The sequence below is a fragment of the Homo sapiens genome, chromosome 2, assembly GCF_000001405.40.
Source record: "Homo sapiens chromosome 2, GRCh38.p14 Primary Assembly".
NCBI classification, from domain to species: domain Eukaryota; kingdom Metazoa; phylum Chordata; class Mammalia; order Primates; family Hominidae; genus Homo; species Homo sapiens.
In genome coordinates this window covers 6322627-6383574 of record NC_000002.12, presented here as the reverse complement: position 1 = coordinate 6383574, position 60948 = coordinate 6322627, and the positions used below count along the sequence as shown (strand labels likewise).

Here is a 60948-nt window from a genome sequence, read left to right as displayed (position 1 = left end):
TCACCTCTTTGTTTTCTACTATTTCAATGTCTTCTTACCTCTAATGTATAAGAGTGCACAAAAATAATGGCTCAGCGAATTTAGTCTTGTGGATAAGCAGGATACATTTACCTGCATTCTAGAATGAAGCCCGGATAATCATCAAATCCCAGCCTGCCATTCAATCCTCAACCTACCCGTGGAAAGATGACTTCAGCCAGTCCTGAGTAGTTGTGTCGTGTCAATCCTGCATCTCAAATACTAGCTGCTGGCTCTGGGCAGTTTGGGTTGGCTAATGTTGTCCCATTAGTATAAAATTTCACATTGGACATACACTTGAGAGGATGCTTTCTCTATAGAATGAGTCATTCTAAAGATTTCCAATACTGTGTCTACAGGAATTCTGAATGGTAATTGTTACCATTGACTCCAGTCCCAGTTGGTGGAAATCGCCCCAGGAGGCTGTCGCTTCCCCACATGTTCAGGCTGTGCTGGCCTGGAGGCGTACAGGAAAGGCAGTCAGAGAAGGGGAAGAGAAGAAAAACACCTGGAGTAGAGGCATTAACATCCGGGGATGCTGAATTTACACAGAACTGTTTACCTGTATCTGAAGTCAGTGAAACCAAAGGGATACGATGCAAGACATTGGGGTGTGCTTCAGTTTCACTTAATTTTTCTGAAATGTAATGATTCCTTCGTATCTGCTTAAGGGGGTTCTTATTTTTATTTCTTTTGGAAGCATTTAATTATGTCTTTGATTTTCATCTCATTTCTTAGTGCTTTGGCTTTTACTTCAACAACTTTAATTTTTAGATTAAACCTCCAATTACAATCTTCCGTATCAATCATATGTCTTCTTTTCATTTTATCTTTTTTGCTTCATATTTGAGAAAGTGTACCAAGTTTGTCCTCTACATCACTAATTCAATTTTCTGTAATTCTATTCTTAGAGTCTCCAGTGAAGATTTAAAATTCTCATATTTTTCTTTTATGTTTTCCTTAATAACACATCACACTTTTTTCCCATTACATCCCATCTATATATATATTTTTGAAACGGTGTCTTGCTGTTTCACCCAGGCTGGAGTGCAATGGGGTTATCTCAGCTCACTGCAGCCTTTGCCTCCTGGGCTCAAGCGATTCTCCTGCCTCAGCCTCTCGAGCAGCTGGGATTACAGGCGCCCACCACCACACCCAGCTAAGTTTTGTATTTTTAGTAGAGATGTCATTTCACCACATTGGTCAGCCTGGTCTCGAACTCCTGACCTTGTGATATGCCCAGCTCGGCCTCACAAAGTGCTGGGACTACAGGCATGAGCCACTGCACCTGGCCCCTATTGACTTTTCTTTCCTTAAGGCTTGATTCTCAATTTCAAAAAGCTCTGTTTTTGCTTCACATCGAGAATGACAAACACAAACACACTCTTCCACAAAAGAGGTTGATTCATTTATCAAGTCATGTTTATGTGTGTGAATCTCCTCTGGGCCTTAAGGATAATGTTCTTTTTCTATTTTGTTTTCTGATTTTTTTCAACAAATAAGATCTTTGCAAATTGCATATTTTTTATAGAAACAAAATGTTTGCTGTAGCACTACACAAAATGGCCAGAGATCATCAGTAATAAAATCTAGTGCTACATTATAGAAATACTTCTGTACATTATGTAATTTTAATACAATTAAATAATACATGCATATCCAAAATACAATTATAAAGTCTCTATAAATATGAGACATATTTATGGCATATTGTTAAGTGAAAATAAAAGGACCAAAAGAGAAAGACCCACGTTCTTGGAAATTCAGAAGATAAAAAAGACTTCTGCTTGCCTGGGGAAGAGTGGGTGTATCAGTATTATTTCTTTATATTTTTCTATTACATAGTTCATATTATATTTTTAGTATTTTTAAAAATAAATTTCTGAATGTCAAATATAAAGGTGTTTCAATTGCATAATCACAATTTTAGATTATTGCTGTGGGAATGATGACTGTGGAGAGGGAGCTTCTAGCTTGGATTCTTCAGACTTGAATTTAGCAATTTTTAATCTACTCTGACTCCAGGGAATTCACACGTGATCATTTGCTGCTTCTCCTTCACAATAATCCTCCTTACTTGCCAAAAAGAAAAGTAAACTGAATCTCTGGTCCAACGATGACTTTGTCTCAGAGGTGTTCAACTAATTATACAGCTAACAAAATTATTGTGATTTTGAGTGTCTCTGGTTTAGAGGAGTAGTAGCAAGATTAAGTACATCCATTCAAATAAAACATAACTGAAACTCCCCACTGGGTAACTGTTTCTACACTCGTGAAAAATACTGGAGTTGTTATCGATCTCCAAGATTCCTACAGTTTTGCCATTCTGTGAATCTAATTAGTCAATTTTTTATTACCTATAACTAAAAATGAATAATAGCATAAATATGAGAAGATACAACTGGATCAAAGTTTCAGAGGTTTGATAAAGTTCAGATAGGTAAATGGTTAAGAAAATACAGTGAATGCTTGAGATATAAATTACCATTTAAATGAAAGATTGTCTCAGTAAAGAAAATGCTACCTGTATTGTTTATATTTTACATAATCAAAACACTTTAAAAATAATTTCTAAATGTATATATGACAAAACTTGTAATTTCTTCTTTACATGATGTTCCTTCTTCCTAGTCTCATCAGTGGAGACAAAAAGGAAAACAAATGTTTTATTAACTGAATTTATTAATTAATAAATTATTTTTTCCATTGTAAATCACAACATAATAATGTTCACTTCTTTCCATAAATATTGCTTTCTTTCCTAAAAGACACATGCGTTTAAAATTTTATATATGGGATGGTTGAGTAACCCAAAAATGTTAGCGTTTGCAAATTTGAATAGTTTTTTTGTTTTGAACTTGACCCATAATTGCCATCACTGTTGTTTCAAATGACTCTCTCTTTCTTTCATTTCACCATATTGGGTGAAAACAAAAGGGAATGTAGAATGTATAAATCATTCTGTGAAGAATTCCTATCTCTGTCTTACATTTCCTACATTGTTACTATCTTGGTTTAGTTATATTTGAAACAAAGTTGAAAGGAATAAGTTTTTCAATTAAAGATAAAATTGTGTCTCTTATAAACAGGGCTCCCTTCTTCATAGTTCCTTATCATCACTGATTTAGGTTTGGAGAGGCAATGCATTTGTTTCTGTAAATAATTTCCAACCTGTGATACAACTGGAAGCAACTACAGTGTTCAGCTACTGAGAGCGTAATAGGAAGTAGTGATCTAACTATTAACTTCTTACAGAAACCTACTCCACTGTCTTCCAAAGAACAAACCTCCAACTGCTAATGCAGGTGAGCTCTCCTGCAGAAATAAATATTATTTATTGGAAGGGCCAACTGATAGATTATTTCCTAAACCCTTGTATATTGGCAGGTAATTCTATAAGCGGAAGCACGATGATTTGAGTAACTTCGACAATTAAAGATACATAAAAATAGAATTCTGAAGCATGAAGACCTATTCTTCCCATTTCATATTTTAATAGAAATCTATCTCATGTTGTCAGACATTCAAAACAAACTAACAAAAACCTCAAGCTACTTCTGAATTCTTTGTCTTGTTATTTAAAAAAAACCCAGTAATTAGTATAAAATGCATTTGAGATTCATCCAGGCTGTTGAGTGTATGAACAGCTCGTTTCTTTTTATCGTTGAATAGTATACCATGGTATGGGTACTCCACAGTTTGTTGATCAATTCTTCAGTTGAGGTACATTTGGATCTTTACAGTTTTGGCAATTATTAATATAATCACTATGCATGTACAGGTTTTTATGTAATAATAGGTTATCATTTCAGGCAGGCAAATACTGATGAGTAAGATTGCTAGGCCATATGATAAATACAATATATTGAACGTTATAAGAAACAGCCAAGTTCTACTCAAGAGGCTAAAAGATGTTCCTATTAGCAATCTATGTGAATTCCAATTACTCCACATTCTTGTCAGTACTTGGAACTGCCCATCATTTTAAAATTTTAATCATTCTATTATGTGTATAGTAGCATCTCACTTTGATTTCAATTTGCATTTCCCTAATGACTAATTGCGTTGAACATCTTTACATGTGTTTATTTTTCATCCATGTATCTTATATTGTGAAGTCTGTTCAAAACTTTTATGCATTTATTAGTTTGTTTTCTCTTTTTTTAAAAAAAAATATTTTCATGGGTTTCTGGGGAACAGGTGGTATTTGTTTACATGAGCAAGTTATTTAGTGTTGATTTGTGAGATTTTGGTGCACTCATCACCTGAGCAGTATACACTGAAACCGATTTGTAGTCTTTTAAACCTCACCCCCTTCCCACCCTTTCCCTTGGAGTCCCCAAAGACCATTGTATCATTCTTATACCTTCACATTCTCATAGCTTAGTTCCCACTTATGAGTGAGAACATACAATGTTTGGTTTTCCATTCTTGAGTTACTTCACTGAGTCTCCAATCCCATCCAGGTTGCTGTGAATGCCCTTAATTCATTCCTATTAATGCCTGAGTTGTATTCCATTGTATATATACCACATTTTCTTTATCTACTTGTTGATCGATGGGCATTTGTGCTCCTTCCACATTTTTGCAATTGTGAATTGTGCTTCTATAAACATGCATGTGCAAGTATCTTTTTCGTATGATGTCTTCTTTTCCTCTGGGTAGATGCCCAGTAGTGGGATTGCTGGGTCAAACGGTAGTTCTACTTTTGGTTTTTTAAGGAATCTCCACACTGTTTTCCACGGTGGTTGTACTAGTTTACATTCCCACCAGGAGTGTAGAAATGTTCCCTATTCACCAAATCCATGCCAACATCTATTATTTTTTGATTTTTTGATAATGGCTATTCTTGCAGGAGTAATGTGGTATTACATGGTAGTTTTGATTTGTATCTTCCTGATAATTAGTGATATTGAGCATTTTTTACATGTTTGTTGGCCATTTGAATATCTCCTTTTGAGAATTGTCTATTCATGTCCTTAGCCCACTTTTTGATGGCATCGTTTGTTTTTTTTTCTTGCTAATTTGTTTGAGTTGCTTGTAGGTTCTGGATATTAATCCTTTGTCAGATGTACAGATTGTGAATATTTTCTCCCACCCTGTGGATTGTCTGTTTATTCTGCTGTTTCTTTTGCCATGCAAAATCTCTTTAGTTTAATTAAGCCTCACCTATTTATCTTTGTTTTCATTGCATTTGCTTTTGGGTCCTTGGTCATGAAATCTTTGCCTAAGCCAATGTCTAGAAGGATTTTTCTGATGTTATCTTCTAGAATTTTTATGGTTTCAGGTCTTGGATTTAAGTCTTTGATCCATCTTGAGTTGAGTTTTGTATAAAGTGAGAGATGAGGATCCAGTTTCACTCTCCTACATCTGACTTGCTGGTTATGCCAGCACCATTTGTTGAATAGGATATCCTTTCCCCACTTTATGTTTTTGTTTGCTTTGTCAAAAATCAGTTGGCTGTAAGTGTTTAGGTTTATTTCTGGGTTCTCTATTCTGTTTCATTGGTCTATGTGCCTATTTTTACACCAGTACCATGCTGTTTTGAGGACCATAGCCTTATAGCATAGTTTAAAATCAGGTAATGTGATGCCTCCAGATTTGTTTCATCTTGCTTTTGCTATGTGAGCTCTTTTTTTGATTCCATATGAATTTTAGGATTGTTTTTTTCTGGTTCTGTGAGGCATCATAGTGGTATTTTGATGAAAATTGCATTGAATGTGTACATTGCTTTTGGCAGTATGTTCACTTTCTCATATCCATGAGCATGGATGTGTTTTCATTTGTTTGTGTTGTCTATGATTTCTTTCAGTAGTGTTTTGTAGTTTTCCTCACAAAGGTTTTTCACATCCTTGGTTAGGTATATTTCTAATTCTATATATATTTTGGCAGCTATTGTAAAAGGGGTTAAGTTCTTTATTTGATTCTCAGCTTGGTCACTGTTGGTGTATAGGAGAGCTACTGATTTGTGTTCATTAACTTTGTATCCAGAAGTTTTGCTGAATTATTTTATCAGTTCTAGGAGCTTTCTGGAAGAGTCTTTAGGATTTGCTAGGTATACAAACTTATCATCAGCAAACAGCAACAGTTTGACTTCCTCTTTACCAATTTGGATGCCCTTTATTTCTTTCTTTTGTCTGATTGCTCTGGCTAGGACTTCCAGTACTATGTTGAATAGAAGTGGTGAGAGTGGGTATCCCTGTATTGTTCCAGTTCTCAGAGGGAATGCTTTCAACTTTCCCTGGTCAGTATTGTGTTGGCTGTGTATTTATCATGGATGGCTTTTCTACATTGAGGTATGTTCCTTGTATGCCAATTTTGCTGAGGCTTTTAATCATAAAGTGATGCTGGATTTTGTCAAATGCTTTTTCTGTGTCTATTGAGATGATTATGTGATTTTTGTTTTTAATTCCATTTACATGGTGTATCACATTTATTGATTTGCGGATGTTAAACCATCCCTTGAATATTCTTTGTATATTGTGGATGCAAGTCTTTCGCAAAATGTGTGATTTAAAAATATTTTTCCAATGTATAGCTGCCTTATCTTTCTTTCAATACTATATTTTAAAGAGTAGATGTTCTTTCTTTTGATGAGATTCAATTTATCATTTTTTCTTTAATAGATGATTTTTTTGAATTTAATCTAAGTTCAAATCATAAGATTTCCTCCTATGTTCTCAACTAGAAATTTTGTAATTTTCAGTTTTGTATTTAGGTCTATGATCCTTATAGAGTTAATTTTTGTGTAGAGTGCAAGATATTGATTGTGGTTTCTTGTATTACATATAGAAATCTGATTGTTCCAGCATCATTTGTAAAGACTATCCCATCTCCACTGAATTGCCTTTGCACCTTAGATAAAAATCAACTGGGCATATACGCATGATTATATATGTGGATTCTATTCATGTCCATTGATCTAGATGTCCACTCTTTCTGTAATGTCAGTCTTGAGTGGTGTAGCTTTACATCAAATCTGGGCATCAATGTGAGTCCTCCTAACTTTGTTTTTTCTTTTTCAATTTGTATTATGGGTTCTAGTTACTTTGTCTTTCTATATAAATTGATTGGAATTGTGTTGAATCTATAGACAAATTGAGAGAGTTGACAACATCGAATCTTCCATTCTATGACAAAGTATATATTTCCATTTAATTAGATTGTACATTATTTATTACATCAATATTTGAAACAAAATTTTAGCATACAGATTTTGCATAAATTTTTAAAGTTTTGTAACTACCTCAAGCTTATTGTACTATTGTAAATGATACCATTTTTCAAATCAATTTTCATTTTTTGTGGCTAACATATTTAGATACCATTAGTTTTTCTATACTGGCATTGTACTCTCATGCCTTTCCAAACTTAGTATTAATTCTGTTTAAAGATTCTTTTGGATTCTCTTTGTAACCAATTCATGTCATCTACAAAAAAAAAAAAAAAAAAAAAAAGAAAAAGAAAATGGCTGGGCACAGTGTCTCATGCCTGTAATTCCAACACTTTGGGAGGCCAAGGCGGCAGATCCCTTGAGCTCAGGAGTTTGAGACCAGCCTGGGCAATATGGCGAAAATGTGTCCCTACAGAAAATACAAAAATTAGCTAGGCATGGTGGTGCAGGCACCTGTAGTCCCAGCTACTTGGAAGGCTGAGGTGGGAGGATTACTTGAGCCCAGGAAACCGAGGCTGCAGCAAGTAGAGATTGTGCTACTGCACTCCAGCCTGAGCGAGACCTTGTCTCAAAAAATAATAATAATAATAATAATAATGTTTTATTTATTTTCAGTTTTCTTGTCTTTTTTCTGTATTGTGTTTATTGAACTTGCTAAGATCTCTAGTATAATGTTTAATAGTAGTAGCATGATTTTTTTGATGATGTCTTATATTTGGTTGAGGAAGTTTATTTCTATATCTAATTTGCTGACTTTTGAAAGAATCATGAATGCATTTTGAATTTTATCAAAGACTGTTTCTTCATGTATCAATATAATTTCTTTTTTTTACACTTTTTAGTTTTTTCATGATGAATTGTACAGATTGATTTTATTTTTAAATATTGAACCAGCCTTGCATTCTCAGACTAATCTCTACTTGATCATGATGCATTCTATTTTGGTGGATTCAATTTGTTAGTATTCTGTAAGGACATTTGTGTTTATATATATCTGTCATATGTATATATATATCATATATATATCAGTCATATATATATCTCACACATATATGTAAGTGATTTTATGCTATGTATCTTTTTTTCTTCTGATATCTTTTTCTGGTTTCAATGTTAGTTTAATGCTAGCTTCATCAAATAAGTTGGGAAGTGGTCTTTTACTCATATTTTGAAAGAATTTGTGTAGAATTACTATAAATTGTTAAGGAGAATTTTTGTAGAATTTGCTAGTGAATATATTTATGTTTTGAATTTTCTTTTGTGGAAGGTTTTTACTACAAATTCCACTTACTTAGTAGAATTAAGATTATTCAAGTTATCTAATTTTTTACTGAGTAATTCTGGTCTCATTATGTCTTTCAAGGGAATTTTTTTCATTTTTTAATATCATTTTATAGCTTTATATTAAAAGTTCTGAATATGAGTGGCTCTCTGCCTGCTCCCTTTCACCACCTTAATATCTTAAGTGAATAATGCATTCTCATCAAGAGGGTTAAAACTAATCATCAGCTGATGGCAGTTCACTTTTTGAATTACAAAAAACTTTCCCCCTCAGGCCATTTATTTTACTCATAAGCAACCTAACTATATTATAGATTCTAAAATATTATCTCCAAAGCCCCTAGAAGATGCATACATTTAGTCCAAAAGGTTTAATAACTCCCCAAGCTGATATTTCCCTTTCTCCTTTGATATTTCCATAATTTGGAGTGCCCATTGTCTGTTTTATTTCATATTGGGACAAGCTGAACAGGGACTAAGGTGAAGGCAGAGAGGCATTCAGGGCAAATCGTTTAAGGAGGTACTACAAATACAAGGTCAACACTTGCAGGAAACTAAGAAAGAGTGTCTCCTTAAAATTTGTGTCCTAGGTGTCTTATCTAGTTCTGGCCTTTTTAATGTGAATTCTTTTTTTTTTTTTTTTTGAGATGAAGTCTGGCTCTGTCACCCAGGCTAGAGTGCACTGGTGCGATCTCGCCTGACTGCAACCTCCACCTCCTGGGTTCAAGGGATTCTCCTGCCTCAGCCTCCCAAGTAGCTGGGATTACAGGCATGCACCACCACACCTGGCTAATTTTTGTATTTTTAGTGGAGACAGGGTTTCACCATGTTGGCCAGGCTGGTCTTGAACTCCTGACCTGAGGTGATCCACCCACCTCGGCCTCCCAAAGTGCTGTGATTACAGGCATCAACCACTGCACCCAGCTTGAATTCTTTGTGTCCTCTAAAAACTCAAAATTATTTTTTAGTATTTTACCAGAAACATGGGAGGCATCAATTTAAAAGGAATGCACAGAAGACACTTCATCACTACTTCCAACCAAGCAGTAATGGGCTGGAGATCCTAGATTAAGCTACTGGCAGATCTGGTGTCTGGCGAGGGCTCTGCTCCTGGTTTGCAGATGGGTGTCCTCTCATTATGCCCTCGCATGGTTGAGAGAAAAATCATCGTTCTTCTGTTTCTTCTTAGAAGGGCACTAATTTTATTCATGAGCTCCATCCTCATGACCTAATCACAGCCTAAAGGCCTCACCTCCTAATACTATTATATTGGGGGTTTAGATTGCAACGTATGTATTTGGGGGGGTCGGCACAAACATTCAGCTCATAACATCTTGTGAATCACTTTTAATTGCAATGTTGGAACATTGCTTTAAAATGATGCAGGTCTTATTTCCATATATGCATTAGGCAGTTCTTGCATTGCTATAAAGAAATACAGGAAACTGGGTAATTTATAAATAAAAGAGGTTTAATTGGCTCACAGTTCTGTAGGCTTTACAGGAAGCATGGTGGTGCTCAGATCTGCTTGGCATCTAGGGAGGCCTCAGGAAGCTTCCATTCATGGCAGAAGGTGAAGACAGAGTAGGTATGTCGTGTAGTAAAAGCAGGAATACGCAAGAGACAGAGTGGGGGGCGGTGCCAAACACTTTTAAATGACCACATCTCATATGAATTCAGGGCAAGAGCTCACTTAATCACCAAGGGGTTGGCCCAAACCATTCATGAGGGATCTGCCCCCATTATCCAAATCCCTCTGCCAGTCTCCAACATTAGGAGTTACACTTCAACACGAGATTTGAGTGGGGACAAATATCCAAACTATATTAAGAAGAAACGCAGCAGTTCCCAATTTTGTCTCTCATCACCCTCCCACACACCAAATCATATATGTGAGGAGTACTTTTATATGCACAACTTGCCCTATTTAGAACTGTTCTGGAATGAGTGCATTTCCCATAGTACTATCTAAAATTCCATCCCCTGCAGTTCCCTTCAAGAAACCACATGACAGTATCAATAATGCATTGCATTTTAGGAATAAAGTTAAATATTTTCTAATTTATTTTAACCATTAATAAACTGTTCTTAACTCTTTTTATAACAATAATTTTTAGATCAGTTCACAAGTGATTACAACACACACGGCAGCAAGATGGATAATTGCTGTCCTAATGCATACATTACACTAAACATTATTACATACAATGATATTGCCAAGGATTTAAAATTTTGATCAGCAGTTTCAGGAAGCTAGGAGCTTTTAACTAAATGGATGAATCATGGAGAAGAGTCCCGCCATTTCTCGTTCAAGATTGGTGACTCAGTGTCAGTGGGACATGAGACTTCTATGATCTGACCTTAGAATGACCCCTTTTTATGGTGGAACAAGGTTTTAAGCAAGGCCATTCCCCTGGAGCCATAAAGGATTGACTAGGGAAGATTGCACTGAGCTTTGCTATGAACAGGGCTGCTGCATTTTTGTGATTTTTCCCCAGTCTGTGGTTTTTCCTGAGCCTGTATCCAGACAGTGGTCATTCCAAGTCCAGCTTTGCTGTCTGTTACAGCTTCTGTTTGACTATGTCTTTATACTCTTGCCTTATTAAGTTATAAAACTGTTTATTGCTTTATTGTCTCAGCTCAAAGGTGAATAACAAAACCCCAAGCATATGTCAGCCTTGGAAATTTAGTATTGACCTTCCTGGGCCCTCAGTGCCTGCTCATTTCCTATACCTAGCATTTACGTTTCCAATGCTTCATCTACACCTTCATTCACTACTACCTATATGTCATTTGCCTTATTATCTATGGTACGTATACTGAGTTCTAGTAAAATAGTATTTCAAGTGCAAGTTTACACATTCCTTATATTAACTTTAATTCAATACTTGCCATTTCTTTTTTGCTTCAGAACCAGGAGTTGAAAATATTTCCATTTGTCTTTTAAAGAGGTTATAAAATTGTCACAAGGACATGGGACATGCTGGCTATTTTTCCCTTTTTACTATTTTATAGCATCCAATTAGGTGGATAATAAAATTCTTATTTTTCCAATGAGTAGTCCAAGACTTCACGAATAAAAGTACCATGCTTAATGTCACACTACTAACAAGCGGCAGGACCAGTGTTTAAATGTAAATATATCTTATTTCAAAATTTGTTTGTTTTACCAAATTTTGTAGCTCCTTCCAAGACTCCCAACCTTCACCTTTTCTTTCTATCCCTAAGAATACATATGATTTTCACATACGAAGTTCGTTTATAACCTTTTGCTAATTAATTAGTGAAAAAAGATGCAATGAATTTTGCAAAATGTCATGCAAAAAATGAAGCAGGAACAGACAATTAGGAAATATTAAACCATGGTTAGTAGCATTGCATATCAGCATTGGTTTGATTGTAATTTCATTGTTCTGGACTCTCGCTTGTTTAGTTGGTGTCCCTGAGGCCTGCAGTCCTTCCAGGTGCTGAGAGTGGAGCTTCCCAGGCCTTCATCCTCTCCAGGACCTCAACCTTCCTCGTTCCATGTACAGACATAGAGCCCTTTCCACTTCCTTTTTGTAAGAAATAGTATTCTTTCCCACAGGTGAGACCTGGAGAAACATTTGAGTCCTCTTTGATCATATCCTTAGTCATTTCCCACTTCTGATAATGTGTTTGTAAGATTAATATGAGAACTTCAGTAAGACTGCACTTGCAGGGGTGCAGCTACATACACCAAGCTTCTATGTCACTGGTGAGGAATCCACAAAGCACTGACATGAGTGGAGTGATTTCCATTTCTCTTCAGCAGCGATCTCGTGTCAAAGACCATCTGGCAATTCAAATCCTGAGTTATTAAGGCTAAAGAATTATGGCCATATCTAGTTTCTATGCACAGACTTTCCCTGAGTAGAAGGCTCAATTAATTACCAGATCAAAATTGGGCTGGGATTTGCTTTGTAAACTGCTAAGCAGTTTAACTGGGTTGTAGAGAAAGACTCTATATGACATTAAATGACCTTCCTAAAAGCTTATTTCTCCCCCAACTGCTCATGTTGGAATCAATTTCAGGAGTCATTCACAATGAGTGGTTTATTAGCTTTCTCAATGCATTTACTACATGCCAGATGTCCAGCTCACACCAGCCTGCTGCTTGCCTTTCACTGACCCCTTCGATGGATGCTACGGACTTGGATCCACTGCCAAGGAAACACGTCACAGAGCAGTGTGTGGTTGGCATACTAAGCTCCACCAAGAAAGAAGACATCACCCAGGTGTGGGCAAAAGGGATGATATTACCAAGCAAGGTCATAATGATGACACAAAATAGATTTTTCCCCGTTGAATTTAGAAATACGTTGTGTCCTCAGACCTCTCAGTGTGTTTCAAGCGTTGAAAAATCCCTTTGATTGGAACCAAATTGATTAAAACTAAATGTAGAAAAGACCTTCTTGACAGTTCCAGGGCTATTCTATAGCTGGCTTGAATTTGATTTTTAAAAAACATCTCATTAATCCAAAGTGTTCTGCATAAGAGATCTGTACATCTGTTTTTTCACTTATATGATTGAATAATTATCATTTATTTTCAGTAGGTCATTCTGAACAAAATGCAAGTTAATCATTAAATGATTTCTACATTGGAACATGACATATTTTGATAAAAAGGCATGGCTTAAATAATACTTCTTATCAAGCAAGTTTCTTGATTCTTTAATTGTTTTACTAATAGAACTAACAATTGCCCAGATTTTCATGAAAAGAAAAACAGCAAATCATTGGTTTTCTATATTGCCTTTCTATGTGCATATGACAATGTAGCCATTGTTCAGATTCTCCTAAAAAGTTTAATTGACAATGACATCAAAATTATTCAAATATTCTTAAAAAATATGTGTGTGACAGTATAAGCAACAGTAGAACTGGTCAAAATAATTATGGATTATTAAATATTTACTATGAAATAAATGCAAATGCATTCAAAATACATAGAAAAATATTGGTTAAATATAATTTTGCAATAAAGATGACAAATGCTTTATTTGTGCTTTTTATTATGTTATTACTATAATAAGAAGCACAAATATAAAATATGTATTTATTTTGTAGAAATATATTATAAAGGGAAAAGGTAGACATCAATAAATACAGGTAAAATGAAACATCCACAGAATGCAAATAAATACAAATGCAACATTTCTAATATCAAACATCACATCTGAATGTTTTCCTGATGTCACAATGAGACATTTTCTTTATATCTGTTGGATCTAATAAAATGCAATAGTTAATAATCATATTTTTTGGATGGCATGGGGTAAACTGAATTATGTAGTTAACCATAATGAGCATTGTTAGACTATTTCTAAATTTCACAGGGAAACAAATTACTTTGTTGGTTGCCAAATTGCAACCAACACAAGTACTTAGTCAAAACTCCTTAATGGTGATGATAAAAAATTTGGAAATTATTCAGATTAATTTGAATAAGTTAAAAATGTTTTTCAACAACAGTAAGAAAACCACATGTATATAAAACAACATATCTAATAGATATGTAATATAATTATAATATAATATATGTAATATACGTGTACTGACTCATGCAATTGTGGAGGCTGAGAAGTTCCATAGTCCATCTGCAAGCTGGAAAACCATCAAAGCTGGTGGTGTAATTCGGTCCCAGTCCAAAGACTTGACCGGGAGCTCTGATGCCTGAGGGAGGGCACAAGATGGAAGTCCCAGCTCAAAACAGAGGGAAAATTCACCCTTCCTTTACATTTTTGTTCTATTCAGGTCCTCAGGGGATTGGATGAGGGCCTTCAACATTGGTGAGGATAGATATTGTTTGCACAGTCTACCAATTCATGTGCCAATTTCTTCCAGAAACACCCTCACAGATATACCCAGAAATAATGTTTTACCAGCTGTCTGGGCATCCCTTAGACTAGTCAAGTTGACACATAAAATTAAACATCACTCCAAGTAAAACTAGTTTTGCCTTCTCTTGAAATGTTTAAGGAGAGAAAGGTAACATTGAGCAGAACGATGTAGAGGAAAGGGCCATGCACATCACAAAAGCCTATCAATAACATTTGTGAGCCGCCACTTAATTGTCTGCAAAATGGATGGCATGGCGGGGTTGTGGTGAAGCATAGATTCAACATACAAACATGACCTCGCTTTGCACCATGCATCTAGATCCTTAATAATAATAGTGAGATAAAGATTACTTATATCAAACCATTCTTGGAGTTTTCCCTGACTCTGGTCAGTGAAGTCAATCCTAGCTTAACCTCCTAGTCCTGTTTCCCTTCCTTGCTCTCCATGGAATGGTGGACCTTGCAAGACATGGTCCTCATGGCCACATGAAACACAACCATGAGAAAAAGAGAGGTGAAGAAAGGCAGGAGGTAATGGGCCTAGGAGTGCAGAAGGTGAGGTAGGCCATGTGGGTTCAGGAAAGGCATGAATGTGACTATCGTATATGAAGAAAGATAGGAGAGAGAAGACCTAAGCATAATTGCTGTGGTCTGCTTACATTCTTTATGCTGTTTGTGAAAAGGAAGCGAAGGGTAAACTACTGTAAAATTGCTTTTTGTTCCTGGAACATAGTCTTTGGGATTCAACACTGCTCTGAGGCTGAGCTATGCAGATAGTGACTTCACTAGCAAAAAATGCATACAGTCATTATTTTCCAGAAGGACTTAACTGTACTTCTATCTTCTGCTTTGACATACATGGAGTAGACCTTTCCCATTCATTTTTCTTTTCTTTTTCTTTTTCTTTTTTTTTTTTTTTTTGAGACATTGTCTTACTCTGTCACAGGCTGAAGTGCAGTGGCACGATCTCTGCTCACTGCAACCTCTGCCTTCTGGTTTCAAGTGATTCTCCTGCCTCAGCCTCCCGAGTAGCTGGGATTACAGGAGCCCACCACCATGCCTGGCTAGTTTTTATTTTATTAGTAGAGATGTGGTTTCACCATGTTGGCCAGGCTGGTCTCAAACTCCTGACCTCGTGATCCACCCACCTCGGCCTCCCAAAGTGCTGGGATTACAGGTGTAAGCCACTGCGCCCGGCCTCCCATTCATTTTTCATACCCAGATCCTTCTTATCTCAGAAAGTCCAACTACCATGCCTTCCACGATGCTCTCCGTCCTGGATTTATCTATCTGATGGAAATATTTTGCACAAACTTCCTTTGTGTTTGATCTGTACCTATCTATAATCAGATTCTTCAGAGAAGAGCCTGAGATGGAAGTTAGGGTGCGTGTGGTTCATCAAAGGAAGGACTGTGAACAGGAGAAAGGGAAGAGACATTAGTACTGGGCAGGGGAGGAGCCAAGGACACGTGTGTTTTCAGCAGGACTCTGCCTCTGGCCTCCTCACATAGTGTGTTCTGGAAGATGAACTGTGTCTTGAGTTGGTCCATCCTCAAGGCAAGGAGGTCAGGCTCCCTTGTTGGTCCATGGGCTGTGGGCTTTATGCAACCTCCTGGGAAATAAAGTCAGTCTTCCATGTGGCTGAAAGCGGTTCTCTGGGGAGACAGCACCTACCCAGGAGCAGCCAATACACACGAACCTAACCCGGAGGGTCCTGACACCTTATTAATAGCATCCATTACTGACTTTTCCTGATGACCCTTCTCACGTTTCACCTTGTGTTATATGAATTCACATTTCTGTCATATTTATACTAAATTGTGAGTTCCTTGAGGTCAAATTAAGTGAAATATTTATCATTGAAATTTTCGCAATACCTAGCCTTGCTCCTGGATAACATAGCACTGGAAATAACTTTGAAATTGCTTACCAGGACTTAATTTTTAACTGGATGGGGCTCTAGAATATAATTTCAATTCATTCTGTCCTACTATGGAACAGATCATTACTATTCACGGGGAAACTTCCTGAAAGTCCAGAAATGGGCAAAATTCCTAACACTGATATAACCAGATTTACCAAGGTGTATGAGTATCAAAAAACAAGGGTAGGTTAAGAAGGGCGTGGGCTAACTAGGCTTAGTGACTTTTTCCTACATATTAGACTTACGGTGTAAAGTTAATATCCAGGCCTTAACAAAATGACACATTTCTACACATTGTGAACCTTCCGGATTCCTATACAGTCTGATTTGGAAATATTAAATCTGTGAATGCCATGTGTTTGGTAGGCATAATTGTTAAGTTAATAAATGATGCATAAAACGGAATAATATATTGTAAATACATGTGTTAAAAACCTTTGAAAGAGCATTGAGTATAAAAATGAAAAGGAAACCTGAGAATAACTGTATTATTCACACTTCCCACTCATCGCTGGTTTTTCCAGTCTCATTGCTTCATATGCCCTCTGTATTCTGAGGCCCCCCAGGTTTATGTCTCCTTCTTCTATAGCTAATCTATGCTATTAAGTATGCAGACATAACTTCCCCCAAATGAAGCTCTTGATCTTCCCCACAAACCCTGACATCTTGTGTTTTTTACCATCTAAGTCTCGGCAAATCTAATCCTAGTACCTCAAGTCACAAAAGCTGGGGATTATCCCTGACTCCTGTCTTTTTCTCACACTGAATATTCAATTCTTATACAAGCTGTAGGTGTCACCTTCAAAACATGGACAGATTCCAACCACTGTTTCCATTACACTGTCACCTCCACAGTCCAAGCCATCATCATCTCTCTTGGATGACTGCAATAATCTTCCTGCTTTTACCCAGTTTGTCTTTAACCTACTTCACAATGTTTTTAATACAGTCCCCAGAATGTTCTTGTTAAAATATAAGTCATAGCATTTCACACATCTGCAAAAAAAAAGTTACCTTTTGCATGAAAATATACTTTCTCTACTTATTTGGTTATTTACTCATAAATTCATCTTATATACCTGTATTGATTATTTTCAATACCAAGTACTAAAAACTCAAGGAAGACTAAAACAAAATTATTCTTTTGCAGAGTCATGCTGTATTATCCAGAATACTTATGTGTCTCCATACCAGAGATTGACCACCCAAACTTCTTCATTTATAAAAAGCTTCTCCAAGTACTTGATTGCTTGAAATTGGACTATAGTAGCTTCAAGAAACACTTATAAACATTAGCCAATTACAGAGTATTTTGTTATGTTTGAGGTTTTATAAATACCTGACCATCCAGGGACTTAAAATCCTGTTGGTGGCAGAGACCATCAATATTAAAACACTTATTTTCACAGACATTTATGAGTTACTAATTTTGTGCTAGGAATTGTACTAGGTAAAAGGGGATATAATGATAATGTCATGCCTTGACTTTGTTGTTAAGAAAGTTTTAGCCTAGTTGGGAAGAAGGCAGGTTTATATAATACATTTAGAGCAGTGGTTTTCAACTCTGACTATACATTGAAGAATCCAGTTAGGAGTTTAGGAAACTTCAACATCTGGGTCTCACCATCAAGATCTTACTTGGTCTGAGATGTGACCCTTGAATTAATTTTCTTGAAAGCTTTCTAGGGGATTCTATAACGATGCAGGATGGAGAGAGGGAAAAGTATCCAGTAACGAATGAATCATTGCTTTGCCTATTCTCATTGTTGTGCACAATATGTCTTCCTGACTTTGTCAAGGAACAAATAACTCATAAAATAACATGATCCTGATGGACCAGAATGTGGTAAGGTCCACATTCTAATGAAAAGAACATTATGAAGCGTCTTACATACAGAATACATAATAATTGTCACATTTTTGGCCATTAATAAATACTTTCCAAATATATGAAAAGATTCAGGAAACAACTATTAATTCTTGAATCTGTAATTTATAATCTGATCTTTTTAAGAAGTGAAGAAAGTACTTTAGAGTCCTCTGGGTCATTACTACAAGCCTCATATCTCATTTAACAAGTGGAAAAGAAGTGAAAAAATGACCTGAATTATTACAAACTGACCACACACACATGCACACAATCACACACATGCATGCACACACACACACCCTATATGCTCTTTTAAAGATAGAAAGAGAAAAGAAGTTCTATTTTTCAGAGATTTTTTTCATGACTCTCTCTCATTTTGACTTTTTAACTGTTTTATGAAATAGGCATTCTTATTTTAATTTTGCAGATCAAGAAATTCAAGAAAGCTTAAATAATTCATGTAGCTTCTCATAGCTAATAAGAGTCAGAACTAAAATTTTAAATTAAATTATTAATAGATTTTTTACTTTTTCACAGATTTTTCTTATTAAAAATTGTTTACAGGAAAATTACAGTGATTTGCATCATTTTGATGATGAGTACACAGTACTTACAGAAATTTAAGTAGTGTTGTTTTGTTTTGTTCATTATTAATTTTTTTTTGAGTTGGAGTCTTGCTATATTGCCCAGGCTAGTCTTGAACTCCTGGCCTCAAGTGATCTCCCACCTCTTCCTCCCAAAGTGCTGGGAATACAGGTAAAAGCCACCACACCTGGCTCATTTTGTTCTTTAATCAGGACATCACAAAATACATTGGCTCACTAATTTGCCAAATGGAGCCTTGCTGGAACCAAAAAGCCCTCCTGTCTTCCAAAACGATAAACTCATTCCCAAGGGGAATCTCAGCCATAGGCAACTGGAAAGCAGAAATTCTTCTGATTGTATTCTAGACAGAGTCGACCTGGAATTAAAAGTCTCAAGCTTCTTTGAATTAGGCACTTCATGCAGAGTTTTGCAAAGCACTCTTAAGATTTTTGAAGCGATGTACTGGTTTCTGGTGGAACCCTCCTTTGTGTTGTTGTTTCTTTTAATTATTCATGAGAAAGTCATGTTGTTGATAATTGATTCGTTTTTACAAACAGATTATTGGGAGGTAGTATCCTAAATATTGTAAAAGATGAAAACAGCAGGGTGTTCAGATCACTTTTGAAATAGCAGCATCTAATCTTAATTTCTTTCTATGAAGGTTACAAAAAGAATATGAACACAATTCATTTAGTAAATTAGTGGCAATAAATATAAAGGTTTATACCCCCAGTGAGAAATTAGTTGTTTCAGGCATCTAAAGGAACTTAAATTGTTAAACACTCATGGCATCTAAAAGGGCCAAACTTGTGCTTACAAGGAGATGAGAAGTAATGTTGTCATCAAAGTCTAGGTTTGAAAAGGAAGCATTGAGAACATTTTGGAGAAACATCCAAATGAAGATAAAAGAGGGTAGTCTGATTCTCTATTTGAGTATAGGAGAATTATTTGATCCTCTGGCAACCCAAAGAGAAAGGATCATTTTAAAGAACTTTCAAGATGCTGCACTTTTCTTTATTTGAAGTATTTCAGTCCAAACCATTTATTAAAAGCAAAACTCTATGTGATTGGCCAACATGCAAATATGTCTTATCAGTAGAGACATGCATACAATTGTAAGTTCATTCATTCAGGTAACAATTATTTATGGAATTCTCACTTGATCCCTGGTTCCTACTGGGCACTGGTAATAGAAATGCTAGATAATAGAGACTTTGTTTCTTTCATCAAGAAACATACTAGCTAGTGACCAAATCTTTTAAAATGATAGTTTCAAAGGAAAAAAATCATATGAAGTTTGCAATCATCACGTGAATATAACAAGTAAATGTGGTCTGTTCATTATCCCTATATGAAGACAAATTCCACACAATATATTTTTCCGGAATAAAATTATTTTTTCTTTCTACCCTGTTAGATTATCAACTCTTTCAGAATAGTGATTTTATATTCCAGATTTAACTGTCATTTGTGTACTGTAAATGTTCAGAAATGGTAGTTAAATGAAATAGAAAGAGTGAGAAAAAAGTCCTTTTGGTTTATTTGGTTTTTGTTTGGTTTTGTTTTTGAGACACAGTCTCATTCTGTGGCTCAGACGGGAGTGCAGTGGTGTGTTCATAGCTCACTGCTTACAAAAAGGTTGGGATTACAGGCATGAGCCCCTGCGCCCAACCGAAACTTCTTGCCTTCAAGAAGAGTTGCTGTTCAACGGGCATAAAGTTTCAATTATAAAAGCTGAATACGTTTTAGAGATCTGCTGAACAATATTGTTCCTATAGCTAATAATACTTTATTCTGCACTTAAAAATGGATTCAGAGAGTAGAACTCATGTGAAATGTATGCTATGGTCTGAATCATAGTGTCCCCCTGAAATTCATCACGGTGAAACCAAACTCCCCACATAAAGTGGAAGTTTTGGGAGGTGATGAGATCGTGAGGGTGGAGCCCTTGTGAATGGGACTAGTGTCCTTGTAAAAGAGGATCCAGAGACAGCTGTCTTGCCCCTTCCACCATGTGAGAACTCAGTAAGAAAGCACTGTCTATGAACCCGAAAATGGCCCCTCACCAGACACAGAATCTGCGAATCTGCCGGCACTTTGATCTTGGACTTCCAGCTTCCAGAACTGTAAGAAATAAATTTCAGTTGTTTAAAAGCATCTAGTTGATGGCACATTGTTATATAAGCCGGTACAGGCATAAACAGTGTTCTTAAGACAACAATAAAAATGTAATAGATCGGGGAGAACAAATGCACGAATAATGCATTATAAACAGTGAGATTGGAGTTAAGGAAGCGTACGTGATGTAGGATCAGGGACAGGCAAACTCTGTGTGTGTGTGTGAGAGAGAGAGAAAGAAACAGAGATAGATAGACAGACAGACATACACATACACACAGAGAGAGAGAATTTCATAGGGGAGATAACTTTTGAGCAGATTTATTAACAATGAGAATAAATTTCAGGCAAAGAGAAGAATATACATTGTCCCAAAGGTCAAAATGCTGACACATTTTCCTGAGTCCAGGAAGCTTCTTTGTTTTTTGTTTGTTTGTTTTTGCTTTTTTTTTTTTTTTTTTTTTTTTTGAGACGAAGTCTCACTCCATTGCCCAAGCTGGAGTGCAGTGGTGTGATCTTGGATCACTGCAACCTCCAATTCCAGGGTTCAAGCGATTCTCCTTCCTCAGCTTCCCGAGTAGCTGGGACTACAGGCACGCCTAGATAATTTTTGTATTTTTAGTAGAGACGGGGTTTCACCATGTTGGCCAGGCTGGTCTTGAACTCCTGACATCGTAATCCGCCCACCACGGCCTCGCAAAGTGCTGGGATTACAGGCGTGAGCCACCGCACTCGGTCCCCCAGGCAGCTTCTTATGGATGGACATGAAAACATTATCATCTAAATCATCATCACCCTGAGGGTTCTAAGATATATTGGTTTTTGATTTGTGTTTTATATGTTTTTCTATAACTCAGTAGAAATAAAGCCTACCTGGATTAGTTTGCTGATTTCTCCAGCAGTGTTATTTTCTCTTAAAATTAGGGCTTAGATATGGAAACGTTGCTAATGTAAAAGTTGCTGATATATTATCGTAGTATTTCATGGGATGGGCTTTGGGATGCCATTGAACTCAGTCTTCAGTGGTCAGGACTCTCCATTCTTGAAAGCTAAATGGAAGGTGATCATACATCTCCGGACATTTTCTGGCACTGTTGATTTGGTGGTGTGCTGATGATGTAACTAGTAATACATAATAATTATGACTCCAGAAGCAGAAGACTGTTCCTACAGTCTGGCAAAGACACAGGAACAGGGTTGGATTAGGATGACGTATCATAATTTTATACCTTCATGCAGAAAATAACATTTAAAAAGTGCTTCTCCAATAGCTGTGGCTGAGAATTCTCTGTTTCCTGGAGGCAGTCTGGTAACAACATTTTGCTGAATTTCAAAAGAGCACCTATAAGTAAAGCCATTATATTGACCATGCTAAAAATTTCCAAGCAAGGCGATCACCATACAGTGGCTGTGTTCTGTAAAGCAGGAAGTGCCGCCATCTCTAAAACCCTTCGGTGGATTTCAGGAGGATTAGCTCTTTAGCGGTGTCTTAGACAAGAGCTGGTTGAGGTTGGTTTGTGGTCTGGTGAGCTTTCTGCTTTTGTTCTGTCATTCCCTGGCTCCTTCTCACCCTTGACTGCTGCAGATGAGAAGACTGGGAGGAGGATTATTCTCTGGAGGGTGACGCTGAGCCCCTCTGCCAGCCGCCTGTGGCTTAGGCAGCTGTGCCTCCCAGGGACTTGGTTGGCCATGGCCCACTGGAGCCTGGAGTCTTCAGTTAGGGAGGTGTCAGAGAGGAACCATGCATTCTTGCTGTCATGGGAGGTGCAGGGAAGAACCACTGCAGGGACCTAGAAAGAGGGACCATCACCTCCCCCTTTCCAGCTCCCTACACACACACACACACACACACACACACACACACACACACACGTCTCACACACAAACTTACATAAGCCCACACCCAAATGGGAATCTTTCTGAACCATAATCAGAGACATGATATTTTTAGACTTTGTTTCAAAGGTGTTCCTCCAGGCATCTGCTTCTGCTGGGGCTCTTCTGCTTTTGCTCTCCACAACATTTCCCTCCCCTCAGGCCCCGATCTCCTCCTGCAGACACAGTCAGGCCTCATGCTCTGTGCTTGGTGATGGGGAGAGATGCAGAAGAGCCTTAGGGTCACCTGCTGTTTCAATCCCACCTCCCTCCTTTACTTGCTTGGTGACCTTCAGCAAAGCACTCAGTATCTCTGCATCCCAGTTTCTTCAGCTGTGTTTTGGGGATGACACCACCTACCAACCTCAAGGGTGGTCATGAAGGCTGCATGAGTTAATTTCTATGAAGCATCTTGGAAGTGTCCCTGGCATACAGGGCAATTTCATTCTTTGCTTTGATGAGCAATTTCTGAGCCCATCTTAGTCATGGGAATAAAGATTAGTATCTCTCCCTCCCTCCTAGGGTCTTAGAATAAAGTCCTCACCCTGTCCCAGCAGTGGAGATGCGTGCTCTGCCTCAGCACAGCTGGCTGGGTTCTTTTGTCCCCATCCCTGTGATCCAGTGCCCCAAAGGAGAACTTCCAGACCTCTGTGACGTGGAACACTTGCCTTTGCCATTCTAACCATGCCCAGACTCCAGCCAGTTATGAATGGAGGCTTCACCTTGGCACTACCCCAAAATGTTGATGGCTTGTCCGGGCTTATTCCAGGAGAAGGAGACATTCTGTTCTGAATTTCAGCCCCATGGAGGCTTTTCTGTCTTTTCTTGTTTTCGTCAGACTTTCCTCCAAAAGCAGGAATCATATCTTGACTATATTCATTGATCAAGAATTTCCTGCGCATAGAAAAATCAGAAACACACACACATAAACACACATACACACACACACGATGATCAAAAAATTATTGCTCAATAAAACAATATGCAAATGACATTAAAATGAGGTTTCAAACAATGCCTAGCTGAATAGAGAAAATGCTAATGATATAATTTAAATGAAACAGATAAGATGTAAAATTGTATATTTAACATGGTTTTATGCACTCATGATTAGATGAATAGAAAAACATGGATACTTATTTGGTGGTGAAATCATAGGTCATTTCTATAGTCTTCATAATTTTGTGCTTTTTTCCAACATTTTAAAAGTGAACTTACAGTACTTTAATAATGTGAGACAAAAAAAGCAATGAATAGTGCTATTTTTAGGAAATCTGAATAAAAGCCATTTATATAATCCCTCTGGGGACTTAGCATTATCTATATTCCCCATTCATCAGACTGAAAACCTTCTAACTCTGATATCACTGGAGGAATCCTTTGAAGAACTGCAATGCAAATTCGGAGAATTTGTTGTGGTGCCTGTCTATAAGATGAGGGTGCCTGAAACTCTTATTCCCACCCCCACCCAGGGCTAACTCTTTCTTCATTGACGGGGCTCCCTCCAGCTGCTTATTTTTCATGCTTCCAGTTTATCCCTGAATTCCAAACCTCTTCATCCTTAGAATGGAGGGCAATGGAGGGCGTCTACCTTGAGCCCAGAGTGGAAGTTTGTGTCAGCCCTGTGTGGCCAGGGATGTTTGTCTGGTGGCCAGAGGTAACACGACACATCACTGGGTACTCAGATGAAATGCGCTGACGTCATCAGACTGTGTGACTGACAAAGCCATATGGTTACACCAAAAGGACAGTAGTCTTACCTATTTCTCCTATATTCTGGAATGAGCTTTCCTTTCATTTCCACATCACATAGCCCAGAGATAAAATTATTTTAAAAAGGTCAGGTTGTGCTTTTCTGATATTGCTTATAGGCACTGCAATAAATGAAATCATCTTTAGGTATTAAACTATCAGAAATGAATATTTTGAAAAAAATACACAGAGTGCAAAAATGCACGGGAGGGACACAGTTTGCCCTTTGCCTTCTGGGATTCTAGACTGATCGGTGTTAGAGGGAACAGGAACTCTCGGATTTATTTCCCTCCTCCTGATGAGTTCCTTAGCCCATATGGAATGCTTTCAGTCTGACTCCTGTGCCAGGCAGTTTGCACTTAGGACGGATTGTCTTGGCATCTTTATTGGTTATACACTCCCTCATATTGTGAATGACATGACGTAAAACTTACTGAAGACAGAAACAAAGCATGAAGTGCTCATCACAGTTTCTGTGCTAACCTGGTTGACAGGGGGAAGGTACTGGCAGTGTTGACAAGGAAGGAACTGGGTAGGAAAGAGAGGGCCAGGCTGAGCCAGAGTTTACTGTAGCATAGCCACTGTCCGGCAGTCACATGCTGCCCCGGTGCACATTGGGGGATGCGCCCTTTGACCTGAGCAACTCTTGCAGTGTGCTATCAGGGCTGCAGTTTCCATCACAAGGGAGGAATCGACAGAAGTCCCTGCTTTGGCTCCATCACGGAGCTTATGTGTGTGTTCCTGAGAGAATCCCACCTCTTGGATGCGTTAGCCTCTCACCTCCTGCCTTCGGCTTCCTTCTTGATGCTGCAATTTTGGCACGCCAAAAATATCCTTGCTTAGCACAACCCAGAAGTGAGGGGCTACAAGTGCACAACCCGGAAATGGGGGGCTACATATATCTGATGGATAAACTCTTCCTTTATTCTCTTTGAAAAGGAATGTGCTGAGAAACAATTCCCAGAGCGTCAGTTTCCCCAGGCACCTGGCAACCTGCCTGCACTCAGTGGCTTCCAGCTTCATAGTGCACCTTCATCCTGACGTCTTCTCTTCTGCTGCCCTCTTTTCTTCCCTCAATCTTGCTCCCTAAGGTTGTGCTAAGTCTTCTCGGACTCTGGGAATCTAAGCTAAGAAACTGCTTCCTAGACAGTGCCTTCTTGCTATGTCCTCATGTGGTGGAAGAGACAAGGCGGCTCCCTGCAACCCCTTTTACAAGGGCGCTAATTCTCTTCATGAGAATAGAATTCTATTCATGAGAGTAGAATTCAGGACCTCATCACCTCCTTAAGCCCTCCCCTCTTAGCACCACCAAAGAGCGATTTGGTTTCTATGTGCATTTTGGAGGGGCTCAAGCATTAGAGCACAGCATCAGCATTTTATAATTCCCTCCTTTCCCTGGACAACCCTGTCCTGGCTCCCATACTCAAGCTACTACATCAATTTGTTTGGTTTCTCAGAAATCCCCACTATTTGAAGGACCCATGGGAATATGCAAGCATTTTGGCTCAGGAGGAGAAGTGCAGTCTCAAGGGGGATACCTGGCGCGGGGCTAAAGAGAAGAGGACAGACAACCGTGACTATCTGGAAATCAGAAAAGAGAGAATATTACAATTTGTATAAAATATTTTCATAAATATTATAACATTTTAGACGTTCTCATAAATGACTTCAAGGCATACAGAAATCAGAGTGGCTGAAACCTGAGGGAATCGCTGAGTGTCAGCACATTTGAGTAGACAATGCCAAGTGCCTGGCCAGGCCAAATGGAAATGGTTTGGGGGAGGGGAAGATATTTCAGGGACACAGACTGAAAGTCGACAGGCAAGGCGGTCCTTGGGTGAGAAACAGGAGAGGCTGATGGTGTGGGCCATACCTGGGCTTGTGTTGGAAAATGACTGCCTGGCTGTCTCCATAAAACAGTTGAGTTTTTGCCAAAATAGATGCAACATCTCTCCTAGGTTTCCCTCAGACCTGGTTTAGGGCATGATTTCCCTTAAGCAAATGATGAGGAATGAACGCAGAGGAGAGGATTGCTGTGAGAACTATTTTTCTTGCACATGTGCAGCCTGCGTGTGCCTGAAGACACGTGACACCAATTATGCCTCATTATAAGTAGGAGCCGCTCTAGATCCAAGAAGGAACACGGAGAACAATGGGATAGCACCAGTGTCTGAATAGGAGAAAAGTGATGGCAGGAAGCAACCGTATTATTTAAAGTTTAAATATACTATATTAAGTACTGGAAAAGTACAGCAAAAAGAGCTGAAAAAGTCATGAATCAAGTTATAACATTTTGAAGCACTTGAGGATGCAGTACCAGGACAAGTGCCCCTTCTGACCTGCAGAGTCTGCCTTCATCAAAATCACTTTTTACTATAATGGAGCAGCCTGGAGGTCAACCCTTTTTTCTGGGTCATCCAAAGCCCCCTCATTTTTTCCTCCCAAGCAGCGAGAGGCCATCCAACTGTGTGACATGCTTTGGTTTGGTATGTTCCAAATTCTGTAAAGAGAAATCTATAATACTGAGTTTGATTTCCTGCCAGCAGATGTCCTTCTCCATCAAATCAAAGGCAAAAGAACCCAGGCTCACTCTTCGTTGTGTCCAATTTTCTCAGTCTTGGCTCTATGGGGGTCTCTGCAGCTCTTGGGGGGTTGGGCTCGCTGCCAGGCAGCTTCCAAGGCTGGCTCTCCCCTGGCTCAGACTCTGATGAAGTTCTTGACCACCAGGGTTAATGGAGTCCGCCTGACACGGCAGGTCTGGCAGGGGCCCCCAGGGGGATGTGCCCTAGGGAGAAGGAGAACCTGCTTTCACACTCAGAGGCTGGGGCAGGGCTGGAGGAAAGTGGCCCCCTTATTACAACTGGGATTTGAGTGAGTATGACTCTGATCATCCTAAATCATTGAGACTCTATCCTGGTGAAGCACTTCCCTCCAGTCAGCAGGCCGAGGACCAGATGGGGGCAGTTGGCCCAGGGCTATCAGACACCACTGGATGGAGGCCCACACTGGGTAGATGCACCTTCCCCCAGGCCCTCAATCAGCCCCTTGGAAGCTTGGAGAGGATCCTTTAGGTGATGAATGGCCAGGAGAGAGAAGCACATGGGAAAATTCCCTCTCACTTGGCATAGATCTCCACTGCTGCAGAGGAAATACTGCAGGCAGACTTCATCACAAACCTCAGGGAGGATTTATTTGCACCAAGGGAGGTGGGATTGTGTCCTGTGTTGTAATTAACATCAATGAATTTCTCTTTAAGTCAAGAATTTTTGTTGTTATCAAGCCTTTTTTTAGATTAATCTGAAACCCCCAAAAAGAGGAGATAATAGAAATTTCCCTATCTTACATTCAGAAAAATGTGATACATGTAGTTTATGTGAGAAGATAGAGTCAAGGAGAATGTGGAGTGAGGTAGGGGTAGGATCCCGTTAAGTAAAAATGAGGAAGTAAAGGTAATATATGTAATCAGCATTTATTATGTGGGTACCTACTATGTGCAGACGTTATAGTAGGGAAATTTACACATCTTTTTTTCTTTAAAGCTCTGTGATGTTTTTTAAGATTGTAATTATTAACCTTGTTTTAGATATTTGGAACTTGAAACGCTAACAGGCTAAGTATATTTCTAATATGACAAAGCTAATAGGTGTCTAATATGACAAAGATAATAAGTAGTATTTGAACACATCTGTCTGAATCTACCTCATAAAAATAAGGAATACTGTGTCCAACCCCAGGCCTAGAACATGTCATCCCTAATTCTTTGATAATTCATCTCTAGCCATCCTTCACATTTCAGCTTATACACTGAACTTCTGCAATTTTTTTAAATGGAACTTCCACAATTCCCCTGAACACTTTCTTCATTTTCCTCATTGCAGTGGGGGATTTTCTCCTTAGTTGTGTAAGGGTTTTTTTGTTGAGTATTTGTTGGTGATAATATCTTTTTTTTGTTTTTTTGGTTTTTTTTAGATGGAGTTTTGCTCTTATTGCCCAGGCTGTAGTGCAATGGCACAATATTGGCTCATTGCAACCTCTGCCTCCTGGGTACAAGTAATTCTCCTGTCTCAGCCTCCAGAGTAGCTGGGATTACAGGCGCCTCCCACCACGCCCGGCTAATTTTTTGGTATTTTTAGTAGAGACAGGCTTTCACCATGTTGGCCAGGCTGGTCTTGAACTCCTGACCTCAGGTGACCTGCCCTCCTTTGCCTCCCAAAGTGCTGGGATTATAGGCATGAGCCACCACACCTGGCTGATAGTATCTTTTTTTGGTGATTGTTATATTCTTAATGACCAGCCTATGACAAATAAGCATGTCCTAAGTGAACGAATGAATGACTGAATGAATGAATGACAACTAGGTAGCATTGATGATCTAGAGTCCATACTTGGCCTTAATAGTGCTTTTGTGCATTTTCAGAACTGGTTATGACTGTCATACAAGTCAGGCTTTGTTTTCTAATCCTGTCCCGGGAAAACAAAATCCAGTGTTGATATTGCCTAGACATCTCCCTCAAAATATCTAATGTACATTTCATCCATAAAACATTCCCTAGGCTGGAATTCTCATTCATCTTCATTCCTCACTGTGCATCAAGTCATATTATGCTCAGCTATTAGTAATATATACCCACAGTATTAAACATATAGTTGGATAATCTGTTATATTATTTACATAATAGAATTGTGGTGGGCATAAATGTTAATAAATAACAATGCAATATTATTAGTGATCACTTATACTTGCAAAATGATAAATTATTCAGGAGTCTCTTAATTCTTGAATGTAATATTATATTAAATGGAAACTATCGAAGGTATATTTTATTCAAAGCAGACTCGCAACATTTGTACTTTTGAGAGGTCCAATCATCTCACTCTGACTTTATGATTAAAGGAGCCTCGGTGTCACAGAGATTCAAGTTAACTCTGTAAATCGCTGAGGACATTATGAGTTTTCCCAGAATGTCCTAACACTACTGTGTTCACAGAATACTTATTTGAAATGTATGGGAAATCAACTTCCAGGGTTTCTCAGAGGTACTTAAAAGGGGCACTCAGTCACAAATGTTAGAAAGAGAATTTGCCAGATGACCACAGCATATGTTCCAGTGATTTCCACAATCTGGAAAATTATTTTCAGGTCACAGAACAATTTTGCATGGTTCTAGTCTCAAAATCAGAGTTGGTGGTTGAGCACCAGAGAATACTTTTCTCACACTGAAGTTTTGATGGGGAGAGATCTAAAGGTTTCTGAACACTCACTACCTGCCATGTATTTCACTTCTTGTTTTCTTTAATCTTTGCAACAACTCTGAGCTACAAGCTTTAATGCACACGCTAGCCCTCATTCTAAAGCCAAGTAAACAATCCTAGAGCCGCTGAGTAGCTCTTGCCGAAAGGTCTAGAGAAGCGGCAAAGTAGACACTCAAACCCAGATTTACCTTGGGTCAAAACATATGCTCTTTCCACTCCATCCCATGCCAAACCAAGGAAACAAATGTGCCTTTTCCATTATTTTCCTTTGTCAATATTTTGGGTGCTATTTTCTTTCCATCATAAATATAAATCCAACTTCTGTTGTATGTCAATGACTGTGTAATATTTGGGGAAACTGTGGGAACAATCAAGATTCGGTGTCTTCTTCCGTGAACATTTAAACAATTTAAAAACTTAGATCTATTCACTTACTATTTTTCTAAGTGAAGTTAGACTTAACAGGTTTGGCTTTGTTTCTTTAACTACAGCACTACACTGGAGCTGAGCTTGCTTCTGGCCATGGAGTGATACCCCTATGATTCCACTGAAATTACTTTTCCCAAAGCATCCAAACCCCTCAGGTCCAAGGCTGAGACCTGGCTTTCTGAACTGGAGTCCAGCTTTGCAGAGTGACAAGATTTCTGTTTTACTGTAAGGTTTGCACTCCCTTGAATTTTCACTAAACTTCTGCTTCCTAAGCCAGAGGTGCTGCCCCAGGGACGCCCGGGAGGCCTGGATGCAAAGCCCCTCTGCCACCTGGTGACGGGCATGGGAACTGCTCCATCCTGGAATTCTGGGGCCTGGAACAAAGCCTGACCATGATTTATTTTATTATTTATTTATTTTTTTGAGAAGGAACCTCGCTCTTTCGCCAGGCTGGAGTGCAGTGGTGTGATCTCAGCTCACGGCAACCTCCACCTCCCAGGTTCAAAGGATTCTCCTGCCTCAGCTTCCCGAGAAGCTGAGACCACAGGCACGCGCCACCATGCCTGGCAAATTTTTGTATTTTTAATAGAGACGGGGTTTCACCATGTTGGCCAGGATGGTCTCAATCTCTTGACCTCATGATCCGCCTGTCTTGGCCTCCCAAAGTGCTAGGATTACAGGTGTGAGCCACCACACCTGGTTTATTTTTTATTTAAAAAAAAAATTTTATTAATTTCATTTAATTGTATTTGTCCTCAGTGAAGCAGCACTGTCACCCTGGGTCTTATTTTTGGGAAAGTCTCAGTGTCCAGGTTACATTGGCTAAGTCCTTGAGTCCATGAGGAAAGTCAGTCTGAGGGCACTGGCCTCACTTTTTTCACCTTTGGCTTTCTCTTTCCTCCTGTCAGTTTGCTTTCAGAACAGTCCCTGAGAACGTGAGAAACTGCGAATTTACCTTTATGACCAAAATACATTCTTAAGCTTTGGTTTACAAATGGAACCCTTTGGGAAACGACAAAAGAGAAGTGAAAGTTCTCTTAAAGAAATCTCTCAGTCTTCGTGTTTAAGATTCCCCTGGCTGAATGAATGGCCACCACTGACAGAGCTGTTTCTAGATTACCTCCTCGCCTCCTTTCTCCAGATCCAGGTGCTCTCACTTGACTCTATATTGAATGCACAGACTTGGGGAATACTCATTAGACTTCTCCGAGTCTAATGAGTGGCTAATGTTAAGAACCACTGTGAGTCTAGGCCCAGAATACTAAAAACAAAAGGAAAAGGCTGTATCAATCACTTGGATTCACTCTTGTTTGAGGGAAGACAACTAATTAGAAAACTTTAGAACAACAAGATTCAAACATGGTAACCCATGTTTGAATTAATTAAAATCTGAATTAATCTAAGATTATTAGCCCTAGTTCATAATCAAATAGGTCTTTAACATACTATACTAACTTTAAACATTTCAAGTTCACACAGTTTCACACTACAATTTTTGCATTTCTGAAAATTTATATGAAAAAAAGAGTATAAAATGGAAAAGACCTTTAGATCTACCCGAGTTCTCACTTAAACAGGTCTGATGGATTGCAAGTAGAAATGATAAAAGAAGTGGAGGTCAAGTAATCATGGGTGCTTAAGGTCTTGAAAGTATCTAGAATATGTTGCCACCTTTATAAGGTTTCTGGTCTTTGCATACTTAACACATTTTGAGTTCTACAGAGTTTGGCTTTTCATTTTATTGCATTACTTATTCCACAAAAACACTTAAAATAGGTACTTATTTTTAACATTTTTTCTACTAATAAATAAAACATTGTATTGATAAAAACGTGTCACAGTTTCTTTTTCAAGACATCCAGGGAGTAAAGAGGGTGCACGTGAACAAAAAAATTCCACCAAAAATACAAATGACAAGTGTATTTACAGATATTCAGCCATCTTAAAAGAAGCATTTATGGGGATTGTAATGTTAAATGCACACAAGATGAGAAACAAATATCAAAACTGAAGAATTCATATAGAAATGGCAATTAAACAGATGGTACCGGGCAACCAGGCCCAAAGTTTAGTGGTCAATATAAGTCATATACAAGTTAACGTTAATCAGTTAACCAAAATTATAATTAAAAGTGCCTTCTAAACAATACTTCAACTGAAAAAAAAGAAGAGAGAGAGAGTGGAAAAAAAAGGTGTGGATTTCCTCAAGATGGCACATTATATCCATGGACTAGTTCTGCTGAGTTTTATTTTTTTTTTAGAGGCAGTCTCGCTCTGTCGCCCAGGCTGGAGTGCAGTGGCACAATCTCAGCTCACTGCAAGCTCTGCCTCTTGAGTTCACTCCATTCTCCTGCCTCAGCCTCCCGAGTAGCTGGGACTACAGGCACCCGCCACCACGCATGGCTAATTTTTTGACTAGAATTGCACTGAGCGGGGGATATAGGAAAAAGATCCCCTTGTCGCCCAGCTGACTCTGGGGTATTGTGGGTAACATTTTTCCCCAAAGATAAGAAGTTACTGGATACTTCCTACTTAGTTACCTGTGACTGGAAAGACGTGTTTCGTTCTGGTTTTTACATTTTTTTAAATGGGGAAGAAAACAGTAGAAGTACATTTTAGATCTCATCCATCTCTCTGAGAACAAACAAATAGGCCAAAAAATAAAATTCTCCAAAAAAATAACCCCAATAACTAAAAGATTCTGAAGGCTAACACACTGGACCTTCTCTGCCCCGTGTTCTAGTGGGAGAGGAAAAAGGTAGAGAAAATGGACAGAAACCAAAATTTATTGAACAGCTGAAATGTTCCAGACTCTATGCTAAGTTTCTCATGCTCATGATTTTATTATGGTCTTAAATCAACCTTTTGAAAAAGGTGTTATCTCTGCCTCACAAATCAAGGGATTGCGCCTCAGAGAGGTTAAGCAACTTGCAAAATGCCTCATAGTCAAAATGCAACAAATCTTTTATTTGAAACCAGATCGGTTTCACTGATGTTCACACTGCATGCTCTATGCTAAGATTGAAGGTGGAAGAGGAAGAGAGCAGGACATTTGTAACAAAAGTCCCCGTGCTATGTTACTGTTTGTCTCAGATATTGATGGGTTCCAATCCCCTCCATACTGCGTGCGTGACTTTTGTTTCCCTGGATCCACACCTCATTAAATACGTCATAGCTCCTTGGAAGGTGAGATCATTACCATGCCACACATTTGTAGATCCTCAGAAGATGGCCTTGCTTGGTGCGGCTCAGCAAGCGATGAGCACAGCCAGTGGGTTGGCTGTCAATTCCTTTCTTTTTCAGGATAGACATATTTTACTGTAAACCTGTCCATGTCATTGTTGTTTGAATTCGTGAAAAGCTGGCGCCCCTGGCAAGCGAACTCAGGAGGAAACACTGACGATGTCTCCTCCTCCCATTCTCATGCTGCACCAGAGGAGGACCTGGTGGAGAAAAGTATAGACTGAGACCCTCCCGGGGTTGAAACGTTGCTGTTGAAACCTTTTGTTCTACCTTAGTTTCCACATGACATAATCCTCTCTCCTCCAGCATTACACTTAGAGATGAGTTGAACAGAGAGAACCACATTTTTTACCCTTCTGTTGTTCCATTGTTAACAAAAATTAAAATGCAATAAGTACCTATATATTCCCATAAAAATGTGAAACTTGGAACAAGAAGAAATTTCAAGGCAGAAAAGAACACACACTTGTGTTGACACGGATCTGAATAAACAATGACTTGCAAACACACACTCTGAAATAGCAATTGTGACAGCCTATGATGGAATCATGGAGTTGCTAGAGTTGCCCTTCTGGCTTTTTCAAAACTGTTAAAATTGTACTAACTCTTTTTTAGTTCAAGTTAGTAATCTCTATCAGAAAGCTTTGCCTTGTACATTCCGCAGGATTGAGAAGCTCATCAGGGTTCTGACACATCACTCTATGGTACCTGCGAGAGAACTCACCACACTGCAGAGGAACCATGAGCTTCTTCATCAGTTTCTCCCACAGTCTGAAAGTATCTGTGAGTTTTTCTAGTGCACGGTCAATCTTGTCACCTTGAAAATGTTCAATTAAATGTGTATTCAAATGAATGTCAAACTAAGGATCATCTTGGGTTTTATTGGATTTGTCACAATAGATACCAAACTTAATAGGAGAATTTTTTTAAAGATATTTTGGAAACCTTTGCCACTTACCCAGGCTTATACTATTGCTTGCTTTCCTATAACATCTAAAATGATACGTATACTACATATTTTGACCTTAAGTGCTGAAACATTCAGTTTTTCATTGACCAAATGTATGAGATTAGAGTTAAGAAATACATTTTTAAAAAAGGGTCCTAGGATTATCAAAGCCTGGGAATCAGCCACCTCATCTGAATATTCTGCTCTTTGCTAAGGAGGGTGAGGCTGAACAGAGGGACTCAACTGCAGAGATGTACTCAGACCAACTACCTTCCTAACCTCTGTTAGGAAGGAAAGCATCTCTGTAATAGACACTTTGTCCAGACTCCTGAATTTGATCAATGTGGGTAAGAAGATGACTAATCAATGAGAGCTGAACAAAAGGCATTTTATTATTCAAGACTGTGATAAGATTTTCCCACTTTTAAATGAAAAAAAAAACTCAAATAATTTTAATCAAAAGGAGATTTGTATACCAGATTCATTTAAATTTCTGACTTAAAAAAATTCTACTGGAATTTGATATAGAGAAAAGTCAGGGATATATAATATTGGCATAGAGTTAGTAGAGAGTTAAAATTCATTTTTTAGCTGCACTATCTGCCTAAACTGCCCTTAACAAGATCATTTTTTATACATGAAATTTTGCACCTCATTACCCCTAATTACATCCTTTTAACGGCATTCTTTGAAAATGCAGACTGAACAATGTAGGATAGAAAATACTTATCTTTCTTCTATTCCTGTTAATTGTTGAGTCTTATTCTTAAATCTGACTTCATCTTTTATCTCTTTCTATCCAAACTAAAATGTTTCATTCTGATCTAAACTTCAGAGACTTTTCTTTTTGGGAATAGGGAAAGAAATACACCATCTTAATGAGGAGAGCAGCAACATTTTCCTTTCCACTCTTGTAGCACATTCTTTCTACTTTGCTATATCACATGATTACCCAGTAACCATTTTGGCTTCAAGATTATTAGCTTATTAAGGACAGAAACAATATTGTATAGATCTATTGAATCCTTATAATATCTAAACTGGTGCCTTGAGTAGACTATGCAACTAGTAAGTTTTTATTGAATAAACAGGTTTCATATTTTGCAAGACATCTTGTATTATCTTGAATATTTCCAAATATTAGAAATGTTCTCAAATTTTGTGATTATTTCTGCTTTCCTCAGCTTCTAACAGATTGTTTACTCCATAAAGCCCTTCACAGTTTTCCTAAGCATTTTCTCGTGTCAGTCTAACAAATATTTGAAGATAATTATATTGTGCTTCTGAGTATTTTTTTTCTATACCATTCTCCTTAATGCAAGTTTCTTCATTTTTAGCTTTTAAATGTAATTATCCAGATTGCTCTTCTCTGAGCATTCATCTATAACTATATGTGTGTGTGTAGATAGATAGATAAATAGATAGACAGGTAATAGATAGATAGATATGAAGATATGAAGATACCTGTTAAATATATCTTAGTAAACAGAATTCAAAATTGGATCTAATAATCTGAGGCAATATGTGTAGCTAAAATAAATGGAACTATCATTGCTATCATTTTTATGTAATTCTTCTAGTGATGCTAGTAATACTACCAATGTATATATGGCTACTTTTAAAGTCATATAATTCAGTTAAATCAAAATGATTTTGATTTCAATAAAACCCTTGCTTTTTAAGGCTAGATTGTCACTATCTTATTCTTGCATTTGTTTACGGGAGACCTAAATACTATAGATAGATAGATAGATAGATAGATAGATAGATAGATAGATAGATAGACAGATAGATAGATAGATAGACAGATAGATAGATAGACAGATAGATAGTGATAGACAGACAGACAGACAGACATAGAGAATATTTGGATGGATATTTATTTTGCAATACGCACTTGACATGTGTGATCTAATTCTCACAACCACTTTGTAAGGTAAAGGCGATTCTTATTCTCATTACACAAATGACGAAATTGAGGCTTAGGAAGATAAGTGTACAAGAGTAGGTGATAGGGCCTGGATTTTGTTCTTAAGAAAATTTCCCCTGAATCCTGGGCCTCTACTCACTTCTTCACAGTCATCACTCTGCCTGATGAGGTATTCTTGGAGTTGTGTATGTTTGCCTTTCACCTGCTGTTTCATAAATGTCATGCCACCAGGAAAATGGCTAGTTGAATCAGATATACTTGAGAATACTTGCAGAGGTCTATACATGTGTTCTGTTGGAAAAACTGGACTAGTGGGGTAAGAATGGGGGTTCCTCCTTCCACCTCCAGGTAATTCAGAGGGTTCTCTGCCAATAACTTTTTCCTAACTGAATCTATTGTAACTCAGAATATTTTTTTTTTCTAAGAGTAAAGTTTTGGGCCAAGTCCTACTTTTTGGTGGGAATATCTGTGGACAAGTGGAATCTTGAGTCTTCTCTTAAAACTAATTACTTGGCTATTGTCCTTTCTACACAAATGCAGGGAGAGCCCTGTGCTACTGTTACAATGATGTCTCCTTATTGGGCTGAAAGCACTGTATGAACCATCTTGTCAAAAGTGCTAATGAGTGTATATTTATATTTTCAGGAGAGTATCAAGGGTTCTTTCTTCCCTTGATCTTTTGCACAGAATTAAATAAAACACACCTGGGAAACATACTTATAGAACAAGGTTGAATTTTCTCTATTTAAAAATTGATTTGAGAAAGAAAAGCATTTAAGAAGGAAAGAAAAATAAAATCAAGGAGTTGATTTGAATTAGAATAAAGAATATTGTCCTGAACGTCAGATCACATGTGCTTGATGATCAGCTCACCTCTGCCCTTTTAAAGGCTTTGTTTCTAGGATATCAAGATGCATCAGACGCCATGTCAAAGGCTCCCAGAATTTGAGACTTACATCTCAAAGGCTGTCACATCCCCTGTCCTGCAGATTTCTTATAGAGAACAATACCTGCCTTATAAGACTGGTTCTGGTAAGTCCTTTAATTTTTGGTGTCCAATCAGTTACTAGTAGATGCCAAACCTTGAGTTCATGTTTTAGTTACAGACTTCAGCTCATACTTTCTCAATTATAACACTAAGAATCGTCCTTTGGATAATAACGCTTATATCAAACCTAGAGACTACGTAAGCACAACTTTTCTCTTTTACTGTTCTATTCACAGTTAAAATATCTTTGTGTGTGTGTGTGTGTGTGTGAGAGAGAGAGAGAGAGAGAGGTGGGATAGAGAGAGAGGGACAGAATGAGAACAAATCTGGATTTGTCAAGGAAAAAAATGTTCCATGGCAAAGGAACCATGAGTTGACCAATGGGTACCGATATCTACTGTACACAAAGGATCGAAGCCAGTCCTGAGGGCTAGACGGGAGAAAACATCATAGTGACCCTAACCTGTATTTAAATGTATCCCGTAGAAGTTAGCTAGACTGCAGCCAGAGCAATACAGTGAGTAATCACCAAGTCATGTTTCTGAACTCACATGACTCCTCTGAAACATGTGGTGAAGATATTTGAGGCATTATCAAACACCTGCAGATTTTCAGTTCCTCATTTCTTGCTCATGTGATTTATTAACAGTTCTGCTAATGCAGATAGAATGCAGCCTCAAATTACAGCAGAGGAGAGGGTTGAATGCTGTGCAGCCTATGCTATTCAGAGTGCAGAATATCTGCAACCTAGTTGATCATTTTTGAATCATCAGCTCCATCTTTTTGTTAAATTAACAATTTAACAGCTGCTTTCATCAAAGTTCTTTTGTGTCTACCAACACGATACTGTAATTTTTTTTCCTAAATGCAATTTCCAAGATCATTTCTGTCTTTTCAGTCCCAGATTACTGATTTGCATGTTTGATCAATTTGTATACAAATGTTCAAGAATTTATAAACCATCTAGGGAGCATGAAACACCCTCTAGAGCTCTAGAGAATAATTTGATCCATCTCATCATTCACTTACTTAAATTTCTTTTTCATTAAGAACAGGTGATGAATGAAGGCAGTAAAATATGACTGAGCTTAGGTATACTGTTTCCTAAATAGGAAATATTGTAAACCAAAAGATTTTCACAAAATTCTAGTAAGTGGGAATATTGAAAATTGAGTCAGATTTGTCATAGAAAACATATTTTTTTCTTTTTACCTTTTGTGTTAGTCGGCTTGGGTCACCATACCAAAATACTATACAATGGGTGGCTTAAACAACAGAAATTTATTTCTCACACTTCCAGAGGCTGGGAAATTCAAGATCGAGTTGCTAGCCAATTTGTTCTCTGTCAGGGCCTCCTTCTTGTTTTGTAGATGGGCACCTTTTTGTGACATCCTTGGTGCATGCAGGCACACACACACACACACACACACACACAGAGAAAATGTTCAGGTGTTTCTTCCATTGGACCAGAGCCCAGGACCTCATCTAAACCTACTTATTTCCCCAAGGTCCCATCTGCAAACACTGTCGCATCAGGGGTTAGGACTTCAAAGGATACAATTTGTTTGCAACATCTTTTATAACAACTCAGTCTGCAACACTTCTCATATCTCCAACAATATTTAGGCTTTAATTTATTTTAAAATCATATTTCTAAGCTATATGCATAATAGTACAGCCTGAATGTCTTGAGCTCAAAAGAAGACCTTTAGAAAACAATGCACCTAGATTTTCAAGGAAAATCTATGCTACGTTTGTGGCAGAAGCCACTTGAATTGGCTGATACAAGTTTCTTTCTTGGCTACTGGATCTCATTAGAACCAGCTTCTCCAGATTGGAATGACCTCCTTAAGGGCCCTGAGTATCATCTTCTGTGTCTAGTTAAATTGAGGAGGAGGCACAACCTACTACGTAGCCTTTGCAATCAGGAACAATCAGTCCCCCTTGAGCATTCCTCAGAACAGGAACTGTTCAAATCTGCCCTTTCTCTGAGCTTGTGGGTCCAGACAGTGCAGGAATAGCTGGACAGGTTGGAAGAAGAGAAGGCCAGGAAAATTTCCAGAAAAGTCCCTGAGGCATTCATTGGAGCCGAGAGTCAAGCTCAAGCAGCAAGGTACAAAATACTAACATCAAGTCCAAAGGGTAAAAGACTGAGTTAGGATGGGCTAATGGAATAAGAAGTTTTGGGTAAGTGGAAACAAAGTTGAAATAACAATAGCCCCAAAGCAAATCAGAAGGTTCACGTTTATTACCCCAAACAGTGCTGGGCCAACTGTAGCTTGCCTTATCAGCTACTCCACGTTGGATGAAGATAGCTTTGATCTTCTGGCTTAAAGGATCAGAGGCAGTGTGAGTAGAAACTCAACCGTTTCCCAAAGGGTGGAAAAGCAAATGATATGGCTGGCAAAACACGACTCTCAATGCTTTGGCTTAGATGTGATACATGCCACATTCATTTACATGCCATTGGCCAAAGCAAGTCACACAAACAAGCTTGATGTCATCTGGGTGAGGATACATACTTCTCCAATGGGAGACACTACAAATCCCGTGCATGGTGCAACTGTATATAATTCTTTTACAAGAAAGCAGAGTGAATATGAAGAAGCAATAGTTCAATCTACTACATCTTTTGAAAATAACTTTCCCTTTAGAAAGACCGTCATTTCTCTTGCATGCTTGCTGTTTCCTTCCATTTGTTTTTCAAAACACTAATCTTGGTTAGATTCACATATAGTCTTCATGCCTTTATCTGTGAAGGTGAACACCAGTATAGAATGTTTAGAAAAAGACAAAAGAGTATAATATCATCTTCATACATTCATAATTAAGAATTTCAATTCTCACTCAAAAATTCTAAGAAATCCTACCGGTTTTCCTCTACTAAGCTCATTATCCCACTCTCTGCACTAACTATTTTAGACCTTTGTTTTTCTATTCAAGCTCATCACCCATAATTCCCCTCTGCACCACTCCCCTCACATGCTGCCCACAGATGGCATTGCCTCTCATTTCGTTAGAAAAACAAAAGCCATCAGGTGCCCCCTCACCTCCCCAGCACCGACTCTGTGCACCTGTCTGAGCCTGGACTCATCTTCTTCTTTTCTGTTCTCTTTCTGTAAGAGTTGCTAAATCGTGATGACTGAAGGATGTATAATTGGTACTAAGTTTCAGAAATAAGCCTCCTTAGAGGCTCTGGTAGTTAAAAGAGGATTCCGGTGATTCCCAAAGTTTGCAATAGTCCATTTCTCTAATCTGTCCATGTTTTAGGCGTCCAAAATCAGCAGTTTGCAAAATGCCAACTGTTGACTACGTCAGAATCATGGGATTTCTACCCATGATTCCTACCCCTGTATTTCCAGGATGGGACCTGGAAATACGTATTTTACTGTCTGTCCAAGTGATTCTAATGCATTGCTCAGTATAAAGGTACCTATTACAGAACCTAAGGTGCCTTTAAAGTTTTAGATCTGTGGTTCTATAACTTTGCCTCATAATAAAATTACCTGGGGAGCTTTTAGGGCGCCTGAGGCCCAAGTTACACTCTGGACCAATTAAATTTTAATCTCAGCGGTTAGGGCTAAGAAGTTGCCATTTTTAGACCTTCACAGGTGTTTATGATGTGCAGCAAGCCTAAGAACAACTTCTCACTTTCAGCGAAGTGTGCAAGGCTAAGGGTGCCTTCTGGCTGCACTCAGAGGGGCTTGGATGGGGAGTGCAATATCACAGCTCCACATTGAGGAAGCATCCCCAGGGATGGTTTTGCAACAGAAAATATTGTTCATGCCACTCAAACTGGGAAAAGACCACCTTGTACCAAATGGAAATAATTAATCTATGAAGAAAAATACTGCTGAGGCAGCATAAAATGCTGTAAAGTGTGCCAGACTCAAGGTCAAAAGAGCTGTGTCTGTTGTTTGTTACCTGGGACAATCTTGGGCAAGGAATTTGATTATTCTGAACTGGAGTTTTCTTACCAGTAAGGCGGATGCTACAGTACCAGCCTTGTTGTATGGTTGCTATTTTATTTCATTAAGAGAGCTGACAACTGACATATTCAAATGGTCAGAGTGCTTTTCATTGGAATTTGGGGAGCAATTTGGAATTCCTTATTTGAATCTGGAGTTAAATCTTTATTAATACATGTAGTTTTCTTATTTGTTTTTATATTATTAAACTCTTTTCTAACCTTTTAGAGAGCCAGTCTAGCTCTTTTGTCTTAGAATAATTTTACATCCCATTTTCTTAATTGGCCTAGAGATTCTGTAGTATTGGTGCTTGTTTTCTCTATTGCTGCTGAATACCAGGAAAGAGCCAAAGAGTACCTTTGTTGCCCAGATATCTGATAAAGTCCAGATGCATCTGGAAACCATTTGGAATTCACGGGCAAATGAAGTAGGTCATAAAATATGAAGAACTCAAGAGAAAAAATAAACTACCAAGGTTGAATTATAAGGTAAGGTCTTAGCTCTTATCTTTCTTAATAATGCCTCCTCTGCTTGCCATGGCAACCACATGTGCTGGCAGTTGTTATGGCAAAGGGAGAGGACTGCAAATAGAAGAGAACTGTAGGATTCTGCAATGGAAGAAGGTATTTCTGAGACTAGTAAAAACACAGACCAACATGTATTGTTATGATCTAAGCCTCATGTGTATGAATAAGGGGGTATCACAATGAACTAAGATTTCGTGAGGCACGTTCATCTTCATTTTTTTTTATTTGTTGCAAAATGAGGTCTCATTGGTGAGTCCTCATACTGATGCCTATAAAGCACTTGTCACGGTACTTAGTTCATAGAAGGTACTCTCTATCTGTTAGCTGAATATAAATAACCTGGATGAACAGTATGTGTGTATAAGGCTGTTGGCATATGGATTTTCTGTAGAAAAATTTTACTTAAAAAGTAAGCAAGAATCGAAAGTTTGATTAATAGACAATTGGAACAACTAAAATGAAACCCTTTTTCAAGGACACCTACCAAGTGAACTGATGCATTTTGAAGGGCATCTGATGAGTGGCCATGCCATGGCAGCACATTTTCTGTTTGCCTGTGCTGTATGGATTCATATATGATTACAAAACCCAGAGTGACCCATTAGTACAAAGTAGGCATAAATTTATGTATTTATTTTTTCAAATTAGCGAAGTGTTGAAATTTCAGGATCCAAAGAAACCAAGAGACCTGTTAAAGGGGTTATTTCTTTGACCGTTTATCTTTTGCTTGAAACAATGTAGAGGTGCATTGACCTTTTCTCACCTCCATGTCAGCTTTCACATTTGTGTGTTTCCAGTCTTCTTTGAGCTAGTGAAGTGAATTCTCACAAAACCTAAATATTCTAGATTCTCTGCTTCCTTAATCAGTGGGTAGAATAGTGGGCCTGGGATTTTCCCCAGCATGGCGTGGTTTTCGTGAAGGGGATGGAGGAAATTTTGAACTCATTTGCAATTTCTCTGAGGACAGAAATGATAGAGACCATAATAAGGACAAATTAGACTGTAGTGAAGCTCAATATGGTGACCTTATTTTGTGTGTGTTCAGTGGGTGGATTCTACTTTTTCTTTATAAATGTCATTAAATAGCAAGCTGATGTCACAATGGGCAGAGGTCTCTCACAGAAACTTACCAAGCATTGCACATTCTACTTGTTGCAATCTGTGAAAAAAACCTTGTAATAAATACACATCTAGAACCTGATGTGATTCTCTTTTGTACAGTAGGAAAAACATAATTTGTTATTTCATTGAAAGATAGAACATACCATGAATGTGTATGGTGAAGTCAGGAGGCTTTAGACGCAGCAGGAGAGTGTGATAGTGGTCTTCTCTACTGGTTTAGAGAAAACATCAGGTTCCACTTTAGCTTGGTGTTCTCCAGGTCCTATCATGTAGGCCAGGGGTGTCCAATCTTTTGGCTTCCCTGGGCCACGCTGGAAGAAGAATTGCCTTGGGCTACCCATAAAATACACCACCACTAACAATAGCTCATAAGCTAAAAAAAAAAAAAACTGCAAAAGAATCTCATAATGTGGCTGGGCTTGGTGGCTCATGCCTGTAATCCCAGCACTTTGGGAGGCCGAGGTGGGTGGATCATGAGGTCAGGACATCGAGACCATCTTGACCAATATGGTGAAACCTCATCTCTACTAAAATACAAAACATTAGCCAGGTGTGGTGGCGCATGCCTGTAATCCCAGCTACTTGGGAGGCTGAGGCGGGGCAATTGCTTAAACCCGGGAGACGGAGGTTACAGTGAGCTGTGATGGCACCACTGCACTCCAGCCTGGCAACAGGGCAAGACTCCTTCTAAAAAAAGAAAAAAAAAAGTATCTCATAATGTTTTAAGAAAGTTTACAAATTGGTGTTAGGCCACATTCCAAGTCATTCTGGGCTACAGGTTGGACAAGTTTGATCTAGGCCTTCCTTTATGAGGTTTAGCCCCTGTGGTCCTAGATAGTCCCAATTACAGCAGGAAGCATATTGACAGTTTTAGCCCCAGTGAAAGCTGGGATTAGAAATTAGGCTTATTTTCACAAATATGTTTCTATCTTTGTACTGAGAATAAGCTGGGAGTGTCTATGTGGCACCTCTTTCTGGCTACCATGGTCAAGAAGGCTTGGCTACAGCTCTAATTTCCTGGCCTTTCATCTGAGGCTACTAAATCTTTGTGACTATTCTTGTTTGTTTCTCTGGGTTTCCACATCTAGATTTTATCTTTCTGTGAATTAACTTAGTTTGGTTATTTATGGGCCATTCCTAGATGAATTTGGATATTTCCTTGCTGTATACCTCTGTTGTCCCTCACCAATGGGGCGGATCCAATTAGACCTATAGATACACTGTCTAGATCCCACCCCCAGGGAGGGCTTGCTACCACACCCAGTAAGGGGGGTCAGCCCAAGGACCCCAGCTCTCTGCTCCCGTAAGGTCTGCCCTCAGCTGAGGAGAGCCACCTGGTCTGGGGTTACAACTTTCCCAGGGCAACCCGAGGCCAGGAGAACAAGGTCGGGGTAAAGGCCCAGGCATTCTGAACAATGGGGACCTTGGCCAGGGGCAATACTCCTTTCTGGAGCTCCTGTGGGACTAGCCATGGCTCCTTTTGGCCTGCACAATGGAGTTGCCTTTTTCCCCCGGCCCAGTTCTATTCCTTCCTGCTTTTTCCCACAGGTGTTGATCCCTAATAAATATCTTTATGCCAAACCCTGACTCAAAGTTGTCTTCTAGAGAACGGGGATATTAGAAATAGAACTCTCATTTCTTCTACAGGGAGAAGCAGCTAAGAAGGACAAGTTCTCCAGCTCCTTCTCTTTCAGGTCCTGAGGTTCTGTGATGCCAAGCAGAGCAGCCACAGATGCTCTTATCTGCTTGTGGAAAAGCAGAATTCACATTCCTTCTAAGCCCAGAGCTACAACCCTCCCAGTCAATCACTGCCTGACACAATGTTCACGTAGTGTGAAGGACTTATTTCAACTTTATTTTGCTCTTAAGTTCTGTGATAATGGTATACCCCTGCCTTTTGGTATAACTGTACAAAAGAAAAACGTTCATCTTTTATGTACAAAGAAAATTTCACCTTTTCCTTGTTGCTAAGTTTGGGTTTTCAGGCAGTATTTGTCAACATCTGGCTGGAGTCCTGGATCTGCCACTCATTGCTTGAGTAACATTTTTTTGTCTCAATTTCTTCATCTCTAAAATTAAACAGCACATCACTTACTTCCTTAGGTGGCTGATGGGATCAACAATATTTGAAAGAGAATAAAGAAATATGTACAAACATATTTTACATGCTAAAACATCTTATAATTGCGAGGAAGTATGATGATGAAGGTTATGATTTTCTAGCTGTTTTGCAGTCGTTGGTTGGAAACTTTGACACTGTCTATATTTTCCGTTCTAGTTCCATTTGCGACTGGCGCCTGACATTTACAAGATGGCGATGACAGGGTGCAGCTTTTTGCTGGGGGACAGAGTTCTGCCCCAGCCCAGACTTAAGTGGTTCATATGGTGATTGATCCCCTGACCTTGGGCGCATTAACTTTATCCTCTCATGAATGGAAGGAACCAGCCATAAGGATCTCTTTGTGCTTACAGTTTTCTTTGTATTTCTAGAAATCAGAGCCGCTACTACCCAAATTGTGTGTGTGTGTCTTCTGAAGTGTCTACCCTTTGCTAGACAGTTTCCAGGTGTATAAAAAGTTCCCTGTTTTAAATAAAGTCACAGCATGAAAGAAAAACGTGGAAAGCACTGTAATATTTCTTGATTGATAAGAGCAGGTAATAAAAGTGAGAACTAAGATGCTTGGAAACTTTGAAGGAAGAAAATAATGTGATTTCACATCTAATCCCGTGACAAAGCATGGAGATTACTCCAATCTCAGGGCCCGGAGGAAGATTCTATTGTAAGAACTGAAGATTTCCCTCTTGTTCACCAAGATCAAATTTATCAGCTTCCTTAGTTTAGTTTGGAAACATTATCCTGCTTCTATTTTAGCTGAACCCTTATGCAGTGCAAGGAAATTGAGGCGGGCACATTGAGAGTGGTGGTTTTTCTTGTTTTTACAAAAACACAAGATTCTCTTTAACAAACGCCTGGGGAACACCTACTCTGCCAGTGCCTTAAGGCCACAAATGTAAACTCATTCATGCATTTTCCCCCAAACGACATCCGGTATCACTCTTTCGGAGGATAGATGTGTATAGCGGGTGGGAGGGGATGCTGAGAAGAGTAACCCGATCTCCAGGCACATCTGGGTCTTCACTTCACTGTTTCACAGCAAGGGCAGAGAGCAATTTTACAAAGACATGATTGGACAAGCCAGGAAAAAGAAGATCCCCTTGGTCGCTGATGGGCTTTTATTCTGATGGATTTTTCTGAACACGCAGGAGTCACCATTCAGAATTCCTTTTCTCTTTCTCACAGGATCACCTGAGAGAAAGCCACCTTCTGCTTGTTTCTCCATCTGTCCTTTGCTGGCATTCCCCTTGCAGCAACCCTGGGGCCAGGGAGCATCTGATCAGAAGAACTCACTGCCTCTGTGCCCACAAGGACACGCCTCTCACACTGTGCTTCTCAGACTATCTGTGGTAACGAACCAGATGTTTGTATGTTTTAGGTTTTTTTATTATTATTTTTATTTCCAGTCTGTATGGAAGTTGCTTTTGTAAAATACAATCCCAGTAAAATATTAACAAATTAAAATTTTGAACACCATTGACACAATACAAGCTCTGTCATCATCACCATCATTATCATCAACAACGTAGTCATCATCATGCTCATTATACTCAAGAAGCCGAACATTATTCTGCCAATTCTGCTTCTTTACTTACTGCCTTGAGAACTGGCTACAGCCAGCTTGCTGAGGGCCACTGGTCCCCACTCCACACTGCTGGCACTATTAGCATGTGCCTTCCATACATAACAGGATCCTCTTCCTTCCTGGCAACCTTGAGCCTTTCAGTGCTTTGCTCAGTGGAGGAGGAGGGAAGATGAGTTAGGTACTGAAGAGAAAATGGCCAGATCAGACTGTGTGAGGATTAGATACTTTTCCAGGGGAGTGGAAGTCAAATACTGTACAATTATCAGGGGAGTGGAAGTTCTGGAAGAGGCAGCCACAGGTCTGAGAGAAGCATATGGGAGACATTGTGAAAATACCAGGTGTCGGGGTGACATGCCCTTTGCTCTGAATTTCTAGGTATCGGTGAGTTGAAACATTGTTTCTCTGGCTACAAATTTATTATGTATTATTATAGCCAATGTAGGAAAGTACAGACAAATGTAAATAAAAACTCCTTTAAAGAACACAATCAAGAGACCTAAAATATTTGGAACATTTTCCTTCAGGTCTTTTATTCCATGATGTTTAAAAGTGCTTCATATCTGGGAGGCCTAGGTGGGCAGATCACCTGAGGTCAGGAGTTCCAGACCAGCCTGACCAAAATAGAGAAACACCCTCTCTACTAAAAATACAAAATTAGCTGGGTGGGGTGGCACATGCCTGTAATCCCAGCTACTTGGCAGGCTGAGGCAGGAGAATCACTTGAACCCGGGAGGCAGAGGTTGTGGTGAGCTGAGATCGTGCCACTGCACTCAAGCCTGGGCAACAAGAGTGAAACTCTGTCTCTTAAAAAAAAAAAGGATGCTTCATATCATACGGAACCCATATCGTTTTTCAGCTTCTTCATTTAAAACTGTATAGTAAATGATTCTCCATGTTATTAGTTTAACTTTAAAATCCTAACTTTAATGGGTAAATATTGTTTCATTCATCTATGAATCAAAAAGTATTTAACTATTGCTTTTGTGACATTTAGATGATTTCCGATTCATTTGCCAATATAATGAGCAATAAAATCAATATATTTTTGTGTTTATGGATTTTTATATATTTCATAGGCTTAGTGGTTATTTGTATTTCTTCTTTATTAATTTTCTACTTGAGTATATTTATTTTCTACTAGTATTTACCTAGTGTTTTCTATATAGATGTGTACACATTTTATGTGTATTTAAAAAACAACAACCTCTAGCCAGTCATATGTTGTGATGGTTAATACTGATTGGATTGAAGGATGCAAAGTATTGATCCTGAGTATGTCTGTGAGGGTGTTGCCAAAGGAGATTCACATTTGAGTCAGTGAGCTGAGAAAGGCAGACCCACCCTTAATCTGGGTGGGCACCATCTAATCAGCTGCCAGCATGGCTAGAATATAAAGAAGGCAGAAAAATTTGAAAAGATGAGACTGGCCAACCTCCCAGTCTCCATCTTTCTCCCGTGCTGGATGCCTCCTGCACTCGAGCATTGGACTCCAGGTTCTTCAGTTTTGGAACTTAGACTGGCTCTCCTTGTTCCTCAGCTTGCAGATGGCCTAGTGTGGGACCTTGTGATCATGTGATCCAATACTTAATAAACTCCCCTTTATATATATAATTAGTTCTGTCCCTCTAGAGAACCCTGAGTAATACATATGTCTACCTATATTTTTTCTCAAAGACCACTATACTTAAATGTTAGCATACAGGCTTAAATGTACTTTTAGTAGTTGTTAACTTTTATACTGAGTGGCTGCTTTGTGTAGTGGAAAGAGAATCAATAAGAGAAAAAAAACTAAGACCAACCTCCAGGTGTGACTCTGCTGGTTGCCCTTGGACAATTTGTTCAACCTCTCTGAGCCACTTGACATCATCTTCTCTGCCCTGGAAGAGGATGCCCTGCTTTGGAAGAGGATGTTTTATTTTGTGTTGATCTGCCAGCCTCCACACTTGATTTCTATTTTGTCTTCCAAGCTGACTGAGCCAGCATTTTCCAGCCTATTCATAAAGCAGTGAATGGTATGGTAAATCCATAAAGGAGGGAAGGATCTGGAAGCTCCATATGTTTCTTCTGCATATGTCCCATTGTCCAGAACTAAGTCACAAAGCCATATTGAGCCCTTAAATGGAATCCTTTATTTAGTTAGATGGATTTCGGGAAACTACTTGAAGTGCCTACTGTGGTCTACTCCTTTGGCCACCCAAATATCTGTACTCACACTTCCACTCAGAACATACCCATTATCTCAGTCACTCAGTTATTTCCTCGACAACCAATTCCAGGATCTCTGGTTGATGCGCAACCCTCGGTTTCAAGTGTGAATGTGGCTTCTCACAGCTCAGCAGCTACAAACTAAGCTGTAAGTAATCCACTGTTCACACCCTGATCTCCAAGCACATCTGACATGTGAGGAAAGGGACAGCCGCTCTATAAAGTATCATTTAGAAAAGAAAAGTTTGAAAAAACACACATAATAGGCATATTTCATAGCAATGATCAAATTGGGCTGAGCCACTGATGTGGTTTGGATATTCGTCCCACTCAAATATCATGTTGAGATGTAATTTCCAGTGTTCCTGGTGAGGCCTGGAGGGAGGTGTTTGGGTCTTGGGAGTGGATATCTCATGGCTTGGTGCTGTCTTTGCCATAGTGAGTGGTTTCTTATGAGATCTGGTTGTTAAAAAGTGTGTGGCACCTCTCCCCCTGCTCCCTGTATGTGACATTCCTGCCCCTCCTTCACCTCCTGCTATGATTGTAGCTTCCCGAGGCCTCCCCAGAAGCTGAGCAGATGCTGGTGCCAAGCTTTCCGTGCAACCTAAAGAACTGTGAGCCAATAAAACCTCCCCCTGACTTTTTTTTTAAATAAATTATCCAGTCTCAGGTATTTCTTTAGAGCAACCACAAGTACAGCCTAACCCAGCCACCCTTGTAAGACATCCCTGACCGCACAGTGCAAGAAGCTCTTCATGGAACTCATCTGCCGGCTGCCAGGACTTCTCTGGAAGGAGCTGACACACTGTCATCCTCTGTTGCCCAGCCTCTCCTTCGGGGAAGTTCCTCACTATCTGTTTTCCTCTGCTTGGAGAGGATGCTCTGTTGAGTGGCTGCATGGTCTTCCCTGACCACTGGTGTTACACAAAGGCTTGGGGGTGACATTAGGGCCAAATACTCACAGGCTTTTCACAATTGGGCTGTAATTTCTTTGGCATATGATTTTTCTCAAAAACTTAGCAGATATGTGTGTTTTCTAAAGCTCCTATACCAAACTACCTCCAAACTTCTGGCTTAAAACAACAGAAATTGATCACCTCATATTTCTGGAGGTCAGAAGTCTAAGACCGGGTTGTCACCGGGGTCATGCTCTCTATAAAGGTGTTGGGGAAGGATGTCTTCTGGGCCTCTCTCCTGGTTTCTGATTGTTCCTTGGTTGTTGGCAACCTCCTTCCAATTTTCTCAGGGCAGTCTCCCCCTGTGTGGGTCTGTCATCGATGTCAAATGTCCTCCTTTCATAGGGACCCCTGTCATATTGGATTAGGTGTCTGTTTTACACAGGTATAATCTCATCTTAACTAATTATATCTACATAAGCCTATTTCTTTGAAAGGTCACATTCTGAGATACTGGGGATTAGGACTTCAATATATATATATTATTGGTGGGAAGGGCACAATTCAACCATTTATTGTAAGTTTCTGGAAGTTTCCTTCTGGCAGTTTCCATGTGTAAGTAACTGTAATCAAAACCTATTGCTCTACATAACTGCAGTTCTTGAGCCCAGAGACTGCTTTGTCTTCTGCAATGGTCTCTGATTCTGCCTACCTCACTTCTTATAACTCAATGATCATGGTTACTTTGGGACCATGTGAAACATCAGATTATCATAGAAAAAATTTTCAATGTTTTCTCCATTTTTAAAAAATCTCTGCATGTGAAATGTCCCTGTCTGACAGCTCTGAAGACAGTAGTGGTTTTTCCAGCACGGTGTTTGAGTTCTGAGAATGGACAGACTGCCTCCTCAAATGGGTCCCTGACCCCTGTGAAGCCTAACTTGGAGACACCTCCCAGTAGGGGCTGACTGACATCTCATACAGGTGGGTGCCCCTCTGAGATGAAGCTTCCAGAGGAAGGAAGGATCAGGCAGCAATATTTGCTGTTCTGCAATATTTGCTGTTCTGCGGCCTCCACTGGTGATACCCAGGGAAACAGGATCTGGATTGGACCTTCAGCAAACTCCAAAAGACCTGTAGCTGAGGGACCTGACTGTTAGAAAGAAAACTAACAAACAGAAAGGAATAGCATCAACATCAACAAAAAGGATGTCCACACCAAAAACCCAACTGTAGGTCACCATCATCAAAGACCAAAGGTAGATAAAACCACAAAGATGGGGAGAAATCAGAGCAGAAAAGCTGAAAATTCTAAAAACCAGAGGGCCCCTTCTCCTCCAAAGGATCGCAGCTCCTCGCCAGCAACGGAACAAAGCTGGATGGAGAATGACTTTGAGGAGTTGACAGAAGTAGGCTTCAGAAAGTCAGTAATAACAAACTTCTCCGAGCTAAAGGAGGATGTTCGAACCCATCACAAAGAAGCTAAAAACCTTGAAAAAAGATTAGACAAATGGCTAACTAGAATAAACAGTGTACAGAAGACCTTAAATGACCTGATGGAGCTGAAAACCATGGCACGAGAACTACGTGACGCATGCACAAGTTTCAGTAGCCGATTAGATCAAGTGGAAGAAAGGGTATCAGTGATTGAAGATCAAATTAATGAAATGAAGTGAGAAGAGAAATTTAGAGAAAAAAGAGTAAAAAGAAATGAACAAAGCCTCCCAGAAGTATGGGACTATGTGAAAAGACCAAAACTACATTTGTTTAGTGTACCTGAAAGTAACGGGAAGAATGGAAACAAGCTGGAAAACACTCTTCAGAATATTATCCAGGAGAACTTCCCCAACCTAGCAAGGCAGGCCAACATTCAACTTCAGGAAATACAGAGAACACCACAAAGATACTCCTCGAGGAGAGCAACTCCAAGACACATAATTTTCAGATTCACCAAGGTTGAAATGAAAGAAAAAATGTTAAGGGCAGCCAGAGAGAAAGGTCGGGTTACCCACAAAAGGAAGCCCATCAGACTAACAACAGATCTCTCGGCAGAAACTCTACAAGCCAGAAGAGAGTGGGAGCCAATATTCAACATTCTTAAATAAAAGAATTTTCAACCCAGAATTTCATATCCAGCCAAACTAAGTGAAGGAGAAATAAAATCCTTTACAGACAAGCAAATGCTGAGAGATTTTGTCACCACCAGGCCTGCCCTGCAAGAGCTCCTGAAGGAAGCACTAAACATGGAAAGGAACAACTGGTACCAGCCACTGCAAAAACATGTCAAATTGTAAAGACCATCGATGCTAGAAAGAAACTGCATCAACTAATGGGCAAAATAACCAGCTAACATCATAATGATAGGATCAAATTCACATATAACAATATTAACCTTAAATGTAAATTGACTAAATTCCCCAATTAAAAGACACAGACTGGCAAATTGGGTAAAGAGTCAAGTCCCATCAGTGTGCTGTATTGAGGAGACACATCTCATGTGCAGAGACACACTTAAGCTCAAAATAAAGGGATGGAGGAAGATCTACCAAGCAAATGGAAAGCAAAAAAAAAAAAAAAAAAAAAAAAAAAAAAGCAGGGGTTGCAATCCTAGTCTCTGATAAAACAAACTTTAAACCAACAAAGATCAAAAGAGAGAAAGAAGAGGATTACATAATGGTAAAGGGATCAATTCAATAAGAAGAGCTAACTATCCTAAAAGTATATGCACCCAATACAGGAGCACCCAGATTCATAAAGCAAGTCCTTAGAGACCTACAAAGAGCCTTAGGCTCCCACACAATAATAATTGGATACTTTAACACCCCACTGTCAATATTAGGCAGATCAACGAGACAGAAGGTTAACAAGGATATCCAGGACTTGAACTCAGCTCTGCACCAAGCAGACCTAATAGACATCTACAGAACTCTTCTCTCCAAATCAACAGAATATACATTCTTCTCGGCACCACATCGCACTTATTCCAAAATTGACCACATAGTTGGAAGTAAAGCACACCTCAGCAAATCTAAAAGAACAGAAATCACAGCAACTGTGTCTCAGTCCACAGTGCAATCAAATTAGGACTCAGGATTAAGAAACTCACTCAAAACTGCACAACTACATAGAAACTGAACAACCTGTTCCTGAATGACTACTGGATAAATAATGAAATGAAGGCAGAAGTAAAGATGTTCTTTGAAACCAATGAGAACAAAGACAACGTACCAGAATCTCTGGGACACATTTAAAGCAGTGTGTAGAGGGAAATTTATAGCACTAAATGCCCACAAGAGAAAGCAGGAAAGATCTAAAATTGACACCCTAACATCACAATTGAAATAACTAGAGAAGCAAGAGCAAACAAATTCAAAAGCTAGCAGAAGGCAAGAAATAACTGAGATCAGAGAAGAACTGAAGGAGATAGAGACACAAAAAACCCTTCAAAAAATCAATGAATCCAGAAGCTGGTTTTTTGAAAAGATCAACAAAATTGATAGACTGCTAGCAAGACTAATAAAGAAGAAAAGAGAGAAGAATCAAATAGATGCAATAAAAAATGATAAAGGGAATATCACCACTGATCCCATAGAAATACAAACAACCATCAGAGAATACTATAAACACCTCTACGCAAATAAACTAGAAAATCTAGAAGAAATGGATAAATTCCTGAACACATACACCCTCCCAAGATTAAACCAGGAAGAAGTTGAATCACTGAGTAGGCCAATAACAGGCTCTAAAATTGAGGCAATAATTAATAGCCTACCAACCAAAAAAAGTCCAGGACCAGACAGATTCACAGCCGAATTATACCAGAGGTACAAAGAGGAGCTGGTACCATTCCTTCCAAAACTATTCCAATCAATAGAAAAAGAGGGAATCCTCTCTAACTCATTTTATTAGGCCAGCGTCATCCTGATACCAAAGCCTGGCAGAGACACAACAAAAAAGGAGAATTTTAGACCAATATCCCTGATGAACATCGATGTGAAAATCGTCAATAAAATACTGGCAAACCGAATCCAGCAGCACATCAAAAAGCTTATTCACCAAGATCAAGTTGGTTTCATCCCTGGGATGCAAGGCTGGTTCAACATATGCAAATTAATACATGTAATACATCACATAAACAGAACCAAAGACAAAAACCACATGATTATCTCAATAGATGCATAGAAGGCCTTTGGCAAAATTCAACAGCCCTTCATGCTAAAAACTCTCAATAAACTAGGTATTGATGGAACGTATCTCAAAATAATAAGAGCTATGTATGACAAACCCACAGCCAGTATCATACTGATTAGGCAAAAACTGGAAGCATTCCCTTTGAAAATTGGCACAAGACAGGGATGCCCTCTCTCACCACTCCTATTCAACATAGTGTTGGAAGTTCTGGCCAGGGCAATCAGGCAAGAGAAAGAAATAAAGGGTATTCAATTAGGAAAAGAGGAAGTCAAATTGTCCCTGTTTGCAGATGACATGATTGTATATTTAGAAAACCCCATTGTCTCAGCCCAAAATCTCCTTAAGCTGATAAGCAACTTCAGCAAAGTCTCAGGATACAAAATCAATGTGCAAAAATCACAAGCAGTCTTATACACCAATAACAGACAAACAGAGAGCCAAATTATGAGAGAACTCCTATTCACAATTGCTACAAAGAGATTAAAATACCTATGAATACAACTTACAAGGGATGTGAAGAACCTCTTCAAGGAGAACTACAAATGACTGCTCAACGAAATAAAAGAGGACACAAACAAATGGAAGAACATTCCATGCTCATGTATAGGAAGAATCAATATCGTGAAAATGGCCATACTGCCCAAGGTAATTTATAGATGCAATGCCATCCCCATCAAACTACCAATGACTTTCTTCACAGAATTGGAAAAAAACTACTTTAAAGTTCATATGGAACCAAAAAAGAGCCCACATTGCCAAGACCATCCTAAGCAAAAGGAACAAAGCTGGAGGCATCACACTACCTGACTTCAAACTATACTATAAGGCTACAGTAAACAAAATAGCATGGTACTGGTACCAAAGCAGAGATATGGATCAATGGAACAGAACAGAGGCCTCAGAAATAACATCTCACATCTGCAACCATCTGATCTTTGACAAACCTCATAAAAACAAGAAATGGGGAAAGGATTCCCTATTTAATAAATGGTGCTGGGAAAACTGGCTAGCCATATGTAGAAAGCTGAAACTGGATCCCTTTCTTACACCTTATACAAAAATTAATTCAAGATGGATTAAAGATTTAAATATTAGACCTAAAACCATAAAAACCCTGGAAGAAATCCTAGGCAATACCATTCAGGACACAGGCATGGGCAAGGACTTCATGACTAAAATACCAAAAGCAATGGCAAAAAAAGCCAAAATAGACAAATGGGATCTAATTAAACTTCAGAGCTTCTGCACAGCAAAAGAAACTACCATCAGAGTGAACAGGCAACCTACAGAATGGGATAAAATTTTTGCAATCTACCCATCTGACAAAGGGCTAATACCAGAATCTACAAAGAACTTAAACACATTTACAAGAAAAAATCAAACAACCCCATCAAAAAGCGGGCAAAGGATATAAACAGACACTTCTCAAAAGAAGACATTTATGCAGCCAACAGACACATGAAAAAATGCTCATCATCACAGGTCATCAGAGAAATGCAAAAGAAAACCACAATGAGATACCGTCTCACACCAGTTAGAATGGCGATCATTAAAAAGTCAGGAAATAACAGGTGCTGGAGAGGATGTGGAGAAATAGGAATGCTTTTACACTATTGGTGGGACTGTAAACTCGTTCAACCATTGTGGAAGACAGTGTGGTGATTCTTCAAGAATCTAGAACTAGAAACACCATTTGACCCAGCGATCCCATTACTTGGTATATACCCAAAGGATTATAAATCATGCTACTATAAAGACACATGCACACGTTTATTGTGGGACTATTCACAATAGCAAAGACTTGGAACCAACCCAAATGTCCATCAATGATAGACTGGATTAACAAAATGTGGCACATATACACCATGGAATACTATGCAGCCATAAAAAAGGATGAGTTCATGTCCTTTGTAGGGACATGGAAGAAGCTGGAAACCATCGTTCTGAGCAAACTACCGCAAGGACAGGAAAGCAAACACTGCATGTTCTCACTCATAGGTGGGAATTGAACAATGAGAACACTTGGACACAGGGCAGGGAGCATCACACACTGGGGCCTGTCGTGGGGTGAGGGAATGCTGGAGGGATAGCCTTAGGAGAAATATCTAATGTGAATGACGAGTTAATGGGTGCAGCAAACCTACACGGCACATGTATACATACGTAACAAACCTGCACATTGTGCACATGTACCCTAGAACTTAAAGTATAATAAAATAAAACAAAATAAAATAAAATAAAATAAAATCTCTGCATTTATATCCATTATATTTAACATGGATTCATCTTTCTCGTATACAATTTTGCTAAAATCAGCCAGAATGACCCAGTTCATATGAACTGTTCAGATGCCAGTTTTTTTCCTATTCCATTATTCTGTGTTCTCCAAACACGTGCCCCATTTTGGGTCCAGCCCTTTGTACTAGATCCTCATTCTGTGAAGCAGCCAGAAGGACAAGGGAAAGGGAGAACACACTTTTTCCCTTTAAGAAAGTGGCCCCAGATTACAGTGTTACTTCCTTTCTCATCTCATTGGTCATGACGTAATCACAGGACCACAACTAACAGTGAGATGGCTCAGAAATGATGACCATGTGCCCAGATGAAAATATTCTACCATGTCAGTAGGAGAGAATGGATTTGTGAGTACAATTAGTAGTCTCTGTCACAAGTACCCACTTTAAATTATGGTTTTAAAACCTCTCTTTAAAAATAAAATCCATTAAAAGGAAAGATGGCTGGATAGAGGGACGGGAAGTCCAGCCAGGACACCTTGGTTCAAGTCTAAGCTCTCTCTGAAGTGAGTGTGTCACAATCTTGAACAGATAGTTTCTTTTTCTGGTATGTTTCATCTCCTGAATAATAAAGGCATGGAGGAGATTGGCATTTCCAAAATAAAGTTCTATAGAATAAAAGGTTTAGGCCGGGTGCAGTGGCTCACACCTGTAATCCCAGCACTTTGGGAGGCTAAGGCAGGTGGATCACGAGGTCAAGAGTTTGAGACCAGCCTGGTCAACATGGTGAAACCCCGTCTCTACTAAAAATATGAAATTGGCTGGGTGTGGTGGTGTGTGCCTGTAATGCCAGATACTTGGGAGGCTGAGGCAAGAGAATCGCTTAAACCTGGAAGGCGGAGGTTGCAGTGAGCCGAGAGTAAGCCACTGCACTCCAGTCTGGGCGACAGGGCGAGACTCCATCTCAAAAAAAAAAAAAAGATTTTAAAGGTAGTAATAATTATTTTGTGACAAAGAATCTCTTTACTCAAAATTAGGAAGTGATTAACACCACATTCATCTTTTAGAGATTCACAATATCATAATAGAGATTCTGAGATACTCTTTCCATAAGTATTATTTAATTTAAGATTATTACTCAATCATCTATGAACTTCATGTAAAACTCAAGGTGGGGAACACCAAACTAAATGGCCTATAAAGTTCCTTCCTGCTTTCAGGTTCTGTGACGCTGGAATCCATCATCAAGCTCTTACCACACTTCATAATCTATTAAATTATTTACAAAGTCTATTTATAGCCTCCTGTTCCTGAAATTGAGTTAAGGAATCTTACAACAAAAGGTCTTTAAGTAAGACTAAATATCTACGATAGACATTGACGTGGAAAAGCAAGACTGATTCATTCCTTCACATTCATTAGTCTGTTAGGTGCCTTCTCCAGTCAGCTAGTTACCTAGTTAAACTCTGAGGGAATGGAGACAATTAAGTTTGGAGGAAGAGGCTCACATCACATGAGACCTGTCACTGGGGTGGTGGGAGGAGGGCCGGCGGAGGGGGTTGGCACCAAGATTCCCCGGGCAGGCAGAGCACATGAGCTCCCGCAGGGCACGCTGAAAAGAAGCAGGGCGGTGCCAGACAGAGGGCCAGCCGACTTCCAGCCTCCTCAACGATGTTGCTTAAGGCTGGCTTTGTGTGCGTGCAAATCATTCAGATAATTGCTGTAATTCTGTGCTTAGCTTGGCTGCTAAGACCCTTGGTTCATGAATATTCATAAGCTCTATCCACACTCCACTATTACTTAAATTTTCCTAGACAGCTTTCATGCTGAGCATGCCAGCCTGTTTGTGCTGGAGATGGTGATGGTGATGATTTCTTGTCTGGGTGGAAGCAGGCTCAGCGAGGCCCAGGGACACTTCCCTTTGCCCGCCCACCCATGTATTTGAGCAGAAAAGGTACTCTTGCTAAGACAGCCCTGCTTCTCTGCAGGTTTCCTCTTACACATGGATTCTATTCATTCACCGTTTATTGAGCTCTGTGCCAGGCACTGTGCTAGATGCCGGAGCTCCTGCGTAGAAGACCGGTGAGTACCTACCTTCAAATGAATGTGTGGTCCTGCCAGCAAGATAGACTATGGACAGACCACTGGAGAATAAAAATGGTTGTTAAGAGAGGATGAGTTCAGAGAATTGTGAGGAGTTTAGAGAAAATGCACAAAATCAAAATTGGGAGTGGGTGAAATCAAGAAGAGATGGCTTTTCACAGGAATCAAATACCTACATTGAGCCTTAAAATTACATAACATAAATAACACACACTCATTGCAGAAAACACATGTAATAAAATGGAAAGAAAAGTCTTTTGACATTTCTCACCCAATTTTATTATATCTATATTCAGACTTTGTGTGTCTAAAAGTCTTTTTAACAACAACAAAAAAATTCATGAACTATGTAGTTTTATAATCCACTTTTTTCAACTATGCAAATATTTAAACTTGAAGAAAGAGTAAGATATTCCCGTGTAAAGGTGGTCAAGGAAGAGAGTGTAGGCTGAGAAAGTTTGCTCAGAGATATGAGGTGTCTGCCAGGTATTGGTTACACATGGAGTCCAGGGCTGGAGGTGAGGATGACCCTGTACAGGAGGTGAGCAGACAGGACAGTGCTTTTTATGCCTGTCTAAGGTCTAGAGAGCTTGGGCTTTACCATGAGGGCGAGGGGAAGCAACTGAAAGTTTGTAAGCAGAGAATCAGTAATTTGGAAAATTGTTCTAAGGATAAATGGGAGCAGAAGGAGCAGTGGAGTAGAATACCTTTAACTGAGTCTCCTCAGAAGATTAAAATTCTGACCGAAGCCTGGCTGAGTGAGAGCCTGTCACATACAGAGACTAAGTATGTGTTCATTTTATGGTTGAGGTATATGGATCCTCTAAAGATGGCTTCTCTGCCACATTCTTCAATAATTAAGACACTAAAAAGCTTAGCATCTCAAAATTCAGCATGGAGAATCTACTCTGGTTGTGGCACTTAAATCCCAGGGCTGATAGTAAACCGGATAAAAATTGCTTATTTATCCAAGCCAAAATTGACATGATTCTCAAAATACAATCTGGATCATAGGACTTCATTTTTGTTGGGTCACTCTGGCGCTATTACTTTCATGTCTGTTGGGAGCACTACATTCAATTTAAGATATTTTTAGAAAAACCTAGTTAACGCTGCAGATATAGTTGAATTTGTTGCTAGAGTCAATTTACAGAAAAATATATAGTAATAGATATTTGCATTCCACTAACTTTCATGAAAAAAACCATAGCAAACAGCGTTCATTCTGAGGAGTCAGTGGCTGTAGAGGAAGTTGGGATAATTTATGCATTACTTTATGTACTGTCTACTGTTCAATGATGACCATAATTAAGTTTATAATAAAGTAATCATTAAAAATTTTTTTTTGTTCCTAAGAGAAGGATTTTGATTCGAAAGATATTTAGGACAAAGAAAATCTATAGGATGTTGCACACAATTGGGGATGGGGAGCATGGTAAAGGGAAGTGTTGCACGGGTGACTCCTTGGTTTCTGGTTCCCATGGTGGTGCCATTCACAGTAAGGAACATAAGAGGACAAGGAAGGCCACCAGAACTGGAATTTGAAGAGTCTTCAGATATACAGTTTTAAATTGTAGCTTCAAGGAGTACATGTTCAGGTTTGTTACATGGATATATTGGTGATGCTGAGGTTTGGACTTCAAATGATCCCGTCGCCCGAGTAGTTAACATAGTACCTGATAATTAGTTTTTCAACCCATGCTTCCATCTCTCTCTCCCTGTTTTGGAGTCCTCAGTATCTTTGTGCCTGGGTGTACCCAAAGTTTAGCTCCCACTTATATGTGAGAACACGTGGTATTTGGCTTTGGGTTTCTTTGTTGATTCGCTTAGGTTAATGGCCTCCCGTTGCATCCACATTGCTGCAAAGGAGACGATTTCATTCTTTTCTATGGCCCTGCATCGGGGTTGATTACATGTCTTTGCTATTGTGAATAGTGCTGCAGTAAAGATACAAATACAGGTGTCTTTTTGCTAAAACAACTCATTTTCCTTTTTGTATATGCCCAATAATGGGATCGCTGGGTGGAATGATAATTCTATTTTTAATTCTTTGAGAAATCTCCAGTCTGCTTTCCACAAGGGCTGAACTAATTTGCATTCCCACCAATAGTGTATAAGCCTTCCCTCTTCTCTGCAGCCTTGCCAGCATCTATTGTTTTTTGACTTTTTAATAAATAGTCATTCTGACTGGCGTGAGATGGTATCTCATTGTGGTTTTGATTTATATCTTTCTGATTAGTGATGTCAAGCATCTTTTTATGTTTGTTGGTGGCTTGTATGTGTTCTTTTGTTCGTGTTCTTGCTCACCTTTTAAAATTATTATTATTATTATTTTTAGAGTTGGGGTTTTGCTCTTGTCATACAGGCCGAGTGCAGTGGTGTGATCATAGCTCATTGCAGCCTTTTGCCTACTTTATAATTGGGTTGTTTTTAATGGGGTTATTTGTTGTTATAGATTCTGGATATTAGTCCTTTGCCAGATACATAGTTTGTAAATATTTTTTTTCTCATTCTGTAGGTTGTCTGTTTACTCTGTTGATATTTTCTTTTTCTGTGCAGAAGCTCTTTAGTGTAATTAACTCTCATTTGTTTATTTTTTATTTTGTTGCATTTGCTTTTCGAGAATTCATTATAAATTCTTTCCCTAGGCTAATGTTTAGAAGGGCAATTCCTAGGTTTTCATCTAGCATTTTTATAGTTTTAGGTCTGACATTTAAGTTTTTAATCCATTTCGAGTTAATTTGTGTAT

General features: G+C 39.0%; 1 long non-coding RNA gene across 1 annotated transcript, besides 3 other annotated features; it reads left to right on the top strand.

Annotated features, from left to right (window-relative positions):
• Positions 1–8152: 8152 nt before the first annotated feature.
• Positions 8153–17565, top strand: LINC01247 (long intergenic non-protein coding RNA 1247). Its single transcript, NR_110251.1, has 3 exons — positions 8153–12059; positions 12583–12729; positions 17411–17565. It is a non-coding gene; the product is annotated as a long intergenic non-protein coding RNA 1247 (long non-coding RNA).
• Positions 31160–31279: an enhancer, noted in NCBI's record as "active region_15243". NCBI's record gives its function as "activates an Ori minimal core promoter by ATAC-STARR-seq in GM12878 lymphoblastoid cells {active_cell/tissue: GM12878}" and the evidence as "EXISTENCE:reporter gene assay evidence [ECO:0000049][PMID:35858748]".
• Positions 37326–37375: an enhancer, noted in NCBI's record as "active region_15242". NCBI's record gives its function as "activates an Ori minimal core promoter by ATAC-STARR-seq in GM12878 lymphoblastoid cells {active_cell/tissue: GM12878}" and the evidence as "EXISTENCE:reporter gene assay evidence [ECO:0000049][PMID:35858748]".
• Positions 37856–37905: an enhancer, noted in NCBI's record as "active region_15241". NCBI's record gives its function as "activates an Ori minimal core promoter by ATAC-STARR-seq in GM12878 lymphoblastoid cells {active_cell/tissue: GM12878}" and the evidence as "EXISTENCE:reporter gene assay evidence [ECO:0000049][PMID:35858748]".